The sequence below is a fragment of the Notothenia rossii genome (assembly GCF_949606895.1).
Source record: "Notothenia rossii genome assembly, chromosome: 1".
NCBI lineage: Eukaryota > Metazoa > Chordata > Actinopteri > Perciformes > Nototheniidae > Notothenia > Notothenia rossii.
Window position 1 is genome coordinate 24,458,848 of NC_136912.1, and position 72,089 is coordinate 24,530,936.

The 72,089-nt window shown below is 38.5% G+C and overlaps 3 long non-coding RNA genes across 3 annotated transcripts; 2 read left to right on the top strand and 1 right to left on the bottom strand.

Annotated features, from left to right (window-relative positions):
* The first annotated feature begins 3,008 nt into the window (after positions 1-3,008).
* Positions 3,009-6,410, top strand: LOC307022575. The gene is made up of 3 exons (XR_013803442.1): positions 3,009-3,469; positions 5,255-6,018; positions 6,139-6,410. It is a non-coding gene; the product is annotated as an uncharacterized lncRNA (long non-coding RNA).
* A 10,256-nt stretch (positions 6,411-16,666) lies between these two features.
* LOC307015913 lies at positions 16,667-19,688 on the top strand. Its single transcript, XR_013801678.1, has 3 exons — positions 16,667-16,804; positions 17,542-17,621; positions 18,202-19,688. It is a non-coding gene; the product is annotated as an uncharacterized lncRNA (long non-coding RNA).
* On the bottom strand, positions 18,483-24,729 carry LOC307015919. The gene is made up of 2 exons (XR_013801679.1): positions 24,465-24,729; positions 18,483-18,796 (listed from the first exon to the last, which is right to left on the bottom strand). It is a non-coding gene; the product is annotated as an uncharacterized lncRNA (long non-coding RNA).
* Positions 24,730-72,089: the final 47,360 nt, after the last annotated feature.

Here is a 72,089-nt window from a genome sequence, read left to right on the forward strand (position 1 = left end):
CTGGCTTCCTCACTGGAGGGAAGAACAAGTTTAATAATGTTGACAATTCCTCAACACCACAAAAGCCTACTGTACACATGCATCTATAAAAATGTCATGATGTATTTGGAAAGACATGAGGCACAGACACTATCAGGCAGGGAAAAACACATTTGATTGGGTTGTCATATCAGTTTCACTCTCTGTAGGATAGCTTTTCTACAACCAGACACATGAATAAAGAGGCAAATGCAATGCTAAAACTCTAGTATAGGAACATATGAATACCTGCCATTCAACTAAAACAGCTCATTATTGTGTGTGTATATGTATGTCAAGATGACACCTGGTACCCCAATGGTGGGTTATCTAGTGACTCAGAGAGGTACCTTCATCATAAACATCTCAGAGAATGTTTTGTTGTCTGATACATGTGTATTGGGTCACAGGTTATGTGCTGCCAGGAAACACAGAATTGCTCATTGTCTGGCGTTGCGTGTTAGCCATCATTGTGTTTACTGAGCCACTAACCTAGGGGTCGGGTTGAACAGTGTGTGTAGATATTGACAGTTTGTTTATTGGATTAGATGCATTGTGCCAGAAATGAGTAGCACCCTGGTCTTTTCCTCCCATGTTGCAGCGCCTAGAGAGAGACCCCTACCCAGCAGCGACTCATATTCAGCACAAACCCCAGTGCCTGGAGTTACAGTGGGCTGGTGCCACTGGGTATAACCTGGGTTACTGGAGAATTAGAAAGTTTGCTAAACCAGTGGGAAGTCTGGATCAGAGTCCTACCCTGGGGTTGTGAAGGCGAAATGCAAGTCTTCTCAGCAAGCAACTGACAATCTGTCCCCCCGCTTCCCGCTCCCCCCAAGCCTGGCAAGAAGCAATACTCAAGTCGTTCTTTCATTTCCGCAACCCTGGACCCAGTCCAAAGAAAACAAGCATAAAAAGAGAAACAGACCTTGTACCTTCAAAGTTCAGTTTTACAGGTGTTCAGGGCAGCTCTTCTTCATACTTATGTTGGCCTGAGGGCAGACAAGATGTTCCTTCTGGTTCCTTCTCCAGGAACAAGTGGTATGACTAGATAGTTGGAATGGGATTTTAATATATTTTATCTCTGCAACGCAATACTTAGACAGCTTGATTTCCAAACTGCCGTCCATTTTCATTTTCATGATCTTAAACATTTCGCGGTTCACCTTTTAGTATAAACTAAGATAAACTTCTATTATCTAATCCCTTGTTCTTTAACTTGTATACATTCACTGATGAAGTGCAATGGGGCCACTATAAATACGACGCGACAAGCACTTAAAACCACTAATTAAAGACACAAATTACATTCACCAACCCTTTGTGGCTGAGTAGCTGTCAGTGTAGCTTTGAATGCAGATAAAGTGATAAGGGTTAGGGCAGGGGAAGTCATGTGATGTTAACTGTGAGCTGTAAAAGCATGTATTTCACAATACTATTAGGTTTTAAACAATCTTCTTGATAATTGCTATGGGCAGATATTTATGAAAAGATAAAAGTAAAAGGGGGCAGGTTGTACTGTAGTAGTATAAGTAGGCAGTGCGGCCATCTGCCTATGAAAGAAAGATTATTTCTTTTTTTTTAGACTTAGATTTAGACTGCTTTTTTATAATAAGTGACTTCAACATGAAATACAAAATATGCATCGTTCAATTATGGTTCCTGTTTTTCTTTTTCTAAATCAAGGCATTATAATTATAAATAATGTATGATTTATGAACAGATATACAGTATATGATGTAGCAAAAACAACAATTAATGCCAGCCACGTATTTCACATAAAGGCCATTACCATACTCTCTGCTATGATGATTTTTTGCATCATCCTGTTTAGTAACATGGACACTCTTTAATAAAAACAAAACATCAGTGAGCAAACACGACACTGCTGTGCCACCTGCCTGCATGTGGGTGGATATATCTGATGCTGTCATTAGCATCATTAATACCCTCCATTATAATCAATGTCCTCCTCTACCTTTTTTACATAATTGTTTAAACATGTGAGCGACGACGCGAGATGTTTTCAGGTTTAACTGGGAACATCAACATCAGTTTGTCTCAGTTCAACATTATGTTGCTATAGTAACCCCTACTGGCAAAGTTCCATGACAGTGGCAGTTTAACTGACAATAATTTTGATCACCGTTTTGTTTGATGTGACCGAGAATTGACAGTGTTGACAGATCTTATATCTTCTATCCAGATGCACTTGTTTTCAAAATATTTACTGGTGCTCTTTTTTTATAATGATTTGATTGTTGACTCGTTAACTTTTTTCATTTTTCTGATATAAGTGAACTACTAGGCTAGACAGTTATTAGCTGTCAAACACATATTAGCCAATGAATAGTTGATAATTAGCATGCATTTTAGTAGTATTGATTCCTCAACTGTGGAAAACTCACACCACTTTGGGATTACACAGCATTATATTATATTACACTGTTCATTTGGATCAATATTCTAGTTTTTAGCATTAATGAAAATAATATTAATTGTAATATATTTGGTTATAAACGTATTTCTACTTAATTATTGACTTTAGAACAACGTGCATTTTAATAATAACTACTACTTATAATCCAATTACCTGGGTATCAATTAAGGGATGATTCTGATTCTACTTGTGGATTTTGGCTCCTTATTAGTCATTATAAGGCACTTTGTAATGCCTTATTCTACACCTTTTAGGCGATTAATTAAGAGTTTTCCCTCAATAACCTCCTTATCACTGCTCATTGTGTCTCCAACAGGATTTTGAGAGACTATGGTGGCGGGTCCTGGGCCACTGTTATGAATGATTTTGCAGTTATTGTTTTTCACCACAGTCCAGAAAGCCACAGAGAGGCAGCCTCACAGCAAGTCAGAATATGTAATACACATCAGAACATGGTGTTCATAGGAATTGAGGATTAGGCCAGGGGGAGTTGGGTCTTAAAACCACTGCATTGATGCATTCTTCTGGATCCATTTGGCAAGTTAGCGGGTGTTCATTTCAAGTATGAGAATGTTATGGATTAAAGGTTTATTTTTCTGTCTTGATGATTTCAACTTCCTGAGTATTGTCTGTTCCTTATAAAGACACTTTGATATGTTTCAAGCTGTGTTAATGTGCAAATATGTGTCTGAACAAGACATACACATTTGAAAGAAACAAAGGGGATAAAACAGATGACCTTGTAATGATAACCTCTGCACAGTGGGGTTAACTACTATAATCCCAGCATTTTAAAGATATATATCATATCATATTTCTTTTTCTCACTATCCCCCTTTACAGGCTCTTCCTGGCTTACAGCCTGGAAATGCTCTCACTGAGGATCTCTAGAGGTTCAGTCTATGATGATGACCATCATGTAAAGCAAGGATTCCCGTGTAAAGCCGCCCCAGTTTATCACCCGGACCATGTTTGTCCGTGTTCGCCTCTCCCCTGTCCTCCCAGGTGACCAAGGTAGGACATGTGTCAGTGGTGCGTGTTAGTGTTGGGAGATGGAATGGGGAAAGGGCAGGGTTAGTCTCTCTTGAATCAGAAGTCAATGATTCACTGGGGTGAGAAGGACATTCTGCTACAGTGAGCAGCTCCTCTACAGCGCTCTGTTTCCTTGCACACTTTGCTGTCCCTTGCTTAATGATGTCTATCCTTTTTGCCAGTGTTGGGAGGTAACTGTGCACATGTACTAGTACTGTAATTAAATACAACTTCAAGGTAGTTGTACTTTACTGAGTATTTCGATTTTATACTTATACTCTACTGAAATGTGGAAGCACACGTTCTTTTACTCCTCTATATTCATGTGATAGGGTTACATATATTATTGATACAAAATAAAATGTAATAATATTACATTTTATCAAGAGTTTGGAGCCTAAAAAAAGGTATTTTGAAAAAGCCACACAGGATTGCAACCGACCAAATCAGATTGTCCAAGGCCCATTACCTAACTTTTGATCACATTTCTGTGAAATCTGTTCAGTAGTCTATCGTTATTATATTTTTCCACTGTTAACACAATGGAATGGCACACAAATAAGCTTGCAACCAGACTACAATATTATGCTTTTTGTTGACATTGACCTTGAAATAAGTAATGACTGGTCACATTCCTGCACCATTCTGAAGATTAATACAGCAACTCTGCTGCACTTGGCTGAGAATCTACCCCACTCAATAATATCTTATCAAGTTCAGTTTAATTGATTTTAGATTTAGTTTCTTAAACTTGATTCTTTCTGCATTATTTTCCCCCGTGGTACTACATTGTCTTTAATGTTAAACGTGGCTGAAAATGTTTATGGTAGAAGAAAGATCAGTTGTATTGTTTGATGTTTTGCAACTGCTGATCTTGTTCTCTCCAGGAGATGTACCGGTACTCTTTTTGTATTTTAATATTACAAATGTAGTTTGGATTATGAAAAATGTTTTTATATTATGTATTCACACACATCTGATGTTTTTTTTGTGATTATTACAATGTCTAGAACATGTACATATTTAGTTATTGTGGAATACATTCATCAAATTAGATTTTGAGCAGCTTATGTCTTTGTTGCAATATTACAACACTGGGTCAGTGTAGTAGTCAAAATAGCATGTGTCCCTGTCATGGAGATTACCCTTCTTATCTGTTCACATATGGAAATAAAACACTAATAGAAATATAATGTATTTGATCATTCACTATAACTAAGTTCTAAATGTGTCCTCTGTTAAGATTTTGAATTAAGACCAGAATTGAATAAATTAATACATTATTTCTGATAAAAGTATGTGAAATTATATCTGTAGCAATATTTTAAACTCTACTTGTATCTTATCAGTTAATTAGTTACAAAAATACATTTAACTCTGGTTCTGGCAGAAACAGTTTCTAAAAATGTGTTGGGACAATTGGATGTATCCCTTTTAGTATGATAATTAGCCTGTTATCATTAGTCAGACAGCATTGTGTGACTTGTTGAACTGGTTTACCTGCATGTATGGGTGTAGGTATTGCTTTTATTATGAGGCTAAGCCAGGTTGACTCAAGTGTACAATGTAACTAGGATTCAGATGCTTGTTGCATCGGGACACCTGGAAGGGGGTGGTACATGCATTCCTTTTAGTATGACAATAGGCTAATCCAGACATAATGAACACTTGTCCCACCACCCTATCTATTCCTTCAGGTAATCCATTACAATATAATAAGCATATGTGTTATTGATACATTATGTATTAATTACTTTTTCCATTCAGAATGCCACCAGCAAAGAGAGGTCCTGGATTCAGTGTGCAGGATGTGATTGCTGCCATCCAAAACGGATAAAGTGAGTTTGAGATGGAATCAGAGGACGTGACTTTGATGTGTACCAAGGCAGTGTCAATGGGATACGAGCCAAGTCTGAACTTGGATTGTCAGGTGATGTTGTGATGAAGCTTGCCTCCACGCTTCCAGAAGGTCAGAACTACAAGATCTACGCAGACAACTACTTCACCTGTGTCCCATTGGTAGTGAAGCTCCTTGATTGTGGGATTCATTATGCGGGAACAGCCAGGCAGGTGCGCTTACCCAACTGTAACTTTGAAGAGGAGAAGAGCTTGAAGAAAAAAGAAAGAGGAAGCTTTGACATCCGAGTGGAGGCCAACCACAACATCTGTGCTGTCAAATAGTATGACAGCAGAGCGGTCACACTTGTGTCATCCTTTGCTGGACCCTGTGCAGAGAATTCAACGCTGGGACAAAGCCAACAAAACCTACGTAGAAGTTGAGAGATCTTACATTGTGGGTACTTACAACAAGTACATGGGAGGTATGGATTTGTTGGACTCGTTTACGGCCAAATACAAGTTCCCCATGAAATCCTGACGCTGGTACGTGCATCTTCTGGCACACCATCATCCTTGCTGTGATCAACGCCTGGTTCGTCTACAAGCGGGAGTGCAAAGCTCTAAAGATGCCAAAGCAGGAGATCCTGAACAGGAGACAGCTTCAGGCCGATCTACCACCCTCTCTCATCCTGGTAAGAATGCATTTCTGCTATTTGCCGTTTGTAATATTTTTTTATATTTCACTGTAATATTTTTGACTTGTATCCTAATGTATTTTTGACATGTATCTTGATTGATTATGTTATAATCAGGTGAACACAACTCCCCTGAAAACACCAAAGAGAGGTCAACCATCTTCAGGCAACGGGAGCCCAGCAGCGACAGTGACATCAAGGAGCCTGTTGAATGCTCAGAAGAGACCAACCTCAGGTGATGGGAGTCCACCAAACAGGGCCCCATCCAAGAGATCACAACCTCCACTGGATGTACGCAAGGACCTAATGGCACATTTTCCAGTGAAGACAAAGAGAGGACGGTGCAGACACTGCAGTAAAGGGTACAAACACACAATGCACCAAGTATGACGTCCATCTCTGCTTTTCCGACGATAGGAACTGTTTTTAGGACTACCATTGTATTCATATTTAATAAATGACTATTCATAAAAAAATAGGACTGATGTGTGATTATTATTCATGCTATATAGCCTACTGATATAGGGCTAAGTAAGCAATCAATCCTGCAAATGAACCCTTAGTTGTTCAACATATTTATTCAGACAATGTGTTAGAAATACAGAAATTCTGCTCCCACCCATGCCCAACGTTGCAATATTACATTTCCCTAAAAACTTACCAAAACGTAAAACATGTGAAAACTCTTTCATTTCTGCTCCAGAGGCTCCCTACAACAACATCTGAAAGGTCAACAAAATAAATTATAATGTCTTTCTATATTTGGGCATTACAGGGTTAAGATCACTCTTGGCAGTGTCAGAATCAAACAAAACAACAGCTAGCTCTTGGCTGATTTCACAAGTGCATTTTGTCAGCAGTCTAATAACACACTGCTGACGTACATACACAGCAACCCTCTGCATCTGATGTGAGACAATCACGTCAGTTTACAGCATGAATCAAGAAAGCACACTGCTGACCACCAGATAAGTGCATCCCTGTAATGTTCAGCTTTCAATCAGCAACTTCTGATAAAAAAATACAGCAAAAGAGAAAATAGCTACATGCTTAATGAGCAATGCAGGAACAAAAATAACAAATGTGATTTTCTTCCAGGCAACTTTAGACTAATAATTTTCATTTCAGATAAGTAGCAGTATAGACTATTCATCCAAATGAATACAGAATGTATTTGTGTATGTGCTATAAGGCTGCAATCAATTTTAGAGTGTATTATGATCAGAAAGGTTCATATATTCATATCTAAGAAAATATTCTGCACAACATGAACCCAACGCTACTGAGTAGCAGCATGCCTTTTGGCAAGATTGAACCCAGTTGGAAATGCACCATAGTTCTTACAGCGTATTCATCAACCAACTGTGCACAGATGAGGTCTCCTGCCTCTGGTGGGTTTTGTGCAGTTCAAACACATTACTTTGATTTAAATCAAGGTTGTATTTTAAAAGTGCATAAAAGAGTGATTTACACAATCATTTTAAAACTGTAGCTGTCAGGAAAGTACAAAAAAGTGTAAATGGATACTGAATAGAATACAAGCTGCTCCCCAGTCTTACATCATTTTGCACATTTATAAGATTTTCATCCCTGCACATGTGGGCGGGTGTGAAAATGGTTAGCAAGTAAGTGTTAATGTAGCGGCTATAGTCAATGACACGCTGCTGTCTCCCTTGAGGGGTTAAAGTGTCATAATCACCCCGCGCTTGTTTGACTGGCCTTGAGGATGTTAAAAATGAGGGCTCTTGGCAATGGAGGTGACATGAAACTTCTTTAAAAATGATGGGGAAACTTTGATAAGTTCTCAACAGGGACATGAACTGTCAGGAAGACAGATACCTCAAGTGAAGCAGGGACCTTTCATTAATGTAACACAATCCCTCTACCATCTGTTTAAGCTGACATCGAGAGGCCTGTTCGGAGCGCTGGTGAGCCTTGTGTGTCAACCACCCTACGGCATTGCTCATCATTGAAAGTCCTACAGTAAGACTGTCGTGGTGATTAATCCTGTGTCTAGTGCATGTACAGTACGAGCATACTTTCCTAATAATATCAATTTTTTCATTAGTTTTTAAGAATTGTTATTTTTTAGGGAAATAACTGTGCAACGGTTAGATAAAAGAACAATGTCTGAATGTTTAAGTTTGTCTAGCTGTAGAGTAAATTACAATTTCACTAGCTTTATCAAATTTGTCAAATACATTGTTCTGATATAAAGTTTTCATAGTGGGATGTTTTATTTATTTTTTGAATGATCTTACATAAAATATAGTAAAAGATTACAAAGATGTATTGGTCATATTTTTGACTATGTGTTTATTTAAAACAAAGGTGGCTTTTGAAAGCAGTTTGGTGTTGCAACTTTTATTTTCCAATCCTGTTCTTGATGATGATACTTTTTATTTTGTATACTATACACTGTAGAGATACTATATTTTGTGATCTTTGTATATGTATTAGGAAATATTTATTTATATTGTATCACAAACAGGATTAAATTGTGGATTGGAGAAGATTAAAGCTGTGTATAAACATAGTTAATATTTACAGAGACAAGTGAAATGACACACACAGTTAATTCCTTACTTGTTAATTATTAAAGTTTCTATAAAACTATAGGATGTCACCAGACTTTCCTTAATATCCTTGACACATGATCAAATAATATCTCATCACCATGTAAACCTCAAATGAATAATTGACTTATTTTTAAATACTTTTTTTCAAACCATTTTTTCCCATGTTGTATGTCATTTTTTACTATAGCTTAAGTTATAGTACTGTGTAACCCTGTTTTCTTTAAAAGCAAAACTGTTTATAATGTAGAGATTTTTATTATGGCATCAAGAACATTATTATAGCAGAAAAAAAAGATATAGTGAAGTGATGAAGTCCCGCTTTCCCTGTATATTGCATTTGGCGTTTCTTCACTGTGCTCAAACCTGTTAACGCCGCCCTGACTCACAATTTCATCCCAAAAGCATTAAGCCAACCCAATGGTTCCCGCTCAACACTTATAGGTATATCAGCACATTTGCCAATGTTCGTGCTCTTTGTACCATTACCTCAAGCTGCCAGCTCACCCTTTGTTGAGGTTGAGACTCTGAATCATACAGTAGATATCCTTAAAAACTCTGTAAATTTGACTAACTTCGAAAAAGTGTAAAATATTTCTGTTTTAAAACTGCATTGTGTTCTGCAAAGTCATTCCAGTTATAAGAAGATGAGCACCTCTGCCTAAAAAAAACTACTGGTGGGATACAGTGCAGAACTGCCAGGGCCGTCCCTGACCAACTTGAGGCCCCACGCAAAGTTATATGATGAGGCCCTCTGTTTCGCGAGCGTCGACGGGGGGGGTTGGGTGCTAGTGGGGCCTCGCAGAGGCGAAACCACACTAATTGCGACGCATAAGTGCATAGGTGCGCCACATTTGCGGCTCAGTTGAGGCCCCTCCGCGAGATGAGGCCCCCTCCGCAAGTTGAGGCCCCCTCCGCGAGTTAAGGCCCCCTCCGCGAGATGAGGCCCCCTCCGCGAGGTGAGGCCCCCTCCGCGAGGTGAGGCCTGTAGGGAGGGACGACCCTGAGAACTGTATTGGTATTCCAGCTACAACCGCCTGCACTATTGCCAGTTCTTCCCTTTATAAGCCTTCTCCACTGCAATTCTTCTGTGTCAAACTACAAATACATATCTCTTCCCAGCACACTATACTTGATCAAGATCGTGTTGTACCTTGATACCCCTTAATCAGTATTCATGGCAAAGAGCACATTTTCAAAACAAAGCCACTGCAGCTGACAATAAATCTCCTCCAAAGCAGCTTTAAAGCTCACTGGAGTAGGCCAAAAGAGAAGCTAATTTTTCATAATCAGTGACAGTTGCACTGATGTCAGAGCTTAAGTCATCATTGGGCACAAGCACAACTATCTTAAGAAGAGTCCAACTGAGTGACAAGGGTCTAAATGGAAGAAGGATGGGGAGGGAGAAAGAAACCAGGAATGCGTGTGACAGGGCAAGAGAGTGAAAAAAGAAGTAGAGCCTTTAAAGTAGGAGTGTAGACACTAATTACATTTGAGTGTAAATCTTAAAGTGAAACTCTATTCTAAAGGCATGTCTGATAAAAGACGCCTCTCCTTGAACATGTTGCCTCTTTATTTTTCATTAAGGTCAATTAAATTGGTGCTCATACGTGACTGAGAGAGATGTTCAGTAGAGCAAACATAACTGTGACAGGTGTGAATTGACCATGCATTGATGGCAGGGCCGGCCCTAGACTTTTGGGGGCCCTAAGCAAGCTTTGGCTTGGGGGCCCCCCTCACTCTAGTGCGTTCTCACTACACACAACACAGAACCAACTTTTGTCTTATGATGTTAGTATAAGCACACATATTGTATAAATAAGCATGTAAACACCGTGGACCTAACCTCCTCTAGGGGGGTCCAGAGGCATGCTCTCCCGGGAATATATATTTTTTAAATATTGAAGTTAAAAGCATCAATTTGGTGCACTTTGAGAGCAAAATGAAGAGATATATGGATACATCTCTCAACACCCATATAAAACAGAACTGTAAACAGATTTTTCTTTATGGATATTTTACAAATCGCTTAAACTGTTTTCTTGTTTTGTCATATAGTATTTCATAACTGTTTTTCATGTATTCTCTCTGGATGTCCATCTCATAATGTTCACATAGAAACTAGCTGTCAATAGGAATATCATTCAGAAGAATTATAATTTATTGCAAAAATCTGTCACAAAAAGAGGTTGTACATTTAAATTCAGGTGTTGTTATGACAACGTCAGTGGCCAAACAGCCACATTTACTGCTGCAAATACGTTCAAACATGCTGTTGATAGGTAAAGCAGTGTCAACTATGCCACCATTTCAGCTGACTTTTTCTCAGAAATACTGTCACATAACATCCATATATTTCAGTGCTAGGTTGATGCTTAGCTCAGCTAACTATGAAACACTTTAACTGACAGGATTCCGGATCAACTGTGTACTGTACACTGTCGAACAGTAAGTCAACATTTCCCAGAGAGCTTTCTTTGAAATCACCTGGTAACGCTAAAAAACATTACATTTAGATTGATGACAAAGTGTTTATTTAATATATCTGGCTAGCTATAGCTACTGGCTAACGGTTAAGCTTACCCCTGTGATTCAAAGTAACGTCAATGTAGCTGTAATTTATGCTTTGCTTACATGATCGCATAATTGGAAGTTTACTGACATTTACATACCTTGTTTACCTAGCTCAAGTGGTGGCTCAGGGGTTGTTGAGTCAGCCTTGAGAATTTTCATCTTTTTTAAGAACATTTTTTCTTATGTCCATCTTCAAAAACTCTGAGTCCGACTGACAGTTTATTTATTTATTTTAAACATTGTCACAGCTCATAGGATAGGTACCTGTCAGCCAATAAGACAGATGTTTATTTCCATTCAACTCTCTGGCTGGTCCGGTGTCTTGCCTCTGTTGACGGGAAATTACAATCCTGCCGTCCTCTCTAGTGTCATGATGAGGTTCAGGTAAAGCACGGTTAATGTATTATATTATTGACTCAATAATATAATCAACCCAGTATCACGGCAAGACGTGAACATGTGACGATTTACCATGCTGGGAGACGTGAAGATGTCACAATTTCGTCCCTTCAAACGTGACAGTTACACGGTATTGTTAACCCATGTTAACCAGTGGAGAAATAACCGGAAATACCAAGCAAATGCTACCCCGACGTAATGATTTATTTTGTAATAGTCACACTCGATTACGCCGATTTTCTGCCCCAGCTGGTCGACGCCTCTTTTAGCAAAAACAAAGGCTACATTAATGTATTAAATCGATGTTAATCCATGTGTGTGGATGCGGAATTAACGGACGTGACGTTGTGCGATTGAGTTGCCAGGCAACAGCTTCGGTTCATGTTAATTTACAAACTCTTCAACTACAACCGTAATTATATTTAAAAACATGTTAGAAGGCCTCACGAAATACTTTAATGCAAATTAAAATGTAAATGTGAAGGAATGTGTGTATCACAAAATACATCGGTCATAAACGAAACCGGAAACAGACGTAGGCAAGATCCTCAGCTCGATGATTTGGATGGTTAGCCGCAATGCATGCTGGGATTTGGTGTTTATGTGATGAGAAATCTGAAAACGTTTTTTAAAAACATAATAATACTTTATTCCGAGTGTGCTTGCTTTTCTCCTTGAAAGTCATCACATAACGGCATTGTAATACACGGTTCGGCTGCATTACATATTACATATCTGCCGTAGTTCTCTATTTATAGAGCCCTGCTGAGAAGACTTCTAGACAAACAGGAGAACTGCCGCCAAAACTGAAAACGTGACGTGGATCATAAATATATAAGCAATTAAACAACATCTTACATTTCTTTTTACACAATACGTCTCCTTGCAGTATCAACACTAATTCGGCTGACTTTTATATTTGATCCAATTGGTAGATAGGCTGTATTTACACCATAACGGTGCAGAGCTGATAGAAAGGGACACCTGGTGGTTGAAGAACGTTATTGAATTGTATTATTTTATTATTAGATATTAATAGGATCCCTATAAAGTATATTCATTACTCGTTATTCTCTAATAGTTCATTAAAGATTGCATATAATGACTAGTTTGCACATCCCTTTCAAGATTTCAAGATTTTTTAAGCTAAGGTTTATTAACATATCATATTATACACAACTACGGTGTAGCTATGCAATGAATGAAAAACTTGGGTCACAGGTTCCTCAACAGTGCATTACAAGACATCTATCAATATGTGTGTATACTCCACCATTAAACTGTCATTCTGCACATTTCTTATACTATCTACATACATCTTATAAGAGTATAATACATATGTATAATATCAGTTTAATAATAAACAAATAATAAACAAATAAGTGCTTAAACACAGTTAACATTGCAGGAAAGCAATATATTAGACGTTAAGTACTTTGTCAGGCTTAATATTTATCTGTAGATACAAATGCCACTGTGTGTGCTGTGCTCTTCATGTGTGTCCATTAAAGAATCAGAATCAGAATACCTTTATTAGTCCCACAGAGGGGAAATGTGCAGCGTTTCAGCAGGAAAGAGGCACAGACAGCTTAGTGTTGCATATCTTACATGCGTTAAAAAAGTACTAAGTTATAATAAAATAAACAATATGCTAAAAAAGTACTAAGTTATAATATAATAAACAATATGCCAAAAAAAAGATAAAAAGTTACATAATTTTCAGAAATACAGATAAAAAACAAATCAAATCTACAAATCAAATCCTGTAGCAGTTCTTAGGATTTAGCAGACCGGGGTATATTACAGTCATTAAAGATGGCATATGTATATAAAGTATATATTGCACATAAAGCACTATTGCACATAGTTTGACGGTATTTAACAGCAGCAAGTTACACAATTTACAAAATACAAGTACATACCTTGTAACAGTAACAAGGGTTTAGCAGCCAGGTATAAATTAAACAGTTATGAACGGCATATATATTGATTTAGTAGCCAGGTATAAATTACACAGTTATTAATGGCATATATATATTGCACAAAGTTGGTTTGTATTTAGCAGCAAGGGGTGTTATAGTCTGTGTTGTGGTGTGTGTAGGAGGGTCTACTTGGGGCAGTGCTGGTTGTAAAGTCTGACCGCTGCAGGAAGGAAGGACCTGCGGTTTCAAGAGGGTTTCATCCCTCCATATTCTTCTTAAAGCTTTTTTCTTATTCAAAAGAAGACCTTAACCTAAAGTACTCTTTAATGTTTAAATTAAGCCTTATTAGTTTGTCTGTTTTGCACATCCTCCTATTAATATCTAATAATAAAATAATACAATTCAATAACGTGTTTTAACCACCAGGTGTCCCTTTCTATCAGCTCTGCACCGTTATGGTGTAAATACAGCCTATCTACCAATTGGTTCAAACATAAAAGTCAGCCAAATTAGTGTTGATATTGCGAGGAGACGTATTGTGTGAAAAGAAATGTAAGATGTTGTTTAATTGCTTATATATTTATGATCCACGTCAAGTTTTCAGTTTTGGGGGCAGTTCTCCTGTTTGTCTAGAAGTCTTCTCAGCAGGGCTCTATAAATAGAGAACTACGACAGATATGTAATATTTAATGCAGCCGAACCGTGTATTACAATGCCGTTATATGATGAGTTTCAAAGAGAAAAGCAAGCACACTCGGAATAAAGTATTATTTTATTTAAAAAAAACGTTTTCAGATTTCACATCACATAAACACCAAATCCCAGCATGCATTGCGGCTAACCATCCAAATCATCGAGCTGAGGATCTTGCCTATGTCTGTTTCCGGTTTCGTTTATGACCGATGTATTTTGTTATACACACATTCCTTCACATTTACATTTTAATTTGCATTAAAGTATTTTGTGAGGCCTTCTAACATGTTTTTAAATATAACTACGGTTGTAGTTGAAGAGTTTGTAAATTAACATGAACCAAAAGCTGTTGCTTGGCAACTCAATCGCACAACGTCACGTCCGTTAATTCCACATCCACACACACGGATTAACATCGATTTAATACATTAATGTAGCCTTTGTTTCTGCTAAAAGAGGTGTCGACCATCTGGGGCGACAAGAAAATCGGCATAATCGAGTGTGACTATTAAAAAATAAATCATTACGTCTGGGTAGCATTTGCTTGGTATTTTCGGTTATTTCTCCAACATGGGTTAACAATACCGTGTAACTGTCACGTTTGAAGGGACGAAATCGTGACATCTTCACGTCTCCCAGCATGGTAAATCGTCACATCGTTCACTTCTTGCCATGATATTGGGTTGAATATAATACATGACTTTGAGAGTAGGCAATCTAGGAATATCAACACAATTAATTAAACATACTTATCACGGTGACGGTGCACTGAGATCTTTTATTTATTTTTTTCACTTTTGTTTTTTTTGCTAGGGGGCCCCTTACAGGCTGCGGGGCCCTAATTGGCCGCTTATGTCGCTTAATGGGTCGGGCCGGCTCTGATTGATGGCAAGATTAAGCACTGAATGTATTGTACAAAAAAAGGAGAGACAGGAAGATAGAAAGATACTTACTTATTGTCTACTTCCTTTGTATTGCTGTTATTGTAACTGTGTCTCATTTTAACACAACTTCATGTTTTGGTTACTCTAACATTAGCTTTACCCCACAAATGAATACTAGGAACTCCCAGCCTCCACTCTTGGTTGCATTTGTCTTAAACTCTTACAGCAAGTGAGCATGTTAGCCTCGCATGCCCGAGAGTCCGGCGAGTCGATTCAGACTGTGAATCATATTTGGCCTTTCTCATCCCTCCCTTATGTTTATCACAGACTTTAAAAGCGTGAATGGAGTTTTTGTATTTATCTTTTAAGAGCTAAACAATTTCATTTGAAGAGAAGATGATTTGAATATTCTCCGTATAAAAATGTAAGTGCACAGTTGATTTTGCGAAATAAAAAAGACAATGACTGTTTTGTATACAACGGTCATGGAAGATGCACAATGTTCAGACTAGCTGTATATCATGTATATTTTTCATAACGTGGTAATCATACACACAAGATAATATAATGTAAATAATCCAGAATCTTAAATCATCGTTTCTAGATTTTCTTTTTTTCAATTAATTAGCCAAAAAAAGTTTAAGTAATGTTAAACATTATATATATGTATTTAGAATGTTCAATATAATTTGTTGCAGCCCTTGTAGGCCTACAAACTTGTACAACAAGTTTATTTAGGCTAATTCCTTCCTCAGAAAAGTGTCTAAGTGCTTTCAGAGCTGAACTTATAACTATTAAAACAAAATTAGTTTATAGCATAGCAAACAATGAGATAATGGTGCTTTAGTTTCTCTCTCTTTTTTCCCACTGGCATTCACAACCCACATCATCGTAATATGACATGGAAAAGAGATGATATGACACAATATTATGTAACTTACTGTCCATGTAGAGCAACATACAGTGTCTTCAATGTGACTCAATATTCCTGATCTATTATGAATACACTTCACCTGTTAAATAAAAAGACTAACAATCTACTGCCATGCTAGCTGCTCTGTGGAGCTGTACCAAATGTTAACGTCAACATGTTCACAATGACTATGCTAGCATGCTGATGCTAAGCAGGTGATATTTGCTGGGCTGACTGTGACTACGAGGGATTGTGGCTGTGGCTGTGAGGGAGTGCGGTCGTCATTCATCCAGAAGGTTGTGGGTTCGAATCAAGTGGCAAACTCTGTGGAAGAGCCGGGACGCCAATACGGAAGTGGCACACACTGCAGTTCATATATTGGCCGATAGAGACTGACTGCAGAAAGGAGCAATTACCATAGACCCCCATGTTAAAATGCCCAACTTTACAGCAGAAAAAAACATGTTTCTACCCATGGATGCAATACATATTACGATGAATATAGTTAGATTCCACTTTCATGATTATGGATCTGTGAGTGAATTGTTTTCTAACACGACCCTTTTATTTATATTAGGTCTTAAAGTTTTTGCATAAATTAGGGCGTGGTCACATTGAGTGACGGCTCTGTGAAGTGCCTGCTGCTGTTAGCTTCTTGTCTCTGCTAGCTGCTCCGTGAAGCTACAGGCACTCTGCCTGTTCAGCTCATCCAGGGAACACAACTTTCCCCCGGCCGTGTTTGTTTGTTCTTCATGCTTATATATCGGACTATTGTGACTCGCTCTGAGGTTGAAACAGACGGTGCATTTATGCGGTTTTGCGGTAAGTGAAATTCGAGTACTTATTTATGTGTTAATGATTTTAATCAGCTACGTAATTAATGTTACGGCTTGGGTTAGCGTGTAAGCGAGAGGTAGCTACATCGGTGCTAACGATGCTAATAGTAGCCTCCAAGTTAAAATCATAGACTATATTTATAAAGGATAAAACGAAATAGATATAGACAAATAGATAGTAAATAGACACGTGTTAAGCGTTAAGTAATACTGTACAACAAACGGCTTCTGTTTGAGGTTGATAAAATAAGGTCATCCTTGTAACTTAGAGAGATAATTTTATTATGTAGGTAGGAACTGTATGCATCGCTAAAGTTAATTTAAATTGGCCATGCTCAAGTATGTAGACAAGCTAATGTCGAAGTAGTGTATGTGAAATCAACCTCACAATAAGATGTGTGTATATTACAATTATTAATGTCATATTTCAAGATGATTACTTAGATATGACAATATGGTTGTTTGAGCTGGAGTTCATTATTGAGCTTACACGTTAACATCACAGTCATCTGAAGAACAAACCCAAAACTTGTTGTTTTTATGAATTGCATTACCAAATTGGTATCAAATAAACAGCAAGCATTGGTAACACAACTTCCAAAGTTACAGTAGAATAAAAAGGACCCTGACTCGGACAATACACAATCCAACATGTTCAACAGAAGATAATCAGTTATATTGTTTGTACACATGGTACTTTACATATATATCTGTTTGTTTAAGGTGTCCAGGTGATGCAGACAGGCTGGACCAGAGAGTGAGAGACAGAACTGGACTCCTCACAGCAGTGAACTTCAGCACAGGTACAAAGACTCTCTTTTTCATACTGTACAAAGAATCAAGAAATATATTGGTTTAAATGAATGAAGTATTGACTTTAATAAACTGATATACATTCCATTAAACAATACTAAATACTAGCTCACCTACACATCAGTGAAGTTGAGGGTTTTTTCCGTGCAAAAAGTTACATTTAGATGTTAACAAGCAATATGATTTTGTCAGCTTTCTAATTTAATGTATTGAAGACAAAGACATTTAACACATAGTGAGAACTGCTACTATTTATCTCTCAATATTGTCTGTAAAAAACGTGGTAAAAGTTATTCTTTCAGTGAGACAACAGAGCAAGCTTCTACAGTTGCACTACGTTTTGATAACAGTTAAATATTATTTTGATAACATATATTTCAATGTTGATGAACTTCATACTTTTCATTCATAATCTGATTGTCTTTGTAGCTCACTGTTGAAATAAAAAAAAAACATTACAATTACTAAATAATTATATCTACAGCCCCTAAGCACACAAACACACCGCTTTCATAAATAACACACTTGTTCTGCAATAGTACGTTTTATGTTTCCTGTAATTTTTGTTAGGAAAGGACATGCCTGAAAGACACAACATTTTCTCCCTCTCTGAGGGTCAAGAGGGACATCCAAGAGGAACATTAAAAGCTGATGTTATGAGATTTTAAGACCAGTACAGTACACACTACACTCCATCAGCTGATTATTTGTATTTGCCTCACTTTATGAGCTTCACATCACTTGTGCCTTGTACCGCAGAGTTTGCAACGTCACAAATAAATGTGGCCAATCTTCAGTCAGATGTGAATGTGTAATCTAACATTTTCAGTAAGAATAATGGACAACAGGAGTGCAAATACAATTTATTGAAATGTGAACCAAAATGTAATCAAACATGTTTTAAATAAAACGTACATATGGACAGAAGGTGTAAACCTATTAAATGTATAAGTAAACACATTTAGTCAAATAAAGTGACAGACTAGGCCTGTGCAGTTGGTATCAGCTTTGCCCAGCATGGGCTCCTCCATCAGGCCTGGGCCTCCTCGCTGAGGAAAGACCCTCAGTCCTCTCCAAACCAACAGACAGGACGTCCATCACACAGAGGTTTCTCCCTGAAGTCTCTGCAGCTTTCTGGACACCACGCTGTCTCAATCCGTCCACACTGAATATGAGAGGGGGGAAATAAAAATAACAAATGCTTTAGACAATAAGAAACATAAAGTTGACTGTTGAGTTGCTCAGTTTTTTTAGATTGTCAATACTATTACTGTATAACTAATATCTCAGGTTAAGAGGCACATTCAAATAAAGATTGGTCTTTAAATACATGTTGTCTTTTGAATTGTTTTTCTAAAGTCAAGGATCTAGAACTGGTACTTAGTTTTAATGATACAGTCTGGTTATTATGCTGTTTGGAGGAGGCCTCACAGGTAAGAGCAGTGGTGTAGTCCAGGGTATACGCAGGTATACGGCATATACCCACTTATTTTTCAGACAGCATGGCGTATACCCACTTCTCAATCACCGCTGGTGCGCATTATTTAGTAGTGGCTCAATGTCATTTCATAGTACTGTGAAGACTCATGACACAAACCTACTCTGCCTCATATTGGCTAACTCTATGCCTTCGCTGGTTAGATTGGTCAGGTTTTCAGCGCGAGAACTGATGAAAAACCAATCAGAGGCAGAGTAGGGCGGGTCTTAATAAGGGAAAAAAACTGCATATAGACAAATGTTAATTTACTTTCAACTATTTGCCATTACAAAAATTGTATGAACTGTTAAAATGAAGCGAGCCATTCAGACTAAAATTTCCTTTTACAATAAACGTCCTTGTGGAACTACATCGGCCAGCAGCTCAGCTACAGATAGTGAGGCTAGAACACCGGAGCTGTTAGCTGATAGCCCTGTTATCATCAGCCCTGACATCAGCCCAACACCTGCGCTCCCTCCGTCCCCCTCATCCGTTGAAGAGGATGCTGACAGGGAAGGAGATGAAGACAACAATAACGGTGGGTCTCACTTCTATATTTTAAGATTTTTGTAACAAATCGTAGCTAGGTAGTCATATATACTAACATAAAAGTAGTAATAGCATTATTTTCATTAATAGTTGGTTTCAACTTTTAAATTTAGTATTTCTGATTCTAGTGGCCCTAGTTAGCTATTATAGCTTCATGGCAATGAGCACAGCACACCTTAGTGAGACAGAAAGACATTTGGAAAATACATCCATTATTTGCTGCAATCCATATTTATTACTCTGAATTTTATTGTGTCCCTTATGCTAAGTGTCTGCCCCAACTTTATTTTCCCGACATTTACATTTATCTTGTACACAAAATCCATCCCCATACACCAGAGATGGCCTGAAGGCTTTTCAAGAGCATAGCTAGGTACCACGCAATCTGAAGAACGTTAGCGCTTAGCTAACGTTAGCTAACATAATGCTAAGATCATCGTGTGTTTGGTGACGTGACACAGCTATCTGCTTAATTGTAACATTAGCTGTGGCAACTGAAGATTAGTGTTTTGGATTGTCAGCGTTTTCCTGTCAAATGGAGATAAAAAATTAGCTAGCTAGCACTAGCAGCTACATAATTTGAGGTCAAATGTAGCTAGTGCTAATTTATAGGAGACTGCACAATCTGAGGGTAGATGTTGGCTGCCAGTGGTCTCTTCTAATTAAAGACAGCCATTTATCCCGCCGATCTACCTCTTTTAGGATTGAATAAAGTCTTATATCTGTGTTACTTTGGCGACTGTTGTTTCAGCCAACAGCTTAAAAATAGCAAGGGCATTTTGACCTTGTGCGACGCACAGCCAGATTCGGGCATAGCGACGCTACGTGGAATCCACGAATTTGGATACATTATGAAAACGGGTACTTTTATTTTGAAGGCAGGATGCGGTAGGAAGTAAAAGACGTATATGACGGTAAAAGTTTAAAAGTGCGTCTTCCTCACGAAAGGAAACGTGCTGTTGTTTACCAAGGACCTGGTTGAAAAGGGCACAAGGTTTGTCTGTGTTTAGGTCTAATTTGTGTGCAACATTGAGTCACGTCATAACGCCTTTTCTTAGAAGAGTTTTCACACTTTGTATTGACACAGCCATGGATAAAGCTACAGCTAGGCCCTGTGTAATTGACTATTTGACTATTTGGGGGCTAAAATGAAAAAAATCTAATAATGCAGATTATGAAGGTGACAACTTTACACTTTTGAATAGGTTATGGTCATTGTTCCCCTTTTATAGCCTATAATTCAATCACTTTTGTTGTTCTTCCCTTAGACATCAATAATGACTGGCCTGACCTGTGGACTGTCAATCAAAAAGAGGATTTTAAATCCAAGAACCCCTGGTTGGGATCCAAAAACAAAAAACTTGGTAAGTTTAGGTATCTTGTTAGTTTAGGTAGCTTCTGAAACAGTGGACACACATTAATATTGTGTGCGTGTGTGTGTGTCCTTTTATGTATATGGGAAAAATAGACCATGCACACATACAGCTGTGGATACAGTAGTTACATTGTATGTTTATGCTTCACAGGATGTCTGGTTTGTAGCAGTGTGAACTCCATTGGGATCAACAAGGAGCAAGGTGTATCACTCTCAAGAGAATGGATGAACTTTGAAATTCAAGTGTCTTCTCAGGGAAGTAGAGAAACAAGTCTGTCAGTCTTGAGAAATAAGATCAGGAAACATGCTTTGTCCAAGGCACACTCTCAGGCTGTGAAGGTGGCAGAACAACAAAAATAATCGGCCATTGAGAATGCAGTGGAGGTTATGACTGAGTCCTACAAGAAGGAAACTGATGCTGTGTTCCGAACAGCCTACCATTTGGCCAAAAAGAACAGACCCTTTTCTGACCATGAGAGCCTCATTGAGCTGCAGGAACTGAATGGTGTTAAGATGGGCTCAATACTTCATTCACGTTACAGTGCAACACAAATCATACAACATGTTGCCAGTGAGATGCAGAGCAAAATTGTGAGTAACATAATAGCATCATCCACGAAGTTAGCTGTCCTTATTGACGAGGCCTCTTCTTTAAATCACAAACCTGTCATGACAGTTTCTGTAAAAGCGTCAATTGAAGGAGCAAGCCCTGAGTTCATATTCCTTGATCTAGTTGAATTAGACAATCAGAGAGCAGATGGCATAGAACAGGCTTTACTCACCTGTTTAATGAAGGCTGGCTTTACAGAAGAGTGGCTTCTTGAAAACTGGGTAACATTTGTGTCTGATGGAGCCAGTGTCATGCTAGGAAAGAAGTCAGGAGTAGCAACCAGGTTGACCTCGAGATTCCCAAGGCTCTTTGTGTTGCACTGTATGAACCATAGGCTGGAACTAGCTGTGTCAAATGCTGTTGATGAGATGACGGGTGTCAACCACTTTAAAATATTTATGCAGAAGCTATATTCACTTTATAGTATGTCGAACAAAAATGAGCGTGAACTCAAAGATGCAGCAGCTGAAGTAGGCTCACAACTTCTTCGCATTGGCAGAGTTTTAGATGTACGCTGGGTGGACAGTAGCTTTCATACTGTTCGTGCTGTGTGGACATCCCTGGGAGGTCTTGTGCAGCACTTTAAGAATGCGTCTTCCGATGAGATGAGGTCCACCAAAGAGAAACAAATGTACAGAGGTTTATTATACCGTCTTCAAAGTCCTGAATTTATCTGTGACCTTGGGCTCATGTATGACACTCTCCATGAACTAAGTGTCCTGTCACTGGAGCTTCAAGCTCATTCTATAACTCTCCTCAGAGCAGAGCATCTGCTGAAACGCTCAATCAGAGTGATACAGTCTTTCAAAGAGAGTCCAGGTGAAAAATACTGTGAGGCTTTAGAGGCAAAAGAGGCTGGGGAGTATCGCTCTATAGCTCTAGTAGGAAATGCAAAGCTGAAGTCAATCAATCCAGGCCAGTTCTTACAAAGCCTTGTGAACAATCTTGAGCAACGCTTGTCTTTCGAAGATGCGGTCATCAAGGACTTCAGCATCCTTGATCAGAGTAAATGGCCATCAAACCCCAGCATTCGCCATGGTGAAGACCAGGTTAAGCGACTGTGCAAGCGATTTCACTTGTGCACAGACCAAGCACTGAATGGGATGCGAGACCTACTGGAAGAGCCCAATAGTGAGCCCAAGGACCTAAAACCACTCATGAACTGTATGAAGACATTCCCTGTCAGCACAGCAGAGTGTGAGAGGAACTTTAGCCTTATGAACAATATAAGCTCAGACAAAAGGGCTGTACTACTGATCTCAAACATATCAAACTTGATGATGATTAATATCAACGGCCCCCCTACTTCTATGTTTGATCCTCAAAAGTATATGAGGACCTGGTTGAAGAGACACCGTGCTGCCACTTCTATGCGTTCAAGGCAATGCGGTGTGAAAACTCCTGCAGAAAGCAAGTCTGTCTGGAAAATACTGTAATATGAGCACTTACTTAGAAACCCAGCACTGGGTTGAGAGAGTCACTTTGGTTTTCATGGATATGTTGTAAAATGTATATATTTTTGTTCATTGTTAACTATATATTGTTGTTTTGTAACATATCGTTTTGAATTTATTGTTTAATTATTTGAATGATGATATTCAATATTTGTGGTGATATTTATTTATATATATATATATATATATATATATATATATATATATATATACACTATATTGCCAAAAGTATTGGGTCACCTGCCTTGATGTGCATATGAACTTAAGTGACATCCAATTCTTAATCCATAGGGTTTCATATGACGTCGGTCCACCCTTTGCATCTATAACAGCTTCAACTCTTATGGGAAGGCTTTCCACCAGGTTTAGGAGTGTGTTTATGGAAATATTTGACCATTCTTCCAGAAGCGGCAACTGAAGTTGGATGAAGAGACTGGCTCTCAGGCTGTGCTCCTAATTCATCCCAAGGGTGTTCTATTGGTTTGAGGTCAGGACTCTGTGCAGGCCAGTCAAGTTCATCCACACCAAACTCTGTCATCCATGTCTTTATGGACCTTGCTTTGTGCACTGGTGCACGGTCATGTTGGAACATGAAGGGGCCATTCCCAAACTGTTTTCAAAGTTGGGAGTATGGAATTGTCCAAAATCTCTTGGTTAAATTACCTCACAAATGCGCTTCTGGAAGAATGGTCAAAAATTCCCATAAACACACTCCTAAACCTTGTGGAACGCTCTGCTTATTTATATAACAAATAATTCACTCATGAGAAGGAACGACAGATGTCCCGTAATGTAGTGGAGTAAAAGTAAGATATTTTACTTTGAAATGTAGTGGAGTAAAAGTAAAAAGTCCCCCAAAATGGAAATACTTAAGTAAAGTACAGATACTTCAAAAAGGTACTTAAGTACAGTAACGAATTACATTTACTTTGTTACTGTCCACCACTGTGTGTAAGTAATACTGAGTAACTATACTGGGTTAATATTTTTGGGGTGAACTAAATAGAGTATGTCACTATAAAACAGGGCGATAATCCTTTGCACTATGGGCTGCTTAAAAAAAATGGCAAAACTAAGAGTATACCCACTTCTCCAGGGACCACTACACCACTGGGTAAGAGCACTAACTAGCTACCATCACATGTACCTTAGCTTGACTTAAATGTATTAAACGTATAATTGAGTGATATCGAAATATAAATAACTAATGTCATGCAAACATATTAATATTTGCTTGATTCCAGTGTTGAATTTAGCACAATTGCATACAAACGTTAAGGGATTTTAAGATTCTGAAGTATTATGCTAAAAACTCAATAACTTAGATTATTATTTATAGTTTTGCTGAATAGTTTCATGTCCGCTTACCTTAGAAACGTGAAATGCCACGGCAGTGTGCAGATGGGGAGCATGTTAGCTTAGCTTGGTAGCTTCAGCTAGCTCTGGAACTTTCAGCTCGGTGGCAGCAGGTCCCGCCTCGGCTCCGCCTCTTTGCCCTTATTTGGAGCAGGCTGGAGAAGGCGGGAGTTGAACTCTGACGTCACTGTCGAGCCGTTAGTGGCTTACCGTGCCTACTTCTTGGCTTCTTGGCTTCTCGGCAACTCTGCAGAATCCTATGGGTGACGTCACGGACCCTACGTCCATTTATATAGTCTATGGTTCGAATCCAGCCCGTTCATTCAACCTGTCTATGTATCCCTGGGCATGATGCTCAAAGGTGGGGTAGGTCATTTTGGAGAAACCAGCTGGAGTGCGCTACAATTTGAAAATACACAGCCTGAAAAAATCTGCCACTTCCTTACAGAGCCCATCCTCCAACACACACAAACGCGCACATAACCAATGAGGGCACGAGATAAGTTTGTGCTCAGATGGAAGATTGACAGGCAGGTAGGTCATCCAGTTATCTTAGCCGGGCCGGCTAAAATGATTGGTCGTGCTTTTTACAGTACTACGGCTTCAACAGATGAAATTTTTTTAGTGGATTTTTTTGTCAAAGCACTTATGATATTCATTGCTATCGGGATGTTAAGAGCATTCCATGGAATATAACAAAATGTGTATCTCGAGCCGGTTTCTCAAACTTACCTACTCCACCTTTAAGCATGAGTTGCTCCCAATGTGTGTGAATGTGTATAAATGTTAGCTTCCAAGAGCGACTGGTACTGCTCCACATGAATGAGGTGTGAATGGGTGAATGAGTAGTAGTATGTGAAAGCTTTGAGGGGTCGTGAAGAACTGATAAAGCGCTATATAAGTACAGTCCATTTACCATGACTGTGTTCATCTTAGTTTAGTGTTTTGCATATATTATTTTTTTTCAAAGCTTTTAGTAAAACACTGGCATCTGATTATGTTGCTTAAGGCAGGGATCCCCGAAGCGATGGTCATTTTTAGGCTAACTTTATAATTTAGTTAAAAATGTATGGAAGTCCATCCATCGCCTCCTTAAGGTCGCACTGCTAGCATGGCTAAGAACATTATTTGAGAGCATATGATGATTTAAATAGCAAAAAGGCTTCCATGTATATGTTATCGCTCTTAATCACATTCTTGTTGAAAAGCTACACAAACCCTTATACTCACATTTCTCATTATTTCTGAAGCTACAGTATCATAGATAGGAATTCATGTTTGTTGCGGTTTTGCACTGAAGGCACCAGAAAACTTTGACCAGCACATAGACATTTTATTTGTTCAGCAAAGGATATGAATGTGGTCGGAGACTATTTTCTCTGATATCAGACAACTCGTACAGTAAATGGACTGAGGAGATGGGCCTTCTTTTATCTTCACAGCAGTATGTACCAGAAGAGTAATTTGACATTTCAGTTGAGACAAATTACCATACTATGTGTCATTTTATATCTTATAATGATCTCTAGGACTGCATTATAAAGGAGACTAAAACCTCGACAAAACACCTAAATCAGTGTACAAAATATAATAGCAGTAGCAAGATGGAGCAGACCTTCAAAGCGGGCTCTCTAAATGAGTGTATTATCAATATGAGCTCCAAGGGCAGACCCAGATGATGGCAGTATGTGTCATCCTGCCTGAGATCAATTACTGTTCAAGAGACAAACACAATCACTTCTGTCTTTTTCACTTCGAAAATCTGGGCCCATATTTATCAAACTGATAGTTTGAAGAGAAATGTTGGACATGAGTGAAGGATAAAAGAAAGGAAATAACTTTGCCTTTACTCCCACTTTCAAGCTCAAAAATAAAAGTATTTAATCACATTTGTTTTCACTTAAAACGAGAGCCTTAAAGGTCTCTTAATTTAAAGGACAGTGAACTGTGGTTGTCAAACAGACAGAGGTGAAATAAAACCTTCTGACGCATAACAGTACAAAACATTGTATTGCTTTGAGTTTGAAATCAGGTAGTTTTTGTCTAGTACTTGCATTTGACTTCATAATCAATGAATATCAATGGTGCAAACAACACCATTCATTTAGTTTGCTATCACTTTTACCGCATCCGTATGTGTCCTTGTGATCCTAAATTCTCCTTCTTCTATAATTTCTCTGTGCCTCTTCTACCAGCAACATAATTCATTTCCTGCTCCTACTGCCTTTTTTTTTGCAGGATAACACATATCTTAGTAAAATGAATAAGGCAGATCTGGGTTGAATCTTTGTGTTTGATTTGTGATTCAGTTTAATCTTTGTTATTAATCATGTGCTCTTGATAGATTACTCCTACACTTGCATATGGTTACCTAAGGTGACCGCACACGCGTATCCATAGACAAAAATTGTCTAGTCAAACAAAAATAATGCGCAATTAGTCCCAGTATATCTCGTCATGTAACACTGTTCTTGCGTGTACATTTCAGATGATTTGTAATGTGCCACCATATCTTCTGTAGTTCCTACTGCTGTGAAACAGCTGCTTTTTTGCTGATCCAATCAAACAAGATTTGCATCTCCAACAAAAACAGTCTGCTTTTTTCTCATCTCTGTCTCTGTCTCCCTCTCATACGCACACATTTGCAAGATTTTCCCCTCCCTTTAATAACACCACTTGCCTACAGGGAGCAGGCAAAGTTAAGTGAGCTCTCCATCTGTTAAATTAGGGAGTGTCAAAACTTTTAGCTGCTGAGTGATCCAGAGACATAATCCCATGTCTCCTTGGGTAATGAATTGTACTCATGCTAATTAGCACGCACATGGCCAGCAGTTGCAGTGAGAATGTCCTAATCAAACAGACTTATGGTTTTGTCATGTCTATAGTTTCTCTCTTCTCTCTGGGGCTGGCAGAATGGGCCTCAGCTCAGACCTGCTGCTCCCTCCTCCCTAACTTATCCCACTGAAGGTAATGCTTTTTATTGGACAGAGAGCACAGAGCAACATTAAACATCCGCAGAGAGAAGCGGGTGACATGTGACCCTGGTACCCCGTTCCAATCGAAACAGGGACGTTGTAAATACGTGGTGCATATTTTATACTGTTGGAACGCACTGGTTTTGAGAGATTTACTCTTTGTCTTTGAGGCAGTATGCATGGGTGATAGAGAATATTCTGGATAAACAACAAACAAACGCTCAAAAACCACATGTGTTATCTGGGTAGCATCAGTCTGTGCCTTAGAGCGGACAGAGTGATAGAATGGGAGAGTGAGAGTGACACAGAGAAGCAGAAACTATTCTAGGGGTGAATAGAGCAGAGGCTGTCTGTGTTGCTAAACATTGTCTATAATAGAGGCCAAGGATTAGACGGCACACTTTATACCCCTGAAACCACACACACACACACACACACACACACACACACACACACACACACACACACACACACACACACACACACACACACACACACACACACACACACACACACACACACACACACACACACACACACACACACACACACACATTGTATCCCATCAGGACTTTATCTGGCCTTTTATTTGCCTTTATCGAGCATGGCGGAGGCAGCCCGCTCAGCGTTAACAATGTCGGGCTAAAGTCATTTCACACAACACTACTTGGTCATGTAAGCTGACAACTTTTATATTCCCTTACGTCCTTGGCTTGGTCTGTCGTATGGGCTTATCAGGAGCGGAACGTGGTGCAACCAGTTGGTTTTCAGCACCAAGACGTGCCACAGAGTGTGGTAAATTGTGCTAATTTCAAGCCTGGAAGAACCATTACTAGGAGGTGAGCATAACTCGTAGTGGCAGACAAAACTGCCTGAACGAGGGAGCTCACATTGCTCATGGATCTATCTACTACATGCTGCACTGGGTTTAAGTGTTCAATACTGGGCGTTGGTGTGCATCAAAGCTTTCACATGCAATTTATTCTTTGGAAGACAAAGGATGTAAGCATGTGTGTGTGCCTGTGTGTGGGGCTTGTAGGGGGTGTAAGGGGTTCATCTGCACAGTCTTTTAATTAACCTCATGCCCTGTTACCATCTACACAACCAGGACTTGGCTGACCTTACACCGATTTATGCTGCAATAAAAGTGACAAGGTTATGGAAATACAGGCTGATGCAGGACATGACAGAAGGGTTGCTGGACCAACCTTTAACAGGCTGACAGAGGCCATTATCCTTGATGTCAAATGGAGGTGTAAGATGGAAATGCCCCTTGCATTTAATGTTGTGCTGCCTGCTTAACATAGGACCATCCCACATGGAGATAAAATAACTAACCTTTTTTTTAATTAAATATATCTAAGGTTAAGTCACCTCTATGGATTAAAGGATATTTTAAATGGAACAATATTGGGGATGTTGCCAATGATGTTCATACTAAAGGCCTTTGGTTTGTAAATGAGCTTTAACTTTCAAGTGGAACAGCGACAAATCATTTTTCATTTTTATCAATCATTGCAGATTATTCTAGGTATTACAATTATTAAAGCAATTGAGGAATCATTGGGTCTAGAATTGGATAGTAAAAGTATAGCTCATTTTTATTTGTATTGCATGTTTAGTCCAATGAAAAGTACAGGACCCAAAGATTTTCAGACCCCAATTACCTGAAGGGCTGGAAATTGATAGTTGTTCTTATCAATCTACTAATTGTTGAATTAACATATTTTCCACAGTCATTTTACTAACCACAAGTCTTATTCCATATGTAGAGCTGCCCCAAATTATAATCCAACTCTAATGTGCTATGGTTCAGTTATTATAGTGTTCATCATTTAATGTATTCTCCATTTTAAAACATGACATGCATGCCAATAGTGTCTCTTTCTATGGCTGACATATGCTATTAAGCTAATAGTTTTGGATTCTCTCCATGAGTCATTTCTGCCCTTTTTTTCTGTCTTTGTTTTACTTCATCATTATTTAATCCTTAATCTGAAACGACACAGGGCTCATACTGCGAAGGAATCACGTAATAGAAGAGCTGCCACAACTGTCTTAAAACCACCGTGTTTATCAATTAAATGATAAAAAACCAAGGGCGAGAACAATATTCATTTCAGATTTGGATTGCTTGTGGCTGAGAGGAATCAGCAGAGGGAAGATGCTTGATTGAATATTGTGGGGGGGGTTTTCTCTCTGTATTGCTAAATTATTAAAATGTGATATGGGTCCATTCAGAAGCACATAATTATCTTGTCATTTTAGTTAATTATCATCCTATAAAGACTCACGGCCCACAAGGTAGCTGTCCATCAAACCGCAGGGCAGATGACTACATAATAAGATGACTTGAGGGAAGCGCACTTGGGTCAAAAGGCAGGTCTCTCTCCCTGCGGAGCTGAGCACAGTAAACCTGGGGTCACGCTGTATTCAAGCTCTGAAGCATAAATATGAATTAAATACCCAGGGTTAGTACTGGGACACATTACACTCTGTATCGCCATAAGGTTGAAATATGGGCTGAATCTCTCCATTAGGACATACACTAATAATGATCATAAAGACTAATGTAAGTATTTTCTCTAATTCTGCAATTTATCAGTATTTTTCATGGAAATGAGAGAAGGGGAGGATGATAACTTAACTGAATTTGGTGTTTTTCTATTAATGGCTGCAACTTATAATTATTTACTATTTCATTATGTCGTCATTATCAGTTGTCTTTTAAAAATTCACGATTACATTTAAAAAATATCAATAATATAAAACATGTTTCTAATATGACATAACACAAAGGAAAGCAGCACATCCTTGCAACTGGAAATGGGATATTTTGCCTTAAAACTGTGTTTTCCTTTCAATTAATTTTGATGACTGAGTAATCGATAAATATTTCACAAATAGTTAAATCAAAGGAACTTTCAGAGAGAATGTTTCATTTTACAAAAATAGTCAATGAGAGACAATTCCGTATAACTTGTCATGTATTCTTCTTAGGTTCTTCTCTTATTCCCTACACACATGTAGACTATAGTGAGAAATTCTCTGAAAACGATAGCCGAGAACTGATGAAAGCCAACACACAAGTTTGTAATCCCAATTCTGAGATCAAATGCCATATTCCAATGTGCTTTTCAGTGTTAAAAATTAATTTGCAATCTGGTGATTTCAGTGACTCACAGTCTTTCAGCCAAACAGTGAGAGGATAAAATGCCAAATACACAAAAACAGAACAGAAGCATTCATTGAGCAACACACACATTCCTACAAAATACAAAATGTGTGTTCATAGGATCCGGGCTTGTCCTTGAACAAATAAGATGAAACAAATCTTAACATCCATGTCTTTGATTATAAACTTTTACTGGTTTGCATCTCAAATCTCTGCAGACAAGTATGTTGCCCTTCTGCAGAGTTTGTTTTTTATGTTTTTGTCCTGCAATGCGAATAGCTTCTGGCAATGTTCATTGATCTGCCGCACGTTGTGTCTGGATGTTGTTTTGGAGATTGGGCAGGATGAAGCAGCTTATGTAAGCAACAGTTGAAGTCATCAGGGGAAAGAGGGATTTAGCCACACATCAATGTTGGAGGAGAAGTGCAGATATATTACCAATATCAACACACTCACGCCGTCTTTAAGCACATCCGTGGATTGCAGAGCCCGACGGCTGCAGAATGGTAAATATCACTGCTCTTCGGGAACATCTGTTCATTGCATTGAAGCTGCTAAAATATCCGCAGTGGAAATTAACCGGAATATTGTTTCATGGTAAACTGGGGGGAAATACAGACTGTATGTATTTGGTGTTTCAATTTTTTTTCTAAAATATACATGATAATGTAGGTCGGCAAATATGGAGTTTCTTAACTCTATGTACACTGTAAAGAAAGGGAATCAGTGAAGAATGAATGAATCTACTAAACAGGAATTGTGTGCTCTAAAACTACAAATCCTGGCAGCCTCAGGGGAAGCATTTTGGGTTATTTGCGAACCATAGATTACCCTCAAATTAATAAAAGAGTTTCAGTGAGGTAGGCTTGAATGCACACTGAATGAATCAGAGCAACCGGTTATTTCCTAAAGTACATTGAAAGCAACATTGATTGTTTTTCTTTTTCTTTCCGAGGCCACTTTGGGGCAGTGTATAACTGTTTATCCACCATTATTATTGTCTTTATACAGAAGATAATAAAGGTCTCCATCATCTCTAAAGGGCATTTCTGGCTCTTAAAATGTCACTGCAGGATGTTTTTTTCTTTTCAAATTGATCATATCCTTTCGAGCAGGAACATTAGTAGTTAGTATGTGCAGATTCAAAGAACAATGTACTGTTTGAGAGACAAAATGTCATGTCCACACATCTGAGTAAAACATACGACATCTCTTTAGTTTGTCTACAATGCAGTATGTCCTTACAATGGTTACTTTCTCACTTAGTGTTGGCGATGTGCTGTAGGAGCCACACCAACAAGTGAGCATAAACAACAAGAAACATTCAGTGTTGTCTAGGTTTTAGGGAATCATTTCAGTAACTAAAGGCCATCACTACTTAACTTCACTTACTTTTGCAACAATACTAAAGCCCATAGTCTAATTTGAATAAATGGTCTAAGGTCGCATTCACACCAGTCGTGTTTAGTCCGTTTTAATCGGTTCGTTTGGGTCGGTGTGAACACAGCCCGAGACATCTGAAGTGAACTAAACAAACGGACTCTGTTCCGCTTAAAAGAGGTGGTCTTGGACCGCTTGTAAGTGAACTCTGGAGTGGTTCATCGCTGGTGTGAATGCAGTTCCCACCAAAACATAGGGAGCGTAGTATTTACGCGTCACAAGAACGCGGCAGAGAATCGGACTATTAGGTGTGAATGCGACCTAAGTCATTTTAGGGCACAATTAGCATATTGAACAACACAAATGAATAGTTCATGTTAACGAAGTAAGCAGTTATTAATATAAGGGGAAAACATTGGTTAATAAATACTGGTCACCAATTGTAATATGTTTTGCCCTTGCTTAAAGGAGACAAATGCTGATTTAGCAGTGACGATAATCTTGCTATGCAAACAACAATGCAGAAAAAGAGGGAGGGAAAAAGTATGCAATAGGAAACTCCTAAATGTCCGAACACTTGCAAAAATTGCTAATGGGCAAAGTATAGCACGATGCTCTAGGGAGTGATGTCTAGAAGGGAACAGAAGCCCTCTAGTCCTTTAGAAGGATGTGATACACTTTCTTTTCCATATTTGATGTTAAATCACTACCTGGGCAATAAAGCTGCACTTAAAATGAGAGATGGCTCGTTTTTATGAACAGGTTACCTCATCAACAGGCGAAGGTCACTCTGCAACAGCTGTTTTGTGGCACATCACATCACGTTTGACAACACTCATTTTAGTAAAGTTGCACAGGTTCCAACAGGAAGGCAACATTTTTGTGTTTCAGTGATTTTTTTTTATCCATTGAACAACATATCTGTTAGAGAAATATTTGAGGAGTTTGTGAAATTATTTTCAAACGTGTAACCATATACTTTTATGTCTTTATAAAATGTTAGTTTAAGTTATAGGTTGTGCTTCCTAGACACACAAATGTTTTCCCACCAAAAAACAAGCTACAGTCTATTAACAAGGTTTTTTAGAACGTCTTAGAATTGTGTAAAAGAGTATGACTTTAGTGTCATTGAACAGGGAGTAGGGGAAACCAAGAGAAAAAGAGAATCATTTTCCAATTTCAGATGACCACATTAAAGCCTTCTTTGAAGAAATATGGGGCGAGAAAACTCATTGTGTATTTGTTCTAAGACCAAAAAATTGCTGAATTCCAATTAAAAAAGGCCCTGGGACATTTAAATATCAGAATGCTGCTATTTAATGAAAGATAACCTGTTCAAAGCAGCAAAGGTAATGAGAAAAAAATATTAAAATGTCTAACAATGAAGACAACATGGAAAAATGAATCCAAAACTATTTGAGCAAATACAATTTATAGGACATGATGGCATGAAAGCCAGTTAATAAACTCCTCCACTGCCCACGGAGATTCATCAAGTCAAATAATATTTGTCTTAATTCATCCAAACTAAGTTTACCATGCGATCCATATGAATGTCTGATTTGCAGCCATTGGTGTTTTATATGATGTTGTTCTGACTGAAGGACAGGAGGAATGAACATCACATTATTTGTGATGCTCTAATTTATCTAATGTTTAAAGTTAGCTCTCGAAGGACTCAGTTCTGCTCTCATTTTGCTGCACGTAGAACAAAAAGCCGCTTAACAGGCGTGTTTTTGGATCTCACTTCCCAAAGATAACCACTCAAGCTGCTTATGTCGCAGTAGCCAGTTAGTAATGCTGCAAATAAAAGGGCTTTCATCAGTGGGGTCAAGGCGCAATAACCATTGTGTTACCTCCTTCAGTGTATTGACATGTATTTAAATTGAAATCACAACCTGTTAAGCACCAAGCCTTTTTTTCAGGTCTCAGGCTCGAAAATAACATTCCCAGAACAAATGACTACATCTTCACTTCTAAAAGGGGTACATTAATAATCTTTGTTCTCAAAGTAATGATAAACCTGTGAGTTGGATGTAGAATCAATGTAGATTTTTTTTTTTATTTTAAAGTAAATTCAGATTGAATATAGTAAAACAATTTAAATTATAGTTTCCGTCCAAAGAAAGCCCATTACTTATAGTGAAAACCACCCTTAAATGATGGGTTAGTAGACTAAAAGCTTTAGGAATACAAACTATAACATATAATAAGTACCCTGTATCAAGATTGATGCAAAACAAGTGACATCTGACCTTTTTAGAGAGGTTCAGCAAAAAAAAAACACTTCTGGGGTCATTTGGGTGGATTTGCTATATCTCTGGCCCCCCTCGGTCGATTTTGATGACTGACACCTCTTTTGAACCATCAGAGCCAATAGAATCGAGGGAAAGTTCCTAAATCCACCTTCACGTTACCATTGAGGAGTGAGAGTGATGAGCACGCAGTTTGCCCAAACCGAAAGCTATGTTACGCTCTGAAAACTGAAAACTAGGCTTATTGCCATAAATATGATTATGGATTATCAGTAATCATTTCAAAGGGAAACAGACACATTGGATTAACCTTCAGCAGCGTTTTTATCGTTGCAATGCCATTGAACACAACTTTTGATCAGAAAACGGCAGAGGTAAGACGTATTTGGCCCCGTAAAGCTACGTTTTGTGTTGTCTTTCCTGGCTTCGCTGCCCTGAGTTTTAGTCGCACAGTGATGAAACTTATACCGATGGAATCTGTGGAATCTCAGCTTTCATATGATATCTAGTTTGTGCAGATAAATTAATACTTTGAACTGAGTTATTCTTGGTCCTCTCAGATTTACAGTAACATCTTAACAAGATCTGTTTTCCATTATTTCAACTGATTCATAAAGTGTTGGCAGCTAGTTAAGAATTCACGGGGAACTCTGGAAATATACCGCATCAAACTGAAAACATGACAATATCCATTTAGCAGCACCCCCACACAGAATGGCAATTCCCTAAAAAACAAAATGAAAGTGGAATATTGACTTTTTTCAAACCTTGAAGACTAAACACATTTTCATTGTTAATTCTGGCATTTACCTCCTTGCTACACATGGTACTAAATAATAAAAAACAATCTCCATGTAGCCTACTTGGCGGATAAACAGCCTAAGGTTTTCCAAAGAGAGAATCTTCTGTCTTTTACTCTTTGATCTTTAAATGGTATTAAAGGCTCTAACAGAGGTTTATTCGGCAACAGTTTGCTTTTCACTGGCTGCTTTCAAAAAGTTGCTCAATTGACCAGAATGATCTGAAAGCCAATGTTTATTTCAAGGTATTATTTCCTCTACCTAATGATTGAATTAACTGCACTACAATAAGAGCTGTCATTTGTCTCTGAACACAGATGCAAGGGGGATGACTTAAAACAAATAACTTTCTACTAAAATATCCCATTAAATACATTTGACATTATATAATCAATTATAATATCATTAAGACTGTCTGTGTGCCTTCATGCAATATTATAATTACAAACAAACCTTGATAAAACACTTTGGTCAAGAGCCTCCGTTACCTCTATAATCCAGGTAGCAGTTTCCAAGAATAATTCGTTTTTTAACCTGTTAAACCCGGGCGGTGGCTAACGCACTTAGCACTTAGCACAGAACTCAATGTAGAAATACTTATACTTATCGGATCTGCACAAACAATATTAGCTAGCAAGCTGAGATTCCACATATTCTAGGGGTATAAGTATCATCACTGAGCGATCAAAACTTGCGGCAGGGGAAGCAAACCCAGACATCACACAACGTAGCTTTACGGAGCAAAATCGGGAAATATGTCTTACCTTTTGCTGTTTCTGATCAAAATGTGTGTTCAATGGCATTAAAACGAGAAAAACGCTCTTGAAGGTTAATCCAATGTATCTGTGTCACTTTGAAATGATTACTGATAATCCATCATCATATTTATGTCAATAACGGAGATTTCATATTAGCTACTATGACAGCTTCCGGTTTTGGGCATTCATGGCTACGCATCACTCATTCACCAATGGGTAATGTTTAGATGGATTTTAGGAACTTCCCCTCGATTCTATTGGCTCTAACGGTTAAAAAGAGATCATCAAAATCGACCGATGGGTTCCAGTGATATGGAAAATGCACCCAAATGACCCCAGAAGTGGTTTCTTTTCTAAACCTCTCTAAAAAGGTCAAATTTCACTTGTTTTGCATCAATCTTGATACATGGTGCTTATTATGTTATAGTTTGGATTCCTAAAGCTTTTAGTCTACTATCCCATCATTCAAGGGTAGTTTTCACTAAAGTAATGTTTTTCTTTTTGGATGGACACTATAATTTACATTTTTTTACTATGTTCAATTTACTTTAAAATATAAAATTCTATATTGATTCTGACTTTTATACATGCAACCTACAGGTTTATCATTGCTTTGAGAAAAAAGATAATTAATTTACCCCTTTTAGAAGTGAACATATAGTCATGTGTTCTGGGAAAGTCATTTTCGAGCCTGAGACCTGAAAAACAGGCTCAGGGGTTAACAGGTAAAACACATCTATTCTGACATTAATCAGTTTAGAAGGCAAAATAAAAACACTTAGGTAAACTGATTAAGTTTGACTACTTTATTTCTCTTGTAGTTTGAAAGCTGGTAAAGAAAAATAACAACAAAAAAGTGTTAATCACAGACAATGTCAGGACATTACCTGTCTTTCTTACAAAACTCATGTTTGGATTCATCATAGTGGCGGAGTGCTCCACGGCATCTTCAATTGTTGAAACAAATTAAAAAGCAAACAAGTGTTTTGATTCCGACAAGTGGAGAGCTTAGTGCATTGGTTATCACATTCTTTTAACTTTTTTTCCAAACTCTAAAACTTTGTATTTTCCCAGTAGCTCAACAAATTTGCATTCAAAGAGATATTCGCCCAGTGGGACACACACTGTTATAAACAATGACAAACTCTTTCATGAATAAAACATTTGCTGCGACTGCTTCGAGAATGCTGAAGTTGTAAGACGACCAACCCTCCAGTCTTTTTTAGACTCATTGAATATTTAAAACAATTACTTGAAGACATAATTATTTACTTCGAGAAATATATCTACATGACAAGGCATACAGTACATATTTTAGAAAGGTTATGTAATTCTTCCTTTGTTGTATTTTTCTTTTTGCCACAAGAGAGGCTCAGTTATGTTTTCTTTTTATTTCCTCTGACTTAATTGTTCTATAAGTTATTAATTTATTAATCTGAAAACTTAGCGACTCCCTAAGGGCTATATCAATACAAATCAGATTTTTAAAAAGGAAGAGCAACACAGGGAGGGAGAGTCCATACATCCAAATTGACTTTAATGAAGGGAGTTATACGACCACATATGGTGACAAAGAGGCCAGGTCTCAAAGGACACTCTATATCAAGTGACAGAGGAAGGTGAAAGGAAGTGGATAAGAAACTTCCTTGACATTTTTTAATAGCCAACTTAACCTCTGGTGTCTGGGCCATTTACTCATCACAAAGGCATCAAGTGCAAAAGGGAGATAGAGAGAAAAATAATAATCAGGGCTGAGCACTGCATCAACCTCTCTTATCCTCCTTTGCGTCTGACACCGTGTAACCCTATGGTGCTCCGCCAATAAACCATTGAAACTCCCCCAAGGATCTGGTGCACATGACAAGCAGCTATGACCCCTCGCGCTCGTCACTGGTTACTGTGGCTCTTAATTGTCATCTTCTGTCATCCGGGTGAACTGCCGACCTGTAACCACAGGCATCGACGGCTGCGGAAAGTACATTATATAACATAAACTAACTTAGAATGCATAATGGAAGGCTCTTTGCTTTGTGGATAACAGTTAAAGCAGAGCAAGAGTGGAGGAATGATACAAGAGTTGAAGAGAGATAAACTGAAGGTGTTTACTGATCCTCCAGGGGACCTCTTGCTCCCCATTACAAAAAGTATTTTCTTTAAAGTACATCATTCCCCTTAAACGTTAAGTTGGGATAAGATGGGCAATTTAACAGATTAAATCAATGTGTTTATAGCCTGGTACAAAAAGCATCTTTACATCTAATCTCTATGTTTATGACATCTGTACAGGGGGCACATTTCAATATAACCCATTCAATCTTCTCATAATATTAAGACCTTGAACTGACATATTTCTTTTCTTTTCACTACATCTGTAAAACGTCTTTGAGCACCTGTAAAAGCGCTAACAAAATAAACATATTATTATTATTATTATATTGTTAGGGCCACTTTGAGTGACAGGTTGGTCCCGTCTTAGGTCACTGCCAAGATGGCACTGGACGGAGTGCCATGGATGTCTTGGTTTAAAGGTAATTATGTCTGGCTAGCTGTGATCTATATGGTGAATTGATTTTAAAGATGTTATGATATTTCAGTTTTATGATAGTATTCAACCTGTTGTTGAAACCAGTTAATCATGGTAATATAACAAAAAAGAATGAGCTTTCCAAATATGGCTTTACATTTAGCTTTGACTTTATTTATTCAAGGACAATAAATATAATTTAGTTAAACATATGTAAAGATTATTCATTCAGTTTTTAATGTGAGCATGTCAAGGTGTCCCCATTGCAGTCCAGGTTGTAATTTGTGTTTTATATTTTGTCTTATTTTTAATCAGTTGTGTGAATCTAATCAATAAGAGAAAAGAAAAATCCCTCAATTTCAAAAGACAATTACCTCTTCAATCTTAAAGCAATCAAGGGACCTGTTCATCATTTCAACATATTCAATCTATCTTTATGACCAGAAAATAAATAAACCACAAAAGCAATCTTATCGAAATGCTTCAGGGAAATATTCCAGTGATGTACTTGTCATTTTCCCCTCCTGCGGAACATCTGTTTCTGACCACACTGAAGTCGTACACTAATCAAAATAAAATACTGCACAGATATCATAAAACATTTTTTTGAAAATATAAATATCACCATTTCATGGATATCGACAGTACACAGTATTGCTGTTTAAAACGAGACTGGCACAGGGCCTCCATGTATTCCATTTTAATCAGTGTTTGTGGTTAGACCTGGACAGTTCAGCAGACCATGATATTTCCTTAAACTAAATGTCATGAAGGCATTCATGCATGAAATGTCAGACAAATTCAGGGCACAATCACAAAATGTGAGCTCGCAAAGGACTGTGCTAAAATCATACAGAGCAATTCATCAAAAGGGGAAAAGGTAGCCCTAGAAGAATGACGTCAAAAAAACAAATGTCAATTCCAATGAAACATTGTCGCTCAACGATTCTTTGGACTCAATCTATAACCTATGCCATGTATATAATAGGCCTGGGAAACAACACGGAGGACAGTCTGTATAGTCTATTGACTACATATTTGGCTGAAAATGTATTTACAGAAACATCCATCGTAATTTTGCCCTCATTCACTTAGACAAACCAGAAAGATTTGTTTTCATTGAATGTACAGTAAGTCTGACATGGTAACAGTGTAAATACACCAACATTATAAAATAGTACCATTACAACACACACATGACCCTCAACGTCAAATTGTCCAGGTGAAAATTGAAAAAACAAAAGCTTAAAACGGACCCCAACTCTCATAGGAATGAATGAGGCCCCGCCTCCCACGCTGTATCCAGTTCTTATTATACATCCATGAGCTAGAACCATGGATGTATAATAAGAACTGGATACAGCGTGGGAGGCAGGGCCTCATTCATTCCTGAGTTGCTCATTGGCGCATGAAGATAAAATGGCCCAACTTTTGAGAAAGCGAAACGTCACAGATTACCCGTTATGCCTGAGAAGTACCCGTATGTGCGCTCATAGAGCATGCGCAACTTTAACCACGCCCCCCAAAATGCTTGTTCACATTAAGCATATCAATTTGTACACGTAACAGCACCGCGCGTTCATGACAGCATGGTAATGGTTTGTTATAAAATGGATTTTGATATTAACGAGGCGGCCACGGCAGTTAGCAGCTAGCTAGTAATTATGCTAATTTACACCTACATCGTTATGTACTTTTATATTATGCTGATGTAACAGGATCTAGTGGTATCCAAGCAACAGAGCTTAATTAGCATGATACTTGTGTGGGTTGTACATGAAACCACTTGGTAATATATTTAAAAAAAAAGTATATATATATATATGTATGTATATTTATGTATATATATGTATATGTATGTATATATATATATATATATATATATGTATATGTATGTATATGTATGTATATGCATATATGTATATGTATATCTACATATATATATATATATATATATATATGCATAAACATATATATATATATATATATATATATAAATATATATATATGTGTGTGTATGTGTGGCCCGAGCAAGCGAGAGACCTTACGCGTATTGTTGTTGTTTGCATCTGGTGCTAGCTAGCTGCGCTAACGGATACAAAGAGCTGTTTAAATGAAAACAGAGGAGCGACATTTTGCCGACAACTGCGCCGAGCACTTGACTTTATGCAGGTAGCCAGACAGTGGGACATTGTACGAAAAGTCAGCACACTCCGCATAGTGCAACACGATTGCAGCGTCCAGGCAGCTCCCGTTCGCACATAGCTCCAACGATCCATCACACACACACACACACACACACACACACACACACACACACACACACACACACACACACACACACACACACACACACACACACACACACACACACACACACACACACACACACACACACACACACACACACACACACACACACACACACACACACACACACACACACTTTGTGTTGTATTATTGGTTCCAGGTTCCAGGTTGAATTGAGGCGAATATTTCTAATGTTCAGAGGTTGTTGTGTTTAATATTCATGAGAATATTTCTTATTGTTCAAATGATAATAAACATTTGCATAAAGCATATTTGTCCACTCATATGTTGATAAGAGTATTAAAAACTTGGAAAATATTCCTCTAAGGTACATTTAGAACAGATAAAAAATGTGTGATTAATTTGCGATTCATCGCGATTAACTATGGACAATCATGTGATTAATCGCGATTAAATATTTTAATCAACTGACAGCCCTAATACATATACAGGACTGTCTCAGAAAATTAGAATATTGTGATAAAGTTCTTTATTTTCTGTAATGCAATTAAAAAAACAAAAATGTCATACATTCTGGATTCATTACAAATCAACTGAAATATTGCAAGCCTTTTATTATTTTAATATTGCTGATTATGGCATACAGCTTAAGAAAACTCAAAAATCCTATCTCAAAAAATTAGAATAGTTCCTCAGACCAAGTAAAAAAAAAAGATTTATAACAGCAAAACACAATCAAACATTTGAAAATGTCCATTAATGCACTCAGTACTTGGTTGGGAATCCTTTTGCATGGATTACTGCATCAATGCGGCGTGGCATGGAGGCAATCAGCCTGTGGCATTGCTGAGGTGTTATGGATGCCCAGGATGCTTCAATAGCGGCCTTTAGCTCATTAGCATTGTTGGGTCTGGTGTCTTTCAGCTTCTTCTTCACAATACCCCACATATTCTCTATGGGGTTCAGGTCAGGGGAATTTGCAGGCCAATCGAGGACAGTAATGCCATGGTCAGTACACCAGTTACTGGTGGTTTTGGCACTGTGGGCAGGTGCCAGATCATGCTGGAAAATGAATTCCTCATCTCCATAGAGCTTTTCAGCAGACGGAAGCATGTAGTGCTCTAAAATCTCTTGGTACACAGCTGCATTTACTCTGGGTTTGATGAAACACAGTGGACCAACACCAGCAGCTGACATGGCTCCCCAAACCATCGCTGACTGTGGGAACTTCACACTGGATTTCAAGCAACTTGGATTTTGCTCCTCTCCAGCCTTTCTCCAGACTCTGGCGCCTTGACTTCCAAATGAAATACAAAACTTGCTTTCGTCTGAAAAGAGGACTTTGGACCACTGTGCAACTGTCCAGTGCTTCTTTTCCTTAGCCCAAGTCAGACGCCTCTTCCGTTGTCTTGAGTTCAGAAGTGGCTTGACCATGGGAATATGGCTATTGTAGCCCATTTCCCGGACACGTCTGTGAACAGTGACTTTTGATACCTGGACTCCAGCTTCAGTCCACTGTCTTTGAAGCTCCCCCAAATTCTGGAAGCGACTCTTCTTCACAATGCTGTTAAGGCTGCGGTCATCTCTCTTGGTTGTGCAGCGTTTCCTGCCACATTTCCCCCTTCCAACAGACTTTTTGTGGATGTGCTTTGAAACTGCACTCTGTGAACAGCTTGCTGTTTGAGAAATTTCTTTTTGTGTCTTACCCTCCTGATGGAGGGTGTCAATGACGGTCCTCTGGACAGCAGTCAGATCAGCAGTCTTCCCCATACTTGTGATTTAGTTTACTGAACCAAGCTGAGTGTTTTTCAAGGCTCAGGAAACCCTTGCAGGTGTTTCGAGTTAATTAGACGATTCAAGTGATTCGTTGAACACCATACTAGTATACTTTTTCATGATATTCTAATATTTAGAGATAGGATATTTGAGTTTTCTTAAGCTGTATGCCATAATCAGCAATATTAAAATAATAAAAGGCTTGCAATATTTCAGTTGATTTGTAATGAATCCAGAATGTATGACATTTTTGTTTTTTTAATTGCATTACAGAAAATAAAGAACTTTATCACAATATTCAAATTTTCTGAGACAGTCCTGTATATAGTGCAATAAGAAGCTACAGGGACGTTAATCTACGTCGCTAATATTAACTTTATTTAATACAACATTTACGGTACAAGATTTACATCATACAACCCATGTAGTATAATATTTTACAAATGATGAATAACAGCAAAAATGTGCAATATATCCATTATTACAGCTCCGTGGGCTCACTGGCAGTAAGGCGATTTGGTTCGTTCTTATTGGGCATCCATGGGTAAAAGTAGAACGCATTTAGTACTGAACACATAACATGAACGTGCTGGGCGGCGCGGTCCCATGGTTTAGATGCGCGTTCATAATGCAGAGGGAAATAACTCTCAGAATAACGTTATTAGCACATTTTACAACTTGAGGACCGAATGTTTTTAATAAGGGCTATACAAGTGTTCATACTGGGTAGTTTATTTAGTTAAAAAAAAATTATCCAACGATTTACAGACCATGTAAGTCAATGGGAAAAACTGTTTCCGGGCCCAGCAACCTAACGGAAGTGTAGTACCGCCGTTTGGCCAAAACGAATATTCTCATCAGAGTCCGGCGCACTTCCTGGGGGCTTGGCTAGAACCCGCCTGCTTCTTTTAAATCAGCTTTGTGGAAACATTTTGGGTTCCCTGTGGACTACAATAACGATGGAGTACGAGTGGTGTATCGGACGAGGACGGTGTGTCGCCGTTGTTCCACAGCGGTGTGGTATGCTGATGGGAACACACGCCAAACATGCTAAATCATATCAGAAGCAAGTGGCAAACTCTGGGGAACAGCCGGGACGCCAATACGGAAGTGCCACACACTACAGTTCATACATGGGCAGCTAGGGACTGACTGCGGAAAGGAGCAATTTCCATAGACCCCCATATTAAAATGCCCAACTTTACAGCAGAAAAAAACATGTTTCTACTGTTAGAAATTAAAATCAATGTTTTGATGGTATAATGTAGCTTAAACATACCGTCAGTTTAAACGCTCTTTTATACTGAAAAACCAGAAATTCTTGTGCACAAGCAGTTAAGCTTTTATTCTGAAAATCCTTCATCTACGGTTAGCATTTAGCATGTGGCTAATATACAATTTCCTAAAGAGGTGAATTGAGTAGCGAAATGACATGGAGTGGTGCAAACCGAAACCTATTGATTTAACACTACAACTATAGATGTCGAGATACTACCATGCTGAATATTAAATGAAAGTACAGTTTATTTGAATACATTATTGTTTACAGACGAGAGTAGCATGTGACAACATCCGGAAAATCAAACCAGCCGTGAAGTATTTTCTGTATATTTTGGAGTATTGATTACAGCGTTTAGAATGTGTTACATGAAAAGTGATGAAAGAGAATATGAGGAGAAAAGGCTTGTTAAGCATATGTTGAAGGTGAAAAGTACCAATCCTCTGTTTAAATGCAACAACGGACATTAGAGGCGAGGCGAGCCGGCTGGCGGGGAGGAGCCAGCAGAGGATATATAAAGGCACTGAACGGGGGATTCGCTCTTCTCTTCTTGCTCAGGAGAGCCAGATCACAGCTGTTTTCTGCCGGAACAATATTCTGTCTGTAACACTACCGCGCCTTTTTTAATTAAAGTATCCCATTTGAATCTTCTCAGAGACTCCATTTAGTCTCATTTTAAAGCTTCTCTCCTGGACGCGAGAATAAAGAACATATTTAACAATTGGTGACCCTGACGTGATCTCGTTTCACCGGGAGAGCAGTTGCAGTTTTCAAAGGAGCTTGAACAATGCTGGCAGACATACACTCGGGCCCATACAGAAAGGTAAAGAAGTACCTGTTTATTCAAAATCTTCAATAGATTACATAGTGAACAATAGGAGTGTGTGTCTGTCTGGTAAGTTGGACTCCTGAGAAAGACTGCCTGAATTTAAGTTAAAACAAGCCTAAATTGATAAACATTGGTATCCTACCACACGTGGCGTTGCTTTGTTACAGGCAGGGTGAGTTCAATTAATTTTGTTCTATTTAACCCTGCATGCTATTCGTTTGTCTGTTATTACATGTCGGCCAGAGGCCAATCACTTAAATAGGTGTCTTTTGTTGCGTTTTAAGTTAACGTGAATGGTTTTAGGCCATTAAGCAGTCGGGACTGCTTGAGGCAAAGACACAGCCAAAGTTTGAAGCTAAGGTTATTGGAGTGAGTGTTTTGTGTTAACAACAGTGTGAGGCTGTTTTAAAAAAGTCATTTTTCAAGGAAAAGGCCTGAGGAGTTTGAAGCTTTCAGTGGTTACTTTATTTCTGTTTTCAAAAAGACATTGCGTGTGGATTACGACGAGAAATGCGACATTCTTGCGTTAGATAGACGATATTCTTCTGATTGTGTTTGGATAGCGTCCCATTTTGTCCCATAATAGCGTGTTTAAACAGAAGAGATGACCATACTGGCTCTTAAAGTCAAAACATTTACGTACATGGGTAGAGGGCTATGACCAGGGGTGCACATAACTGGTACGCAGGTACGCATGAGCGGCAACAATCCGAAATGCGTACCGTCTCTTGTGTCACAAAGCGCATTTGCGTACCGACGTACTTGTGAAGCTTTTCCAGAAGGCGGTTAGATCACCGGACGACAGAGTCGGTCTCCGTGTGCACAGACAGAGCTGCTGTTAACGTTGGTCTGTACAACGGAATTGTGCCAAAACTACGCCAACCGGCTGTGGAGGGAGACTCCCCCCCTTCACTGGAGAACTGCGCTAAAACAGCTGATCACAACGGTCACACTCTGTGGTCACAGAGTACTAGCCCCCCCCCCCCCCCCCGTCGACTTTCCTGAAGTACTCCACAACCACCGCCCCCCCCCGTTGACGTTCGTGATACAGAGGGCTTCATCAAATAACTTTGAGTGGAGCCAGAAGTTGGAGTACCAAACACTGACTCCAGGTACTCATCTGAGTACCTCACTGAGAAAGTTATGTGCACCCCTGGCTATGACGTAAGGGTATAAGGCCCATTTATCATTGTAAACTAAATAGAAATGTTATTTTAAACTACAGTGTTGTGTGTTGAATTAACTAGACAAAATATCACCCCACCATTATTTCAACTCCACTGTGAGAGCCACGAGGTGTTTTCTCAAATCCCTTTGTTCTTCAGGTCAAAGGTTGGAAAACCAGTTGCCATCTTGTCTTGACCTCATGTTCACAGTGAACCAGACGGCAGTCGCCATTTCATGAAATGCTAATTGAAGTACTCTGTTTGCTTTAAGACACTGAGGCTAGGCATTCCATCTAGTGAAGAACCATACTTCTTGTTAGAGTTAGAACTATTGGAAGTACTTCTGCTGGTAAAAGTGTGTATTGGCGGTTTTGTGAATATTCTTGTTTGCAAATGTGTTTTGGCGGTTATGTGCTGTGTTGTTTAACCATAGTGTAATGTTCTTCCTATTTTAAAGATATTTTTAAGGAAAATAAGTTTCTCCTTGTTAAAAACAAGTCAGTTTTGCAACAGCTATTCCCTAGTGGATTAAGCTGGAAATTAAAATAGCGTACTCTGGTGGTAGTACAGAATTATTACACCAATAGAAGAAACACCATAACATTGTGAAGTATAATTTTAAGTGTTATAAATAAACACATGCTTGATCGCCAAGATAGAATTGCAAATGGTTTCTAATTATAAGAGAAGAAACTTTACATAATACTTTTTCAAACACCAATTTATTGAAGCTAACACAAGTAGTGACATTAGCATAATTTCATACATTTCGGTATGCACTGTACACAGGAGATTTGGATTTGAACCATATTCATATTTCAAAGTCAAAACCATACACGGTACAACTTTATTTTAACATTTCATATTTTAATTTTGCATATTTTTTATATATTAATTAACTTTATTAATATTTTAACTAAAACTTAAAAAAAAAAAAATCCATAATAAATTTTTTTTTTAATAAAACCTTGAACAAATAAAAAAAAAAAGATTTAAAGTTCGGACGAACAGCAACGAAGGTGCTAGTCAGAAGATTAGTGCTTCATCTTTGATAAGTTAATAAATAATTAGAGAACATGTCACCAAAACAAACTAAATTGAGACTAGACGCAGGGCCAGGCTCAACAGCAGATATCAAGGGAAGGATAAAAATCAGATCAGATGCTATAACAGTTCCAAATCTTAGACAAAAGACATGGAACCACATGGAGAAACTGTTGGAACAATGGCAAACGAGAGGACTGTATCCAGCTGATGATCAACCAGCACCAACGAAAGCCCATAGAAAAGCAGTAATTGACCATGAAAATGGAGAATACCTGCGAGAACAACAAGCATGGATCAAAGCCGGACAACCCTCTTGGTTGCCTGCTAAAAGCGCTATAAACAGAGCTGAAAAAAGGAAATCTAGAGTTACAAGTCTGGTACTCCATCTAAAATATGTCAGCCAAGAATCAACAAACAGCATGTATGTGGCTCAAGGAGCAGAGCTCACAGCAAAGGAAGATAAGAAAGAAAAGACAGAAGAAGCTCCAGTAATCCAACCTTCAAAGCTCCTTCCAAGCCTGACAGATGCGCCTCCTCCCTACAACAGAAGAATACAGTTTCTTTCAACCCCCAATACAAGCTCCAACTCTAGGTGTTTTAGGAGGAGTATTGGAGTTGGACGGTCTCCCCACAGCTACACGTGTCAAAGACTTGGAGTATGAGGTAAGACTCCTATGTGGTGAGCTCAACAGAAGATTGGAAGAACTAGGCAGAAGAATGGAAGAGGAGCTCAACAGAAAGATGGAAGAACTCAGCAAAAGTATGGAAGCACAACTCAAGAGAAGAGAAGGCGAAGGTTCTCCAGACACCAAAACCGTAACTGAAGCTGGAAGACTCAAGAACTGCTCAACACTCACGCTACCGGTGATAGCGGCTGGAGAAGGAGGATTGAAATACCAATCATGGACTCACAGAGACATGGAAGCATTAGCGGCAAAACTACCTCCACTTACACAAGGAAGTCAGAAGTGGGTGAATGATCTGGAGAAATACACAGTCCAAGACCACCTGTGCTTGGGAGATATGAGGGCACTGCTTGGACGGATAGAAGGAAGACTAGAGGCAAGAGCAGTGGATTACAAGGCCAAATGCACCAACTCTCCAGATTACATTTTCTTCAACAAAGTCAGGTCGAGGTATTGGGCTGCCATTCGTCAAATCTACCCAACAACACGGAGTTTACATGCCCTCAACAGCCTGAGAAAAGAACCGGAGGAAGACATGTATGCCTTACTGAAGAGATGTGAAGGAGTGTGGGAGGACTGCACTGGAGAACGACATGACGTTTCACCGTCTGTCGCAGTGCTTGAATTGGAATAAAAAAGGTGCCAGTACTCTAAATCAGCAACAAGTATTTGGCACAAAGTCATAGTATATCCTATAATGCTGGTGGGTTTGTCTCTTTACTGTATATTTTAGAAAGGCTCACTGTACTTAAACAAAATGACTCAGGGTGCATCTGAGATTAGAGGGGGTGCAGTGGTAAAGTGCTATTTTTATAAGTGGGGAGTGGACCTGACACCCTCTAGTCTCGGGGGGTCCGGGGGCATGCTCCCCCGGGAACATTTTTTTAAATATTGAAGTTAGATGCATCAATCTGGTGCACTTTGAGAGCAAAATGAAGAGATATATGGATACCTCTCAACATCCATATTGAAACAACTGTAAACAGATTTACTTTTTCTTTATGGATATAAAAGAAAGTAAAGTTTGGCCCCTACTGGCTGGTTAAATTACTCCTCGTCCCTGAGGCCACTACCAGTTTTTTGTGCCATTTTGCTGGATTTATTTGTCAATAGCGTTGCTGCACAAAGTGATAGCCCTCTAGTTTAAATCTACTACCCAAAAAGAAACATATGGAGATGGGTTACTATTTAAACAAAATTGCAAATCTATTTGGGAACAGTGGGGCTCAAATCCTATAGGGGGGTCCGGGGGCATGCTCCCCCGGTAAGATTTATTTTTTAATGTTGGACTTAAATGCATCAATCTGGTGCATTTTGAGGGGGAAATAAATAGACTACACCCATATGAAACAAAAATGTATACATTTAAATAATCATACAATCATAAGTACATGGCCATAACCAATAACATACAATATCCAATATGAAAAAACATTGAAACTTGTTTATTTATTTGTTTTTGGTTCATTTATAGTTGTGAGTGTGTCTGGGCTCCTGAATCAGCCTCTCCTGTCTCCCTCCTCTCCCCCATGCTCCTCTTTGAGGCAACAGCAAAGACTAGTTTTAGCTCTCAACAAGTTTATCTTACCTTTTTTCACCTAGTTAACATTTTGTTTGTATTATTCATGCATATTTTACTAATCACTACCCCCTCAAATGGAAATATGTGTTTACATAAATGGTGACCGAACCGTTTGAGACCCACTGAGATAACTTAAACTAAGTTAACTATCTAAAGACTCAGAGAGTAATTTCCCTCACCAGAGCTGTAGTTTTCAGCCTCTCAGTCTGACAGCAAAGGACTTTCCCTCCACCTTGTTGTTGAAAAAGCTCCTTATATCCGTTAGCGCAGCTAGCTAGCACCAGATGCTAACAACAATACACGTAACCGGTGCGCGCGCTTTCTCGCTCGCGCGCGCCACACATACACCAACACACACCCTCCCGAGCTTGAATGACACACAGAGACCAATCGGGGGCATTAGTATGATCTGTATGAAAGTGGCAATGTCGGCAGGCCACGTCATGTAGACAGCCAGTCACCCTCTGTGAGGCAGAGTCAGACCCACATTTGCGCCGCGTTGCGTTTACAATATATACGTATATTGCCGGCGGCTGAGTACCGGCATTTTACTGAGTACCGGTGTTACAGTATAAGTTGAGTCATGACAACTGGCGACATTCTATTATTTTCGTCATAGGAATCCGGGGCGTGTACATTGAGGACCCATTGTTGACTTACCAGGAAAGAAACATCGTTTGTCGTTTACGTTCATCTTTTGCTATATCTGCCTTCCTAAGATCACTTTGCTGCACATTCAGTACTCGTATGTGAGGTTGTGGGTGAGAGTCCGATATCGTGACGCTTACAGGGAGGTATCGAACATTACAAAGTAGGTGACTGTGTGGATGCCTTTTCAAAACATTGCAAACTTCAATAAATCATTTAAATTATATATTTGTGTCCGACTTTCATTTGTTCATCGTTCTTAATGTGATGTATAGTAGCTTTGATAGCTGTCCATACCTTCAGACAGCCTAAAAGTAAAACACAAGTTGTTTATTCACAGCCCGAACGCTCATCGAGATGACTGGATCAGTCATGACAACTTGTGATCAGCTCCGATTAAATTGTGATATCAATTCTGTAGCTAACCTCCAGGGAGCACGTTTATTTTATGAAATACCTGTATCCCTCTCATCACAACAAGACTGTGCAGGAAAAAACAATTACATACATGAAAATAGCCTTGATGCATGGGAATTAAACACACAAACTATCTTCCGTGGCTATACTGATATGTCACAGTAACGGTAAACCACAGAAAAGTAAGTCCAGCGGGGCACAAGTTGAATACATATAATACGGTAGTTCTATTATGCCTTTAAGCCTATACGTTTAACCCATAAGAACCCGGACCCATTTCTACTTTTGGGGAAATTAAGGGGAACGTCATTTAGACTAAATAGACACATTTCTGACAAGTAACCTCCCTAGTGTCAAATATCTGGGCTTTAATGGTAAAGTAACTCTTATTTATAACTTAATTAACAAGGATGATGTTTTGGTTTGCATTTGTTTGAACATACTATGAATTGAAGAATAAAGCATATGTTAACTAAATATAATTGAATCAGCTAAATTAACTGAGCAGACCATAATCATATTTCTAATTGTGCATATATGTCACTCCGGGTTTACTGTGAATGTTTAGGGTTAAAGTCCCGATGTGACACCATGTGTCACAGCAATATTTATGGAATTTGTTTCATATCAATTTCATCAAGAAATGTTTCCACAAAAGGTTAAATGTAATCAGAATCAGAATACCTTTATTCGTCCCACAGAGGGGACATTTACATTTGTTACAGCAGAAAAGAGCTGAAGACAGCTTAATGTTTAACAAATGACATGTCATGTAAGCATTTTTATTCTTAAATGGCTTGAATATTAACTTTAGCAACAAAAAACCTTCTTCTGATGATCTATCTGTTAGTTTGTGTGTTTAATTCCCATGCATCAAGGCTATTTTCATGTATGTAATTGTTTTTCCTGCACAGTGTAGAGTCTTGTTGTGATGAGAGGGATACAGGTATTTCATAAAATAAACGTGCTTCCTGGAGAATAGCTACAGAATTGATATCACAATTTAATCGGAGCTGATCACAAGTTGTCATGACTGATCCAGTCATCTCGATGAGCGTTCGGGCTGTGAATAAACAACTTGTGTTTTACTTTTAGGCTGTCTGAAGGTATGGACAGCTATCAAAGCTACTATACATCACATTAAGAACGATGAACAAATGAAAGTCGGACACAAATATATAATTTAAATGATTTATTGAAGTTTGCAATGTTTTGAACAGGCATCCACACAGTCACCTACTTTGTAATGTTCGATACCTCCCTGTAAGCGTCACGATATCGGACTCTCACCCACAACCTCACATACGAGTACTGAATGTGCAGCAAAGTGATCTTAGGAAGGCAGATATAGCAAAAGATGAACGTAAACGACAAACGATGTTTCTTTCCTGGTAAGTCAACAATGGGTCCTCAATGTACACGCCCCGGATTCCTATGACGAAAATAATAGAATGTCGCCAGTTGTCATGACTCAATTTATACTGTAACACCGGCACCTTGCCGGTACTCAGTAAGAAGTGCCGGTACCACATGGGTAAAAATCAGAAGTGCCGGTACTGCGTACCGGTGAGTACCGGCCCAATTCAAGCACTGGTCTGTCGTAATGCTGTGGAAGAACGTGGTCATTAACGCCCTTCCCCAATCAGTGCAGGCAAGCCTGGGAGATGTGGTGGCATTAGACGCTATACCCATTGAAGAATGGAGACAACATCTCATTTACCACGATATGAAATACCAAGCAACCCAGAGATGTCAAAGACGTACAGGATTTCCAAACATGAACCAAATGCCACAGACAGCCTGGTATCAACCACAACAATGAGGAAGCTTAGAGGACCAGACCATCAGGTGATGCATCTTCAGCACTAGAGTATTTTGAAATCCAGCTACATAGAGCCACATATGTCACCACAGGAGGGAGAGGTTGAATGTTATTTAAAAGATAGTGAGTAGAATATTCCATTTACACATAGAGCATCCACAGATTAGAAGTAGCAGAGTAGAACATTTAGCAGACTATTTTTGTAATTATGAGAAGGAAAATACATTACGAGTGATGTTGTTCCCCCACACAGAAAACTATTGTGTCCACACAACTAGTGAGGTCAAGAAGACGGGCTTCCACCCAAAATATGCAAGGGGCGGCGATACACCTGACGTGAAGCTGTCCAGACCTGAAAACAGAAACTCGATTCTGCTGTGGTGAAGTCTGGCTACAAAGGGAGGTGTTCCAATAGGGTCGCTTGTCTCAAACCAGTGAAGAAGTCAACAAGAACCCAGCTGAACTAGAGAGTGACTGTTAGCGGGAGAACTGTGACGGAGCGACAGAGACTGGCCCAACATTTTCCAGCCAGTACATAGATAGACCCCGTCAGAAGACCGGGGCTGTGTTTAAAGGGGAACTTCATTTATTCTTAGCCAGAAGTGCAGTTTTTAATCAAACAATTATGTGATTTATGGAGTCAGATTACATTTTTCTCATAAACACAATTTTATAATCGGTCTGAAGTATCTGTTTTAAGGCATGAGCCGCAGATTAAATAACATAACACTGATTAAGAGCTTGGATGAAGAAGTTGTAGGGTTTTTACAACAGTTTCAAGAATCAGTCTTTATTTATTTATTCTTGAGTAACTTTACTGATTTATAGTGTAGTGCGTAAGGCAATATCTCATTTGAGTGAGGGGCACCAGCCCTTCATGCAGGTCACTCTCTGTGAGAATAGTTCATATTTTCCCTCCAGTTTGGAGAAAGATTATTTTATCATATGTTAGTTCAGCAGTGTCAACCAATCCTCTAATCCTAGAATTATTGAGACGCATTAGCGACCATAAATCATACGATATTTTTGTACCCCTTGTGGGTACACGGAGAAGTTATATTTATTTAATGCAACGTTGTGGGTTTTCCATGTCCTGTTCATAATAGGGTAATCATTGCAATATTAATTGAGCATTTTATGCTCAAAGGAGGGAGTGTCATGATTATATAGATATGTTGATTTCAGTGACGTTTTAGTTAATAAATAATAACATGTTGTCAACAATAGGTCTCATAACATGTAGTCAACAATAGGTCTCATAACAACAAGAGGTATGCCGAAGCTTGGGCCTTCTCCAAGGAGGGAGTGGTCCAGTTTTAGATATTAGACAAATAGAAGTGGATGACTATGTCAGAACTCTGAGTAATATTATGCAAGTTTTGTCTACACAGGCTAGGAAAACTACAGAGATACCAGACGAGACACCAGAAGAGACTCCTGTTCGGCCAGGTGATTGGGTGAGGGTGAAAGTTCACAAAAGACAGTGGGCTTATCCCCGGTGGACGGAAGCGTGAAAAGTTGTAACAAACTTCACACGCGCTCCGGTTTAAAGGTAAAGAAAAAGGAGCAAATTGACACCACCTCACACATTGTCACGCTTCACTGGCAACTTCCAGAACATTATTGGGAGTAAGGACTGATTTGGCAGAGCTGGAACAAAACAATAAATAGAAATAAGATAAAGATAGAAACAGCTCAAAAGACAAATAGTCTATAGATTTTTATAGATTGTACATTAATGTGAAAACCTATTTTTTGTTTTACATCTGAAAAAGAGTCCAATTTTTTGTATGTTATTTTTGTACTCATTATTTAAATTCTGTAACGGACACAACCAGGGATAAAATAGAGATGATGACAAGAACAAAGCCAAACCAATTGTGGGGTCCCCTAGGGATAAGAGTCAGAATAGCATTGTTGATTGTGCTCATTACACTTGGCACCTTTCTGGTTGGAAGGGGAGTACAATATCAAGTAAAACATGGAACCATTAGTTCCCTCATAGAGAATGCCCACATCACTAACAAGACTCCAGCTGTGTTTCACAGACTTTCACTTATCCCAAGAGCCAAAAGATCAGCTGAGCAACAAGAGGAGGAGTTAGAAATACTCGGTCCCAAACAAGAGGCGGTTATAATCAAGATGATTCACCCCCCCTATATGCAGTTCTTGTATCAAATGATGAGACGGGTTTAAGTGATCGGGATATGTAAGTGATGGGGATTTACAGATTAGGGGAATCTCTAAATACACTGGATCCATGTTTTAGTCCGTACCAGAAACACCCCCTGTTAAGCTATGAACAACCGACCGGTGACCTGAGCACAATTATTGAAAATGTTTGTTAGACACAGGCTACTAACCCACAAGTACAGCTTTGTGTGTACAAACTCTATGAACAAGATTCCCCAGCAGATAGTGGCGACATTGCAGATATGTCCAGTCACAAAAATTACTACGGTTCTAAATAACAATGAGATTTAAAGTGATGGAGAAAATATGGAGACGTTCTTTTATAGTGTGTGAAATATGTGGTGCTTGAAACATGTAGGTATTTAAATTTATAGAAGAAAATGGTTTCCTGAAAGAGTTAATTGGAGTAAACATGTTACAGTGGGTGAAAGCAATGTTTAGGGTTATGGTAAAATTATTAGTAGACATGAATTGTGTTTAGATGACATTTAACAACTAAGAGGGATAGAAAGATTAGGAAAATAAGAGTGGAAAAGGTTGGATTTATTTTACCTCAGTGTGTTAGAATTAATTATAGATAATGCGTCCCGAGATCTCTCTCTCTCTCTCTCTCTATCTATCCGCCTGTCAGAACGCTACGACCCCAACTTCCAAGCAGACAAAAGACCTCACCACGGAAGACTCCTCCTCCTCCTCCATCGAACAGACAGAGAAGCAGAGCTGAACCATCTCCACCTGAGGAATCCAGAACTACAGGTGACATAAAAAGGCACACTCTCATCAGTCCCCCACAGGACATGAAGTTCCAAGCTGAGCCACAAGATTTGGGCACAAGAGCAGAGTGTGGGACATGAGAGCGGAATAGGCCCTCCATGCAACCAGTAGAGACTGTAAAGGAGGAGATGAAATGCAAAGCAGATGGGACACTGAAAAGAGTTACAGCGGAAGGATCCAAGAGCGGATGGACTGAGGAGAAGGTGGACGGAGGAGAGGAAAGGACGGAGGAGTTGGCATGGTCCGGCAGAATGTGAGGGGGTCGTGGCTTGACAACCAGAGGGGGAGAGAAGGAAAACGGGAGTGAGTGAGTTTACACGTAAACACACTTATTCACCAACGAGAAATACGTAAAGAAAAATATTTATTAGCCATGAATTAATCAATTGGTGAATTTATAAAGAAAAAAAGAGGAAATTATTAAATAACCCTAAAAACACACTGAGGGTAGAACATATTATTCAATATTTTCATCATATGAACAAATTATTCTTTAAGAGTTTTTTATTCATGTGTGAATTTGGGGAAGATTTAACTTGTTACAGTATAGACCTACAGTTTAAAGGGATGGTTTTAGTAACCACTCTATAAAAGCAGACAAATCTTTATTTGTATGGAAAATTATAAAGGTAGAGCTAGTACCAAGCCAAAGATAGTATTCCAATCTAGAGTATTGATTTTTCCATTGTAGCATGGTTATTACCTCAGGAGGGAAGATTAAGGTGGAAATAACATTTGTTTTTCGTCCAAGATGTAGAGTTTTAAAAAGACACTGGGCAAAGAGAGATTGCACATTTTAATTAAAAAAAACTAATATAATTGGGAGTAATACATGCGGGGCCTTAGATCACTCATTGTGATGGTGCATATTTGTTACAACAAATATCGTTCAGGGAGAAGGGGTCGCTCGACCCACCCTGCAGATGTTTTAAATCTTACTTGCAGCTTCACAGGGAGCGCACGGCACCAGAGTATGAGTTTTAAAAGACACCATTCAATCAGTGATGACCTGACATTTAGAGATGTTATTTAAAGGAGAAACATATCTGCCATAAGTGTAAATTCCTGAATTAAACTACAAACCATTAATGAAATGACTTCTGTTTTTAAAATCCTTGTTAAAGGAGGAAGAAATTATCACATGCTCGGGCACCCAAGGTTCCACACACTGTAAAAGGAGTTAGCATAGCTATTTAAGTAGACCAGAATTGAAAATAAATTAGTATAATGAGTTATTGATATTCCACCGGTTCTCACACCATTTCAGGGACTTTATCACTGCATTAGAACAGACCACCCAAAGTTACTGAGTAGGAACTTTTAAGTGATGAAATTCTACAACTGTTGTAACTGACCAAAATCTTCTCCCAGAAATGACTGTCTAGAATGCCGTACCCCAGAGTAGAACGTACAACGGCCCCTTCTGGAGAACATATTACTTTCACACCTTAAATGGTATGAAAGGAGGGAGGGTAAATTTCTCATGAGGAGACAGTTACAAATGCTAGCAGAACAAGACGACCCACCCGGTATACAGATGTTGATGACAATGATGAGTTAGTTTAAATGATATGGATGTTCGGAGATGAAATTGATCAATGAATGTCCAGCCGATGTGATTCTTTAAATGATGAAATCATGTGAAGAAGTGAGCAAAATTAAAATGGAGTGAATCCATTTCAATTTACTTCATACTATTCCAAGATAGTATATTTTTATTATTCCAATAAATGTTACACTATTCTAAGATAGTCCATTTTATTTGACTTTATTATTTTATACTATTCTAATATGGTAGATTTCATGTTGTATAAATCATTGCTATTCTAAAATGGTTTGTTTCTTTTCACTTTGTAAAAACAAGTGCCTTAACACTGAGCGTGGTATGAGAACGGTTTCTGTGAAAGGAGGGAGGAAGAAATGTTCTGATACCAAGCCATTGCTGCTATTTTGAAGAATGATATTGAATGCAAACACTAGAAGTTATACACAAGGGAAAACTTTTATGTTTGAGCACAGGCAAATAATTTATTTTGTATTTTTGTAAAGTTAAGCCTATTGAACCATTCCATTTTGATTGCATGTTTGTAATATGAGATATGTACTATGCGAAGTTCAGATGAAGAACTCATTGATTTCAGTATTATACACACCTTTTAGGTGTGTAAGGAGGGACTGTTAGAAATTAAAATCAATGTTTTGATGGTATAATGTAGCTTAAACATACCGTCAGTTTAAACGCTCTTTTATACTGAAAAACCAGAAATTCTTGTGCACAAGCAGTTAAGCTTTTATTCTGAAAATCCTTCATCTACGGTTAGCATTTAGCATGTGGCTAATATACGATTTCCTAAAGAGGTGAATTGAGTAGCGAAATGATATGGAGTGGTGCAAACCGAAACCTACTGATTTAACACTACAACTATAGATGTCGAGATACTACCATGCTGAATATTAAATGAAAGTACAGTTTATTTGAATACATTATTGTTTACAAACGAGAGTAGCATGTGACAACATCCGGAAATCAAACCAGCCGTGAAGTATTTTCTGTATATTTTGGAGTATTGATTACAGCGTTTAGAATGTGTTACATGAAAAGTGATGAAAGAGAATATGAGGAGAAAAGGCTTGTTAAGCATATGTTGAAGGTGAAAAGTACCAATCCTCTGTTTAAATGCAACAACGGACTTTAGAGGCGAGGCGAGCCGGCTGGCGGGGAGGAGCCAGCAGAGGATATATAAAGGCACTGAACGGGGGATTCGCCCTTCTCTTCTTGCTCAGGAGAGCCAGATCACAGCTGTTTTCTGCCGGAACAATATTCTGTCTGTAACACTACCGCGCCTTTTTTAATTAAAGTATCCCATTTGAATCTTCTCAGAGACTCCATTTAGTCTCATTTTAAAGCTTCTCTCCTGGACGCGAGAATAAAGAACATATTTAACACTACCTATGGATGCAATAAATATTGATATAGTTAGATTCCACCTTCATGATTATGAATCTGTGAGTGAATTGTTTTCTAACACAACCCTTTTATTTATATTATTTCTTAAAGTGTTTGCATAAATTAGGGCGTGGTCACTTTGATGGACATGTACATGCCTCACTGTCAGCTAACAGCAGCTTGTCCACTCTGCTAGGCTACAACCATAGAGGCTACAACGTTAGTTAGTCATAGTACTGTACTTGACCCTTTAGCTTTAGCCGTGTTCGTGGTGATTGTGCCTTTTAGGGAATATTGTTACAAATACCAGACAATTCAAATGTCGTGCTGTGCGCTTGAATTTACTAACAGAACTTCCAAGAAATCTAAGATGATAATATTATACATGTTAACCCCGTTCGCAGGTGTTTGTGTGCTTGGTAGGTGGCTATGACGCCCATAATGCTAAACGGGAGCAAATGTTAATAGGGGACCCAATTATCCCAGTGGTGGCCACCGGGGCTAACGGAGCCGCAGGGGGCTAGCTCCAGCCGGCGTCCCGGAGCTAGCCCACTGAGGCTCCGTTAGGTCCGGGCGATGGAGTCCGTTGTTATAACTGGAGATCAAGGAATGCAGCGAAACGCAGACTTGGTTCGCCAGCTGTAGTATTAGCTAAATAAATTATGTTGAACAAGGCTTATTAATTAAGCTGAACATCGCCAGAATTGTTCTGCTATGTATCGCTACTTCTTTTCTTAACGTGTGAATGACAAGCATTAAGAATAGCAAAATATAGCTAATTCTCTTGCAGATTGTCTCATTTGATTATGAATGTAACGTTTATATAGGGGAACTACACTGTTAGCAGTAACTTGGTATGCATGTATTTCATGTTAGCTTAGCTTCTTAGCCTGAGCTAGCTCTGTTTACTTCCAGTTCGGAGGCAGCAGCAGATTAGACTCTGACGTCGCTGTCAAGCTGTTAGTGGCCGACTCCGCCTACTAAGGGCTTCTCGGCAACTCTGCAGAATCCTATGGGTGACGTCACGGACACTACGTCCATTTATATATACAGTCTATGATCAGAAGGCATCACCCAGATTTGCCAATCACAGGAGCCCGTCAAAAGACAACAGCAGTTCAACAGCTTATCCTCGCTGTTTTTAAGAAGCCAATAGACATGAAAGCCGTGAGACCAAAATAAATAACGGAAGCTATTGGCATATATATTTCAACGGCTTTGTGCTCTTGAAACACTTTCTTATTATTTATGATGTAATATTTTCAAGACATTCTTCTTTAGTTTTACAGCTTATTGAACCTGTTATTGCCATTATAGATAATCTGGGCATCTGAGTGTGTGTGGTACTGTTTGTGGTTTGTTTTTAATTGTGTAATACAGTTAATTAGTCAAAATGTTAGAGTTCCTTATTTTTATAATGAAACTTGCACTACTGTTTGAAAATAAAAAAACAACAAACCTGGAATTATGCATTTGGGACTTTTTTTTGTTGCTTTTTCTTGTTGTACCGAACCCGTACCGAACCGTGACCCCGAAACCGAGGTACATACCGAACCATGAATTCTGTGAACCGTTACACCCCTAGTCATCTGTGTTTCTGTTTCCTTAACTATACATGGTTATTCTTTGAACCATGATCATTAAACACCTGCTTGTGTATCTGAAGTGTACACATGTTAGCAAATTATTGGCATTGCTGTTGAGCAATATAAAATAATGTTTGGTAAATTGTGGATGCATTTTTACAGAGCTGAGTACCGAGAATAGTCAAAACAAAACAAGACAACATTTTTTTTTATAACACCCGGAAATGTAGTTTATATTAGTGTCGTAGACAGTCTTCACTTTGACAGAAACAGGTTGACTAAAAAAATACTTTGCAGGAAGCCTTGCTAAGTGTTATTTTTGGAAACTAAGTGACAAGAGCTTTTTAAACGATTTGTCCAAGGTGCTAGAGTCTGTGAAAGGGTACAGGAGTCATTTTGAGTGTTCATGGCATCATGTGTGACACTTAACAAAATGTGGTTCCTTGTTCACATTTTAATTGTGTTGTGGATTGTTTTTATTAAACAGATTTTTGGTCGTGACTCACACCGGGATGTGTTTCATTGTTGGACCACCTGTGGCCCTTATAACAGCCATGCTACAATATATTTTCAATTACTATTAAACCCTATTACAATTTTAACACACCATACATGTACTACACCGTTTGCAGGTTAGCAAATATATTCTCCTGTCTAATGAGAACAGTACTTTGTTAAGATAATATCCACTACCATATAGTCATATATCCACTGATTAACAGCTTTAGCATCTGAGTTCTCAATATAAGCTTCACTAATACTTCTGTAAAAATCTGAATAATCAGCTCCATCAAGAAATTCAGAGGCTAGAAGAAAATGGAATAGGAACAAAAATAAATCCAACAAAAATGTATATTCATCACCATTTTTAATCCACTGGGATTGGGATTTGATTAACTACAGTATTATTACATTCCAAGGATATGTAATTGTAATTGACTAAGATAGCTAATTCCAGCACTCTTGTCAGACATCACGCATACTAAATTGGAAACATGGAGAGATTAAGTTCTAACCAAGATTTATTACAGGTGCTGGATTTAAATGAATACTTACTAAAAGAAGACAGTAATGGTAAAATGTTGAGCGACAGGGGACTTTCATTTACTTTTTCCTTAGGCAATCTCAGACATGTGCATCTTTGGCTTTCCTTTCTCAGCGACTGCACTGCTGAGCTGAACTTTTGCCTCAACAATCACATGTAATTAGCCACTGAATATTCATCAGCCTAAACCACAGCACGCCTCAGGATTTGTAGAATAGTATCAAATATTAATACCTATGTAATGAGTGTAGCAGTTTATAGAAGAGATGGGATGATGAGAACAGATGTCATTATGGAGTTGAATGAATGATACTTTGGACAAACACCGGTGCATCAGTTATGCAGAAGTCATAACACCTGACACCAGGGGCGGACAAAAAATCTGCCCGGGATGAGCTAGTGACTTATCCGACCGGCCCATATCGTTCGACCGGCCCACTTCGTTACCGGCCCAGTCCGCCACTGCCTGACACATAATGCCAGCTCATGTTTAATAACTCACAAAGTTTAGTCTATAACATATTTTTCACATAGTTAAGGCATAATGTCATGAACAGAAGAAACATTTATTTACACATATTGGAATCACAGCTCTCATTAATTTTATAGGCAACCAACACAAAATAAGGTCGGATTGTAAAGAGTAGAGGTATTCCACTTAGTCTGTTCATATAAGGCATTTTTTCAAGGCTATGAATATCTATGCTTTTTAATTACACTTTTAGTGACTTTTTAAATATAATGTATGGCACCCACCTTATGCTTATTATAATTGTTTATATCCTCATATGTATTTTTATTTATGAAAATACAAGGGTAATCTTTTGATGGGCAAGTAACCTTTTCATATTTAGAAGCCATTTCAATGTTGGAAAAAAGGAGTACATTTTGCACCCCAAGTAAGAAGCATTGTTCCTTTGTTTTTCCGGAAACCTATAAGTGGTGGCTTTCCGACAAATGAGCGGCAAATACAATTGACTGGAAGAAGGCCAAGCTGTATTCCAGAAAACCATCAGTTTCCTGAAACCTCCATTAATTGTTTAATCTCTTGTTTGTTGCACCAATTAAAATGCAAGGAGGTAACACAAAACTAAACATACATACATGCCTATTGCATAGATGAAAAATATATAAAAACAAAAACATTTTGATCCAGAGGAAATGATAGAAACCCTGTAATGTCCATTTCAGGATTACACCCTGTCATCATTTTGGTGAATGCAGACATTTCTCTGTGTCTGCATTAATGTCCAAAAGTAACAGCCCTGCTGCTCTGATGATCATTGATCACTGGTATTTATGGGGAAAAGTTGCTGAATCAGACAGTCGGCTTATTTTACTGCTACAATTGACAGAAAAAATATCAATACTCATAGAAGGAGGCGGACTGAAATGAGTGAAATGATCAAGAGAAGATGTAGCTTGTTTTCATTAGGGAGTGGCTGATATCATCAAATGATTAATCATCATCTTCCCCACTGCTGTAATTCTCTACATGAGCGGGGAAGATATGTAGCAACCAACCACAGTAAACTATTCTCTCCTGTGTAAATCTGCTCAACACAGTATATATCCAGCGAAAAAAATTAATGAGAAAACGTTTCATGTTTCAGGTGTGACTGATTCACAAGCTCATGTTTCCTGATAATATAATGAAATGTCTGTGTTATTTAAAAATACTGGACCATTTGTACCAGAAATTAGCATTTTGCCTTTTAGGTTAAACAAGGCGAAAGGGAAAGGTTTCATTAAAGTCCGCCTTAATCCTTGAAACAAAATGGTTTAGAAAACAACCTTTATACATAATGCATGGTGCATTTCTCTCACACAATTCAAGTTTTTTTTGTATTTAGTTCTGCCGGAGGCACATAAAAAGGCCTTGGAAAAGAAAGCAAAAAAGCCCAGTTTTCCTGTTTTAGTGGTGGGCTAGGGAACGCTTGCTCTCACCAGGCTGGTTCGATTTCCCTGGGGATATGAAGTCCATCATATCACACGGCGCTTCGTTTCAACTCTTTCCAAGTTCAATTTATCTTGTACCAACAGGGTTCAGATTCTCAACGAAAATCCCTGCTTTGCGAGATGAAAAAATGAAGGCTTCAAAACTACAATGGACATGTTGAAGAGGATGTCTGTGTGTCAGCTTTTCACTCAAGTGCAGGAAGGAAGGAATCACTCTGCTGAAGCTCCTGACTGTGATAAAGGACAGCTGGATAATTAATTAGATATAAAAGACTGTCTAATTAAATGTTATTTCTGTCTTTTCAATTAAGATTTGAAGACTATAAACCTTTACCCTTAAATGCATACATCTTTATAGTCATTAGAGACCAGGGAACATAATACAACCCATTTCGTGTATTCCTTTACTTCCCTTGAGCCTCAAACAATTTTTTTGTATGAAATATCTTGAATTTTTCAAAACTTTAAGAAGGACATAAGGACAAACATGCGGTTTAAGAGGTATTTTGTATTCAGTGTGTCACAGTTACATGATGGTGCAGAGATAGAGGATTTCAACAAAAGTATTTCTGAAAATGAAGATGTGCCTGAAGCAAATCTTGATAATTTTGTGCAAAGTAATCAATCAAATAATTTAGGAGCATAAATAGAGCAATGGTGTAACAGTGGTCCACTGAACGCAGTGCACTCACTTGTAATGCAATAACCAGGGGACAGAGACTGTGATTCGTTCTAACTGGGTTTACTGATTTGTGTTTGGAAGCAACTCTCTACAATACTTGTATTTCTTTGAACATTACATTGATTATTGTTTAAATGTTGGCATACATTATTGGAGGAAATAGTTATTAAGAAATTAATGGCAAATACATTGTTTTTGGCAATTTGGGAGACGGTTGGGCCGACACGGTGAATCATCAGATCCTCCTTCGCACTCTCCAATAACATGGAGTTTCAGGCTCTGCACTTTCCCTCCTTACCTCATACCTCAAAGACCGTACCTACAGGGTAACTTGGAGAGGGTCCGAGTCCGACCCTTGTCAATTAACTACAGGGGTCCTTCAGGGCTCTGTTCTTGGTCCCCTCCTCTTCTCCTTGTACACAAACTCGCTCGGATCTGTCATTAGCCCGCATGGTTTTTCATACCACTGCTACGCTGACGACACCCAATTAATTATTTCCTTTCCCCGCTCAGAGACCCAGGTCGTCGCACGCATCTCTGCTTATCTAGCGGACATCTCTTAGTGGATGACTGCTCACCACCTCAAGCTCAACCTTGACAAAACTGAGCTGCTTTTCCTTCCGGGAAAAGATTGTCCCACTCTTGACCTAACAATCAACATCGGCACCTCTGTTGTTTCCCCGACTCAGACTGCAAGGAATCTGGGTGTGACCCTAGATAACAAACTGTCCTTCACTGCAAACATCGCTGCAACAACCCGCTGCTGTAGATACACTCTTTACAACATCAGGAGGATACGTCCCCAGCTGACCCAGAAAGCGACGCAGGTTCTGGTCCAGGCTCTCGTCATCTCACGCCTAGACTACTGCAACTCCCTCCTGGCTGGTCTACCTGCATGTGCCATCCGACCTCTGCAGCTCATCCAGAATGCAGCGGCTCATCTGGTCTTCAACCTTCCCAAATTCTCCCATACCACGCTGCTCCTCCGCTCCCTTCACTGGCTTACGGTAACTGCTAGAATCCACTTCAAGACAATGGTACTTGCGTACCATGCTGCGAATGGATCTGGCCCTTCCTACATCCAGGACATGGTTAAAACGTACACCCCAGCACGTGCACTCCGCTCCGCATCGGCCAAACGGCTCACTGCACCCGCACTGCGAGGGGGACCCAAGTTCCCATCAGCAAAAACATGTGGGTTTGCTATCCTGGCTCCAAAATGGTGGAATGAGCTCCCCATTGAAATCAGGACAGCAGATAGCTTGCACATCTTCCGGCGCAGACTGAAAACTCATCTCTTTCAACTCCACTTCGATCGATAGAATTACTAACAAAGAACTGCTAACAGAGCACTTATATACTAATAAAGGGCTGGCTTATCTAAAACCAGTTGAGTAGAACTTGAAATGTTTTAGCTCTATGAAACCTGATGTACTTACGGTATATGATTCTGTTTTCTTCAAATTTGTATCTTGTTGGTCGAACGCACTTATTGTAAGTCGCTTTGTATAAAAGCGTCAGCTAAATGTAATGTAATGTAATGTTCCTTCAGATATTTGTTAGACCTCAAGGACTTACCATGAGTAACACTGAATGTTCATTTTATCTAGAGCAACTTTAAATGCAGGGTCCTTAAAGACCTGAGCCATGTAGGCCTACAGCATGTACATACTGAACATGTAAGGGTCTCTCTCTGACCCTTTAGTCCTATGGATTCAAGATCATTACAGATTGTATAAATTCAAAAACAGAGTTATGAATAAAGACATGTTTGTAGGTGCATATTCAAGAACCACAGATCACTGAAAGAAATACAATGTGCATGCCCTATTCTTTGGTGGGAAAATGCCATCCCCACCAAACAATGCGACAGAATTAATGTTTAGATATTTGCTGAAATTTTTGAAGAGAAGAAACTCCTTGCGTAGGACCAAGTAATACATATTTGTGACAGAAACACAGTGTCCATGGGCAAGGAGCTGCTTATTAAAACTTCCCTGTAAATCTAGCATGGACAAGTCCTGGCCTTATTACTTGTGGTTTTAATAAAGCTGTCAATTCTCCAGATTACACCAGTGACCTCTTTTTATGTAAGCCTTTGGGACCAGTTGGGTTTACAGAGTTGGTGCCAAATCATCACACTTAATCAAACACATACAGGCTTCCCCTCGATGTTGAATTTATGATGTTTATAAACTATCATTCAAGCCGGTTTGACTGCACAAGACACTACCATAACATAATGGCATCTGAATGTAAGGAAACTAACTAAGGGTTGGTTTTTGATTGTGTTTTATTTCAAGTGTCATAACTAACTATATGAAATAAATGGTCAATGTGTATTGCTATCCAACATTGTTTAAAAAAACTTGCAGAGTAGAGGCAACATGTTGTGGACAAGTAAAAAAAACTACAGAAAGTTCTGGCAGGAGTGGCTAAAAAAGCTGATGCTGTACTTTCTTTCCATAAGTTAGGCTAAATGGGTATCAAATACAATACTGTCTGAGAACATTGGACCATCTCATCATTTAAGATCATATTTAACAACTGCTACTGTTTTTGTAACTACAGCTCTGTGTCTGACCCCCTGTCCAACCGGAAGGGAGGGGGTTGTTAATACAGTCATACAACTGCACTGTGCTCTAAAATACATGACATTTTGGAAGACATAGACTAATTGGTAAATTGAAAAATGATCCCTGTTTCTGGATGGGAAACTAATCTGGCCTTATTAATCACGTGATTAATGAGCAACACAGTGACTATCAGGAAAAAAAAGCTGATGCTTCAGACCTTTCTCTCATGCTCAGTCAATTAGTAACTACATTGCTGTTGATTTATCTTCAGCCACAGCAAAGAAATGTAAATAAGAAAATATAATCACAACTATAGGAAAAGCTGGAAAAGGCATTGTACATGGGTAAAGTGGGTATTACACAAGTCTTCATTGTTTTAAAAAAGGAAACAGGGGTTAAAGTAGCATCATAACAGTGCAACACATTAAAAGAAGAGACACAGCACAACAGTGACAGAACAATTCATTGATCAGAATGTGGATTTCTATGAGCTGAGACGCATGATGGATGTGCTGTAATTGTCTGTTTCATGATTGACTGAGACAAGAACAAAAATAGCCCAATTATATTTTACCCATTAAAGGCTTAGTCCGATACCTTAGCTTGTTGTCAAAGGCAAGGCAAGACCAGTTTATTTATATAGCACCTTTCAACACAACAAGGCAATTCAAATGGCTTTACCAAAAATAATGAGAGCATTAACAAATAGTGCAGCGGAAACACATTATATAGTGGCATTTAAAAACAGTCATTTAAAAGCTAAGATAAAAAAAAATACACAAAAAACAGGAATAAAAGGATTTAAAAGTAGTAAGAGTTGCAGCGGACATGCAGGTTTCTGGTAGTTTGTTCCAGATATTTGGAGCATAATAACTGAACACTGCTGCATGTTTAGTTCTGACTCTGGAGACAGAAAGCTGACCAGTCCCAGAGGACCTGAGAGTTCTGGATGGTTCATAATCTAGCAGGAGATAAGATACTTCGGCCCTAAACCATTCAATGCTTTATAAACCAGCATGGCAACATTGAGGCTTTCATCACTTTGGCCTAAGCCCAATGGGGACAAGTGGACACATGTCTTGCATCACATGTTAAAAGAAAGAACCCCATTGTTATGGTTTTAACAGGATATCACTCTTCCTGCCAACAATAGGACCATTTTCTTTGGTAGGAAGCTCCGTGACCTGTTGCCCTGACAACACAGCTATGCTGGTCAAAGCGTTACGTGCACTCAGCCATTTGACTTGGCAATTATCAGAGACGTGGATTTAATAGCACTTGTGCAATACATGGGGGTCAATTTTATGTATTAACGTCTCTGTAAGAGGCCATGCTAATGAGCACGGGCATAAAGGTGAATGGACCTTCAGAGAAAATAAATGCGAAGCATAACACTGAATTAGGAAAACAAAACAGGCGGAAAAAAGAGCAGTAGTGAATAGTAAATGAACAAGACGACACTAACTGCTGTTTTTTTATAAAATCATAATAATATTACACCAAAGTGTAAATAAATAAATACAAACCAACCGCAGCAATAGCAGTCATTAAATAAATAATTTAAAATGTGTTTAATATGGCAGCAGAGACCTGAATTTTTTTTTTGTAAAATGTACACTTTGATGTTGCTGGTGAGTCACTACATGGTGTGGCATGAGCAGAACTTCCACTAAAATGTAAATCCTTTTCTTACAGGTAAAATAAAACTGTGACATACTGGAGTAATCAGTTATCAATGCATCCACTATGGACAAAGTTAACCGATTGAAACACAAACACTTCAATCATGTACAATCCTTCCTCCAATGGCCCTGAGCAATCTTTACCTTACACCTTTGATGTAATCCAGAAGTCAATTGAGGGAAAATCGAGCCTCACATACAGTTTCTTCATGCCCTCTCAATGAACCAGACCGGTGCAAAATTGTCAACCACTCTATCGGAAATGAAAGTCTTTTTATTCCGATTGCCTCTTAGTAGGATTAAAATAACACGCAAAATCAGTATTTCAACTGAATAATTTGAACATTTGATCAGATCCCGTCTTTCAGGCCCCAGGTGCTCAACAGTTTGAAGAGTCCTTGGCTCATATCGATTAGTTTGCAGCACCTGGACTGTGTTGTCATCCTGTGATCAAATGTGTAGTCAAGGTAACAGCTCTATTTTAGATAGGTAGCAGCATCCATTCATTAAGTCAAGGGCTTGTTTTCAGCAACCCTGAATAATGTTGTGGAAATAGAAAGTCTAATAGAAATCCCTCTCTCTCTCTCTCTCTCTCTCACCCTCAAAAACACAGACAGTACCACTACTTCTCCGTCTCAATCATAAATGATTTTCTAGAAATGTGATATGTGTTAGAAACAGATGGGAAACCAAAATATCTGCAGGAAATCATTGAAAAAGTTATTCTTTGTGTTTGAGTATTTTTTTACTATTTTCTTCCATATCGCAGCCAAGTAGACCAGCACAATTGGCAGTGCAGTCCATTAATATTGCCAAAACTCAGAGCAGCTTAGAGATGCAAACGGCAAACCACTTCAGAAATGTCACTACAGCCAAGTGTCTTTCTAAAGACAATTACATGAGCATTTCACTCTACAAAGCCAATGACAATGTGGCCCACTGGCCCAACATCTTGGCTTTATGACTGTAAATCCACAATGTGTCCAATCCACTCGGCTGTCCTGTGTCCTGTGGTCCCCCTAAATTATGTTTAAATGTCAACTCAATATTTTGTGGTTTTATAAGTAACCTGCATTATGTGTTTGACAATTAATAAATGGTGTGCAAAAATGTTTACACCTCCTGTTTAGCAGCAGACATATTATTATTTATCTCCAATAATATGTAATGTACTTATCATCTATAACTCAGAAGAAGATTAATAATAATGTCAGTTATATTTTAAGCTTTTTTATTCTCTGGAAATATGGTATATGATTTTCAAAAAATATATTTTGATTGTTATTAGTTACTCTTTTGGGTGTCAAGGGATCAACATGTATTACATAAACACGTTGCTCTTTATATTGTTATTACGGCTGAGTGATTTGGAAAAAGTGACTTATTGCAATTACAATTAGAGGAAATATCCTTTTTTGAAACATGATTCATATTATTGTAGGAAATATGTTACAATGGGGAAATGTACTTAACCAAGGATTTATCTTTAGGTTAGTAGAATATTTTGTGTAGGCCAGGATTTCTCTGCAGTACCACAATACTTAATTCAGAATGATTATTTCACAATGTGTATCTTTACCAAATATTGTGCTTACTGCAGTTTGAATGTTGCAATAGTCAATGTTGCAATTGTAATACAATGTCAAATCAGTGTGCAGTCCTATACAGCATGTAATCACAAGTGTTTCATGTGATTAACTTTTATATTCTGCTGACTTTTTTGACCAGGAACCTACATACTAGGCTTTGTGAAAGCAAATAATGCAGAGACCGTGACTGAAGAGAATCCTGAAGAGAATCCTGAAGAATGCAGCATTCAGGCTTGATTGTAACATTACTTACTGTACATAAAGTAAATGTGGCAGACTCTTCTACACAAAAAGTGTGAGCTCAAAAAGCATAATGGCCAAACGTCCTTGAATAAACTCTAACATGGACAACCTTGGAGCGGAAAAAATTGTGAGAAAGAAAAATATTTGATTCTCGTCTTGAATCCGATATTGATTACTATGAGAACAATGGAGTGTGTGACATTGATAGCTCAGTCAAAGGAAGCACTAATAAAAAGGTTGCATTGTAGGCTATCTGTTAATTAACTCTTTACGCCCGCAGTCAATCTAAAACCACATTCATTGTGAACAGTTTTTAAAAAAATGTAATTGATATTATAATATAATATTTAATTTCAATTTGTACCGTTTAAGTATGATTTACATTTTCTGTGCAACAACCACATATTATCCTAAAACCCTCTGTTCTCCATTTTATTGGCATTTTTTTACAAACCATTCATTAATCCTTAAGTGAATAAATTTCCTTGCAGGGCCCAATAGCTGTGTCCCAATTCAGAGGACCCAGCCTCGCAGTCCGCGGAGGACCCAGCTTGGGTCCGACATGACTGCGACATGAGACGGTCTACGGAGCATGTCCTTGTACGTCACCGGCAGTTACCCCTACATTTTTCCGCCCCCGTCACCTAGCAACCAGCTGCAGTCACAAGTGCCGGTAATAATTTCTGACACTAGGCAAAATATTTTCAAACTGTTTTCAAACTGTTTTCAAAGCTGTTTTCAAACTGTTTTCAAAACTGTTTTCAAAACTGTTCAATATGGAGTCAGATCTAGCTGTACTTATTTTGGTGTTATATAATATGTTTAAATTAAGTTAAAAAATCCGTGCGCATCTGGATAAATTGTGCAGTCTGCTCCTTGCTCCCTATCAAAACAAAATTGTTGCAGTAAGATCTGTATAACAAAAGCAGTTAAATAAATAAATTGGCTTTATAATGAATCCCAACAATATGAAAACCAAACAGGGTTTAGAAATATTTTCACTTCATATTATTTTATGTATGTAATATAAAGAAGACATCTCCAATTGCCCGTATATTTAAATACACAAATTAAATAGGTTTATTTTTCTTTCATGTCATTTACTATTTGGGTGAGTTGAAACCTATGGTTGAAACCCCATACTTACATTTAAAAACGAATCCAGCTGAAACCGTTGTAGCCGTTGATGGGACGTCACAAGCCATATATTTTTTTAAAAACTCATTCGTCACCGTCACCCGTTGCATCCTGGGATATGGTACACCGCGGAGTGTACATCAGATGTATCCTCTAAATCTGGGGAAAGAAGGCTGCATTTGCGGGCCGCATTCAGAGGAGTCTTGTCTTTTTATTTAATTGGGACAGCCTTCGTTTGGCGGAAGTGACGTATGCGGTCTTCGAATGCATCCTCAGGAGGATGCGGCCGCTGAATTGGGACAAAGCTAATGTCTCCAAATCAATGCAGAATTATAGTATAACACTGGGCAAGTGGGACACAACTCTTATTTTTGGATTTTAGAGTTAGTTATATCATATATGAATACTTTGTATGACAATTCAACTATTTTTGTAATTAAAAAGTCTAGATTTTTTTTCAATAGCTTCGCTGTTATGTGACTTAATGATTTCAAATCAATGTGACATTGAACTAATACACAGGACGAGTTAAAGCTATTTATGTATATATATATTTTTAGTGTTGATTGTGCTGCAAGTCATGAGATGATATTGTGACCTACCTTCCTTTTCTTATGACTTCTATTTCTTCTAAGGTGCAGTTTTTTTCCCTTTCCTAAGAGGTTAGTTCAAGTAGCGTTAAATGCTCTTCTGAATTGTTGACTGTGAGAAAAACGAACCCCCTCTTGAAGCCATCATTCTCCTCATGTGGTCAGCCATACTGCTGTCATTCTCTTTTTTCCTGAATACGCAGCAAGTATTTCAGAGTTCCAGCCATTTGTTTTGTTTAGGTGTCTATGCTGATGTAGCTAAAGGTTATACTTGCACTCCCTAAATCAAGAGTACCAAGATCGATGACGCAGCGCTGAGTTAAAGCAAAAAATGATGGTCACAGTACTTTGTCAGATAATCCCTATAACCCGAGACGGCTCTTTTTTTTAGGATTAAACAACCATTTGTGTGTCTGTGGACTATAGTCTGGTATCACTGAATATCTGCTGTTAGCCTTCCGTGTCATGGCAAACCTGCTGAAGATGCTCGAGATAGGGAGCTGGATGGAAAAGGAGGATTTTGATCCCTGCTGTTAGCATCTGGGCAAAAGATCAGAAGTGGGTCTGAAAAGTAAAACACAAACAGCAAAAGACAAACAAAAATAAAATAAAATACTTAAAAGATTAGGCTAGCATTAATTAACATTTTTCAACTGAACATCCTGGGGTTGGTCTCTCAATACTTTCTTATCCTCAGTGGCACTCAACCCTAAGCAGTCTATTTGCTCCTACAGAAGTTATATGTAAATCCTAAAAAAAATACAATGCATAATTGACACCTTCCAGATTGTCACTGCCCTCTGAAATTATTCATATTTGAAATGTATTTACCTTTTATAGCGTATTAAATCTCAAGATTCCGTTTTTTGTGCTGTATTTATGTGTATTTGTATCGACATTTTAAAGATTTCTTGCCCTGCCATATCTCTTAAAAATAGAAACCCAACAGTATTTACAAACTGACTTCAAACAGTTTGATTTCACTGGCTTGCACCAGATCAACATTATTTGCTCTGATGCTGTTTGTTTGTATTAGCAATGTTGAAAAAAAAAACAGCTATTAAAAACCCTGCAACGTTCCCATGATCAGTTGAAAAACTAACAAAATAATTTATAAAAACACTAAAGTTATGTTTGTTAAATTTGCTCATTGATAGTTGCTGCTTGATAAAGAATGTGTTCCTCTGCTCTTCATGTAGCAAAAAAAATACTGAAATAAGATGTTTTTTTTAAAGTTATTTTGT